Source organism: Lolium perenne, chromosome 4 (assembly GCF_019359855.2).
Source record: "Lolium perenne isolate Kyuss_39 chromosome 4, Kyuss_2.0, whole genome shotgun sequence".
NCBI classification, from domain to species: Eukaryota; Viridiplantae; Streptophyta; class Magnoliopsida; order Poales; family Poaceae; genus Lolium; species Lolium perenne.
The window spans coordinates 381,879,639-381,951,727 of record NC_067247.2 but is presented as its reverse complement, the minus strand read 5'-3'; positions in this window follow the sequence as shown (position 1 = coordinate 381,951,727).

Sequence of the window (72,089 nt, the reverse complement as noted above, 5' to 3'; positions counted from 1 at the left end):
AGTGATCTCTCCGTCGTCCTCCGCCTTCTACAATGACGGCCCCTCCGGCACTCCCGGGTGCGTGACGCCTAACTTGTCGCCCCACTACCAGGATGCGCTGCCGCATGGCGGCTTCAACCCCAACAACCTCTACTCCCCGGCGTACGAGCAGCGCGAGCCAGGACCCGGTGCGGACGGCGACCCTTTCAGTGGCTACAGGGGGCCGCTCGAATTCGAGGGCGCCGGTGCGGAGGGTGCTGAGGAAGAGGGCGGGAGTGAGGATGATGAAGTGGAGGAGTGATGCGTGCAATTAACACACGTCCGTTGGGAACCCCAAGAGGAAGGTGTGATGGAGACAGTAGAAAGTTTTCCCTCAGAAAGAAACCAAGGTTTATCGAACCAGGAGGAGCCAAGAAGCACGTTGAAGGTTGATGGCGGCGAAGTGTAGTGCGGCGCAACACCAGGGATTCCGGCGCCAACGTGGAACCTGCACAACACAACCAAAGTACTTTGCCCCAACGTAACAGTGAGGTTGTCAATCTCACCGGCTTGCTGTGAACAAAGGATTAATCGTATTGTGTGGAAGATGATTGTTTGCGAAGAACAGTAAAGAACAAGTATTGCAGTAGATTGTATTTCAGATGTAAAGAATAGGACCGGGGTCCACAGTTCACTAGCGGTGTCTCTCCCATAAGATAAATAGCATGTTGGGTGAACAAATTACAGTTGGGCAATTGACAAATAAAGAAGGCATAACAATGCACATACATATATCATGATGAGTACTATGAGATTTAATCAGGGCATTACGACAAAGTACATAGACTGCTATCCAGCATGCATCTATGCCTAAAAAGTCCACTTTCAGGTTATCATCCGAACCCCTTCCGGTATTAAGTTGCAAGCAACAGACAATTGCATTAAGTATGGTGCGTAATGTAATCAACACAAATATCCTTAGACAAAGCATCGATGTTTTATCCCTAGTGGCAACAGCACATCCACAACCTTAGAACTTTCACCGTCCTGCATTTAATGGAGGCATGAACCCACTATCGAGCATAAATACTCCCTCTTGGAGTTACAAGTATCAACTTGGCCAGAGCCTCTACTAGCAACGGAGAGCATGCAAGAACATAAACAACTCATATTGATGGGGTTCGTAGCATAGAAAACAAAAAATTTCCTACCGCAAGACGAATAAATCCAAGATCTAATCTATGGAACACCCAAGATCTAATCTACAAGATCGGAGCAACGAGATTGATATGAGACTAACCCTCGAAGATTTCCAAAGCCTACGAGATTAGATCTCGTTGTTGGTGTAGACGATCAACCCCAGTGCTGCAATCCGGTAGCACTTCCGTAATCGGTCGCGCGTACGGTGTCGATGAAGCCCCTTCCTCTCCCCGTTCCAGCGGGCAGCGGAGGTGTGGTAGATCTCCACGGAATCCCAGCAGCACGACGGCGTGGTGGTGGTGGTGGAGAAGAATTCCTGCAGGGCTTCGCCCAAGCCGGAGCAGGAGAAACTGGGAGGGAGGAGAGGTGGCAAATTAGGGTTGCGTACGGAGCAGCTTTGGCCGGCCAAACCATCCCTCTATATATAGTCGGGAGGTAGGGTTAGGGTTTCACAAAACCCATCTAGGGCCGGCGCCTGGTGGGCCCACACAATACCCTGGCGCGGCCTGGGTGGGACCCGCGCCGAGGTGTTGTGTGGCCCACCCCTTGCCTTTCTCCGTCTCCCATTTGGACTCTGTCTCCGTGAGAGAAAAATAAGAACTTCTGTTTTTATTTCGTCCAATTCCGAGAATATTTCCAGAACAACTTTTCTTGAAATACAAAACAGCAGAATTCTTCCAGAACAATTCCGGTCCTCCTCGTGATGTCTTGGATCCCATCCGAGACTCTGAACAACATTCGGTCTCCATCTCATATTCCGAATCTACTTATGCGACATCGAACCTTAAGCGCGTCACCCTACGGTTCGTGAACTATGCAGACATGGTCGAGACTCCTCTCCGAGCAATAACCAATAGCGGGATCTGGAGATCCATAATGGCTCCCACATATTCAACGATGACTTAGTGATCGATTGAACCATTTTCATACGATGCCAATTCCCTTTGTCACACGATATTCTACTTGTCCGAGGTTTGATCATCGGTATCTCCATACCTTGTTCAACCTCGTTACCGACAAGTACTCTTTACTCGTACCGCGATATGTCATCTCTCATGATCTAATCATGTGCTTGCAAGCTAATCAGACGACATTCCACCGAGAGGGCCCAGAGTATATCTATCCGTCATCAGGATGGACAAATCCCACTATTGATCCATATGCCTCAACTCACACTTTCCAAATACTTAATCCCATCTTTATAACCACCCATTTACGCAATGGCGTTTGATGTAATCAAAGTACCCTTCCGGTGTAAGTGATTTACATGATCTCATGGTCGAAGGACTTAGGCAACTATGTATCGAAAGCTTATAGCAAATTGAACTTAATGACTTCATCTTATGCTACGCTCATTTGGGTGTATGTCCATTATATCATTCACCTAATGACATAACCTTGTTATTAATAACATCCAATGTTCATGATCATGAAACCATGATCATCCATTAATCAACAAGCTAGTTATACAAGAGGCTTACTAGGGACTCCTTGTTGTTTACATAACACACATGTATCAATGTTTCGGTTAATACAATTATAGCATGGGATGTAAACATTTATCATGAACATTAAGATATAACAATAACTAATTTATTATTGCCTCTTGGGCATATCTCCAACAGTCTCCCACTTGCACTAGAGTCAATATAACACCTTGGCCTTCTGGTGCTTATCATGTTTTGCTCACGGGAGAGGTTTTTAGTCAACAGATCTGACCGTTCAGAAACGTATGTATTTTGCAATTCATTTGCGTCTGTACGCATCACTCATTTTCCAAATGAGTCGGCATTAATTTTATATGCTTAGTCCTCTGGTGGAACCTTAATTCCGCGGTCTAAAAATAAGTCACTAATATTGTCATACACAATATAGCTTCAAAGTTCTGACACTATCGGAACTACACCAAGTTCTCAAAGAACTCCTTGACTTAACATCCTCAGTCATTGTCAAAACAATGACATTCTCTGCCTTCGTTTGTAGAATCCGTCACAATATTTAGAACTCATCTAAATCTAGCATAGACATATTCTAGCTCATTGTGCTACCCTTTTAAATAACACTTAGCCTAATTGAGATTGAAATTTTATTTTATATGTGACCAAACTAATATCAGTGCAACACTTTACAGCGATTTGTTTGTCATTACCCATATAAAACTATATATGTCCTTGGTTCTTCTAAAGCACTCAGGGATATTCTTACTGTTGTCCAATGATCATTACATGAATCATTCTGGTATATGCTCGTAACACTTTAGAGCACATGACATCTGACTTTGTACATATTACTCGTGATCTAAAATCACTCATGTGTTTTTACTCATCGAGTGTCAAATACACTCAAGTCTTGTTAAACCTTCATATGAAAAGAACACCTTCTTAATATTGAACCACTTCAATATCCTTTCTATGTACTTTGACTTAAACTTATTATGTGTTTCAATCTATCTTCATAGATCTTGACACTAAATATGTTTCAGTCCATATCTTTTCATTGAAGTTAACTCTCAATGAAACCTTTTTTTAATCAATTATATAATTACATTATTTATAATCAACGATATGTCATCTACATAAAGTATTACAAATATGTCTCAGCGCTCCCACTTAATTTCTTGCAAATGCAAGCATCTTCATCGTTTCTAATGAAATCAAAAACTCTTTGACTATTTCATCTGGTGAAGATTCCAACTCCGCGATACTCACTTCATCCAATTGAAGTTCGTATACCTATCTAGTATTCCACGGACTAGCAAAAACTCTTGGTTGTATCTAGTATACATCCTTCATACACACTTCGGGTAAGGAATGTATTTCTGCCATCCTACTATCATATTTCATAAAAGAAATATGTAGCGATTACTAGAATAATCCACATAGACTTTAAGCATTGCCACGGAAGATCTAATCTTATCGTAGTCAACTCTTTGAACTTTGTCGTAAACAACTTTTCGATAAGTCAAGCTTCTTTAAGGATATTCCATCCAAGTCCATCTATTTTATAGATCCATTTACTTTTAAAAGGCATTTATCTATCTTGGATTTCATGGCGCATGGCCATTTTAACGGAGTCAGGGCCCATCATAACTTCTTTGTATGTAGTTGGTTTATTATTGTTCAAAAAACAATCCTTTGTCCACAAATCATTTATTTGATCACAAAATAAACCACATATACAAGGTTCAATAAGTACTTTGATCTCCATGACTATAACACTTTGTAGACATGGGAGCCATGATCTTCGTAGCTGCTTCTGGAACCATTTCCGATGTTGTGCTACTCTGATCATCATGCTCAGGTTCATGAACCTTATCAAGTTCCATTGTCCTCCCACTCAAATAGTTCGCTAGAAACAATTTCTTTGAAATAAGTAAGTAACATTAACAAACACTTTTGTATTTTACTTCATAGTGGAAAGAATTCCCAATTTGTTCTCTGGGATAACCAACAAAGACATTCATCCGATTTTGGTTGTAAACTTATTTACTTATGCTACGCATACCAAAATTTAAGAAAGGACTATTAGGGTTTATACCCATGCCATAACTCATATGGTGTCATTTCAACGGATTATGATGATGCTCTATTTAGTGTAAAAGCGGTAGTCTCTAAAGCATAATCCACAAAAATACAATGGCATCAATATTTTATCTCATCTTTGATCCAACAAGGTTTGGATACGTCTCTCGGATACTTCATCATCACTATGATACCCCAAGAAACGTGAGTTGTAGAACAACTTCATAACTCTCTTAGATGCTCGCTAAAACTCGTAATTCAAATATTTCCGCCATGATCCAATCATAGATATTTGACTTTTCTATTACGATGATTTCCACTTCATGCTGAAATTTATCTGAATCCATTCAAATGTTTCAAACTTCTTCCTTATCAAATATATCCACATATATATACTCAATTCATTGTTGGAAGTTTTCATGAAGTAGAAGAATCTCCCGCACACAACTATGCCCAGTGAACCACATATATCATCATGTATGTTTCCACTAAGTTAGTTGCCCGTTCAACTCTTGGCCTATGAACGGTATTTAAGTCATTTCCTTTTAGAAGAGATTTGCAAGCGTCAAATGATTCAAAAATCATATGACTCCAAAAATTCCATTCAAATGGAGTTCCTTCATGCATTCCTTTCTAACATGACCTAAATGGCGGTTCCATTAATGAGTGGAATTCACATCATTTGCCTTATGGCATTTTAGCGTCAGTGTTATGTATGTGTGTTTCACCATTAAGATTTATAATAACTTATCCATCATACATGGAGTAATGTCATAATTTGAACAACTCATTGTTTTCATTTGATAAGAGCAAAATAACAATTTATTAAGTTCTTTATTATAAATTCTAAGGGCTAGGTAGAATGCAAATGACAAACATAATAACACTTTATTATGTTCCAGACGTGCATTATTACCATATTCCTTATTAGTCACTTAGGCCATCGTATTCTTGTATTGCGTTGTATTGTATGACATCTCATACCAACCAATATGGTACAAATACCCAAGAATTTTATTATGTGACCAAGCAAGGAATACATCCATAACATGTATATCATCTATATACACCTGAGCTAGACTTTCTAGTCTTTTTCTTTCTTTCTGCCAAAATATATTTTGTAGTTTCTCTTTTAGTTTTCCTCATTCTTATAAAACACTTCACCTTCAATAACTTCTAGGTTTGTTGGTCAAATACCAATAACCTTGAGGTTCTTATTTTGAAGTTGATCATCATATGACAAGTGTTCCCGATTTCACTATTAGTATCTTTGTAATATGATGAACAATTTCACTCATAATTTTATCCATCATATCATGACGACTTTCCGAGACCATGTCTGTACATGCTAGGCTCGTAAAGTTTAACCTTAGTATTCGCATGTGCAAATCTGGCTTGCACCCGTTGTATGCACACGTAGAATCTATAACACCCGATCATCACGTGATGCTTCGAAACGACGAGTCTTAGCAACGGTGCATACTAAGGACGATCACTTCATGGATATGCGAATATCGTTAGTGCCCAACTAGTTGGAGGATCGGGACGCCTAGCGTCTTCAACCTTCGTACATTCCCATAAAACTTATGAGTTTATGTAGTCTCACTAGATTATATTCTATCATCTTGCAATAGGTTCTTAGATATCACATATATCTCATACCTTGCTTATTTCTGAAAACAAAATTTCCAGCTCCTTACTTTTCAAACAGATTTGAACTTCAAGTTTCACGGAGACAAGATGATTTGGTACTAATTGAAACCATTGCTCCTTGAATTATCAATGTGAGGTTTACTAAAAGTTTGCATTAGGACTTAATCATATCTTGATTCTTTAACAATACGGTACCAGTCCGTAAAGTTACTTGTCAGACTTAACAATATTTCTATCTCAATTACAAGACTAGCGCATGGTAGAAAACGGATGTCAATTCTACAAACTTTAATTCAAAATACTATTCAGACTATGTTCATGATAATTAGTTCATGTTTTAATCTAATTACTAATAAACTCCCACTTAATACAACATCCCTCATGGTTGTTAAGTGGTACACGATCCAAATCCGCTACACCAAAACCGATCATCACGTGAGATGATGTAGCTTCAATGGTGAACATCAACATGTTGATCATATCATCCATATGACTCGTGTTCAACCTTTCGGTTTCCTGTGTCCCGAGGGCATGTCTGTACATGCTAGGCTCGCCAAGCAAACCCAAGTATTCCGCGTGTGCAAACATGGCTTACACCCGTTGTATGTGAACGTAGAATCTATCACATCCGATCATCACGAGATGCTTCAAAACGACGAACTGTAGCAACGGTGCATACGAGGGGAGAACACTTTATTATCTTGATATTAATGTGGGGGATCATCTTATAATGCTACCGTCGCGATCTAAGCAAGATAAGATGCAAAAAGGATTAACATCACATGCAATTCATAATATGTGATATGATATGGCCTTTCTTCTTGTGCTTTTGATCTCCATCTCCAAGCACACGAGCATGATCTCCATCATCACCAGCATTGCACCAAGGTCCATGGCACCGCTTCATGGTTGTCCATCACTTATAGCTACTATAACAACTACTTGAAATAAAGCTATTACATGATGAATAGACACGCAGGTCTTAACAAATTTAAAGACAACCATTAGGCTCCTGCCGGTTGCCATAATACAATAATGAACATCTCATGCATCAAATATAATCATCATCACATCATGGCCATATCACATCACCAAACCCTGCAAAAACAAGTTAGACGCCTCTAATTTGGTTTGCATATTTTACGTGGTTTAGGGTTTTCGAGTAAGATCCAATCTACCTACGAACATGAACCACAACGGTGATACTAGTGTTGACAATAGAAGTGCAAATTGCAATCTTCACTATGGTGGGAGAGACAGACACCCGCAAAGCCACTTATGCAATACAAGTTGCATGTCAAGCGTGGAGCAAGTCTCATGAGACGCGGTCATATAAAGTTAGCCCGGGCCGCTTCATCCCACCATCCCGCAAGATGGAAATTACACAAACTAAAGCAACAAGAGCATCACCGCCCACAAAACCATTGTGTTCTACTCGTGCAACAGATCTATGCATAGACATGGCTCTGATACCACTGATGGGGTTCGTAGCATAGAAAACAAAAAATTTCCTACCGCAAGATGAATAAATCCAAGATCTAATCTATGGAACACCCAAGATCTAATCTACAAGATCGGAGCAACGAGATTGATATGAGACTAACCCTCGAAGATTTCCAAAGCCTACGAGATTAGATCTCGTTGTTGGTGTAGACGATCAACCCCAGTGCTGCAATCCGGCAGCACTTCCGTACTCGGTCGCGCGTACGGTGTCGATGAAGCCCCTTCCTCTCCCCGTTCCAGCGGGCAGCGGAGGTGTGGTAGATCTCCACGGAATCCCAGCAGCACGACGCCGTGGTGGTGGTGGTGGTGGAGAAGAATTCCTGCAGGGCTTCGCCCAAGCCGGAGCAGGAGAAACTGGGAGGGAGGAGAGGTGGCAAATTAGGGTTGCGTACGGAGCAGCTTTGGCCGGCCAAACCATCCCTCTATATATAGTCGGGAGGTAGGGTTAGGGTTTCACAAAACCCATCTAGGGCCGGCGCCTGGTGGGCCCACACAATACCCTGGCGCGGCCTGGGTGGGACCCGCGCCGAGGTGTTGTGTGGCCCACCCCTGGCCTTTCTCCGTCTCCCCTTTGGACTCTGTCTCCGTGAGAGAAAAATAAGAACTTCTGTTTTTATTTCGTCCAATTCCGAGAATATTTCCAGAACAACTTTTCTTGAAATACAAAACAGCAGAATTCTTCCAGAACAATTCCGGTCCTCCTCGTGATGTCTTGGATCCCATCCGAGACTCCGAACAACATTCGGTCTCCATCTCATATTCCGAATCTACTTACGCGACATCGAACCTTAAGCGCGTCACCCTACGGTTCGTGAACTATGCAGACATGGTCGAGACTCCTCTCCGAGCAATAACCAATAGCGGGATCTGGAGATCCATAATGGCTCCCACATATTCAACGATGACTTAGTGATCGATTGAACCATTTTCATACGATGCCAATTCCCTTTGTCACACGATATTCTACTTGTCCGAGGTTTGATCATCGGTATCTCCATACCTTGTTCAACCTCGTTACCGACAAGTACTCTTTACTCGTACCGTGATATGTCATCTCTTATGAACTATTCACATGCTTGCAAGCTAATCAGACGACATTCCACCGAGAGGGCCCAGAGTATATCTATCCGTCATCAGGATGGACAAATCCCACTATTGATCCATATGCCTCAACTCACACTTTCCAAATACTTAATCCCATCTTTATAACCACCCATTTACGCAATGGCGTTTGATGTAATCAAAGTACCCTTCCGGTGTAAGTGATTTACATGATCTCATGGTCGAAGGACTTAGGCAACTATGTATCGAAAGCTTATAGCAAATTGAACTTAATGACTTGATCTTATGCTACGCTCATTTGGGTGTATGTCCATTATATCATTCACCTAATGACATAACCTTGTTATTAATAACATCCAATGTTCATGATCACGAAACCATGATCATCCATTAATCAACAAGCTAGTTATACAAGAGGCTTACTAGGGACTCCTTGTTGTTTACATAACGCACATGTATCAATGTTTCGGTTAATACAATTATAGCATGGGATGTAAACATTTATCATGAACATTAAGATATAACAATAACTAATTTATTATTGCCTCTTGGGCATATCTCCAACACATATATGATAGATTGATAATCAACTTGACATAGTATTCAATATTCATCGGATCCCAACAAACACAACATGTAGCATTACAAATAGACGATCTTGATCATGATAGGCAGCTCACAAGATCGAACATGATAGCACAATTAGGAGAAGACGACCATCTAGCTATTGCTATGGACCCATAGTCCAGGGGTGAACTACTCACACATCGATCTGGAGGCGATCATGGCGATGAAGAGTCCTCCGGGAGATGATTCCCCTCTCCGGCAGGGTGCCAGAGGCGATCTCCTGAATCCCCCGAGATGGGATTGGCGGCGGCGTCTCTGGAAGGTTTTCCGTATCGTGGCTCTCGGTACTGGGGGTTTCGCGACGAAGACTTTAAGTAGGCGGAAGGGCAGGTCAGGGGGCCACACGAGGGCCCCACACAACAGGCCGGCGCGGCCAAGGCCCAGGCCGCGCCGCCCTAGTGTGTGGCCGCCTCGTGGCCCCACTTCTTATCCTCTTCGGTCTTCTGGAAGCTTCGTGGAAAAATAGGACCCTGGGCGTTGATTTCGTCCAATTCCGAGAATATTTCCTTTGTAGGATTTCTGAAACCAAAAACAGCAGAAAACAAAGAATCGGCTCTTCGGCATCTCGTCAATAGGTTAGTGCCGGAAAATGCATAATAATGACATATAATGTGTATAAAACATGTGAGTATCATCATAAAAGTAGCATGGAACATAAGAAATTGTAGATACGTTTGGGACGTATCAAGCATCCCCAAGTTTAGTTCCTACTCGCCCTCGAGTAGGTAAACGATAACAAAGATAATTTCTGAAGTGACATGCTATCATAATCTTGATCATACTATTGTAAGCATATGAGATGAATGCAGCGATTCGAAGCAATGATGAAGATAATGAGTAAACAAATAAATCATATAGCAAAGACTTTTCATGAATAATACTTTCAATACAAGCATCAATAAGTCTTGCATAAGAGTTAACTCATAAGCAATAAATTCTTAGTAGAAAGCTTTGAAACAACACAAAGGAAGGTATAAGTTTCAGCGGTTGCTTTCAACTTCAACATGTATATCTCATGGATAATTGTCAACACAAAGTAATATAACAAGTGCAATAGGTAAACATGTAAGAATCAATGCACACAGTTTACACAAGTGTTTGCTTCTAAGATAGAAAGAATAGGTAAACTGACTCAACAATAAAGTAGAAGAATGGCCCTTCGCAGAGGGAAGCATTGATTACTATTTTTGTGCTAGAGCTTTTCATTTTGAAAACAAGAAACAATTTTGTCAACGGTAGTAATAAAGCATATGTGTTATGTATAAGATATCTTATAAGTTGCAAGCCTCATGCATAGTATACTAATAGTGCTCGCACCTTGTCCTAATTAGCTTGGATTAACACGGATTATCATTGCATAACATATGTTTCAACCAAGTGTCACAAAGGGGTACCTCTATGCCGCCTGTACAAGGGTCTAAGGAGAAAGTTCGCATTGGATTTCTCGCTTTTGATCATTCTCAACTTAGACACCCATACCGGGACAACATAGACAACAGAATATGGACTCCTCTTTAATGCATAAGCATTCAACAATAGTTAATTTTCTCATAAGAGATTGAGGATTAATTGTCCAAACTGAAACTTCCACCATGAATCATGGCTTTAGTTAGCGGCCCAATGTTCTTCTCTACCAATATGCATACTCAAACCATTTGATCATGAAAATCGCTCTTACTTCAGACAAGACGAACATGCATAGCAACTCACATGATATTCAACAAAGGTAAAAGTTGATGGCGTCCCCAGAAACATGGTTACCGCTCAACAAGCAACTTATTAAGAAATAAGACACATAAGTACATATTCTTCACCACAATAGTTTTTAAGGCTACTTTCCCATGAGCTATGTATTGTAAAGGAAAAGAATAGAAGTTTTAAAGGTAGCACTCAAGTAATGTACTTTGGAATGGCGGAGAAATACCATGTGGTAGGTAGGTATGGTGGACACAAATGACATAGTATTTGGCTCAAGGATTTGGATGCACGAGAAGAATCCCTCTCAATACAAGGCTAGGCTAGCAAGGTTGTTTGAAGCAAACTCAAGTATGAAATGGTGCAGCAAGACTCACATATAAACATATTGTAACTATTATAAGACTTTATATCATCTCCTTGTTGTTCAAACACGTTAACCAGAAAATATCTAGACTTAGAGAGACCAATCATGCAAACCAAATTTTAACATGCTCTATGTAGTTCTTCATTAATAGGTGCAAGGTACATGATGCAAGAGCTTAAACATGATCTATATGAGCACAACAATTGCCAAGTATCACATTATTCAAGACATTATACCATTTACCACATGCGGCATTTTCCGTTTCCAACCATATAGCAATGAACGAGGTAGTTCAACCTTCGCAATGAACATTAAGAATAAAGCTAAGAACACATGTGTTCATACGAAACAGCGGAGCGTGTCTCTCTCCCACACAAAGAATGCTAGGATCCGATCTTATTCAAACAAAACAAAACTAAAAACAAACAGACGCTCCAAGCAAAGCACATAAGATGTGACGGAATAAAAATATAGTTTCACTAGAGGAACCTGATAATGTGTCGATGAAGAAGGGGATGCCTTGGGCATCCCCAAGCTTAGACGCTTCAGTCTTCTTGAAATATGCTGGGATGAACCACGCGGGCATCCCCAAGCTTAAACTCTTCACTCTTCTTGATCATATTGTATCATCCTCCTCTCTTGACCCTTGAAAACTTCCTCCACACCAAACTCGAAACAAACTCATTAGAGGGTTAGTGCATAATTGAAAATTCATATATTCAGAGGTGACATAATCATTCTTAACACTTCTGGACATTGCACAAAGCTACTGAAAGTTAATGGAACAAAGAAATCCATCAAACATAGCAAAACAGGCAATGCGAAATAAAAGGCAGAATCTGTCAAAATAGAACAGTCCGTAAAGACGAATTTTCCAGGGGCACTAGACTTGCTCAGATGAAAATGCTCAAATTGAATGAAATTTGCGTACATATCTGAGGATCACGCATGTAAATTTGCAGATTTTTCTGAGTTACCTACAGAGAATTCTGCCGAGATTCGTGACAGCAAGAAATCTGTTTCTGAGCAGTAATCCAAATCTAGTATTGACTTTACTATCAAAGACTTTACTTGGCACAACAATGCAATAAAATAAAGATAAGGAGAGGTTGCTACAGTAGTAACAACTTCCAAGACTCAAATATAAAACAAAGTACTGTACTAAAAATATGGGTTGTCTCCCATAAGCGCTTTTCTTTAACGCCTTTCAGCTAGGCGCAGAAAGTGTGTATCAAGTGTTATCAAGAGATGAAGCATCGACATCAAAAAATTTCTCACAAACAAGACTTGTTGCAGAGGGTACCTTAGATGCTCCATTATCTAAATTTCCCATAGTGGTACTAAGGGTTTTATCAATTTTAGGCTTATAACAATTCTTTGGCTTAGGCACCTTTGAGACATACATGAATTTTTGCTCCTTGCCCACATAAGCTTTCTCCTTAAATTTAAGAGAAGAAAAAGTTGAACCCAATGTTCCCATAGCTTCTTCAAACTTTCCAATTCTATGGGTTTGATTATCATGGATAGCACGAGTTTCTAAAGTAGCAATTCTTTCATTAATTCCTCCTAGGGATTTATCAAGTTTATCAGTATTATCAAGTAATACCCCCAGTTTAGTCTCAACACTTGGAAGATTTTTCTCTATGGCTTCCAACTTTTTCATGACATCCTCAAGAGAGATTTCAATTTTAGTTTCATTAACAGGTGGTATTCCAACTAGACTCTCAATGATGCAACTAGCTTCTAAAGCAGGAGTACCTAGGAAATTACCCCCCGAAAGAGTATCAAGAACATACCTATTCCAGCTAGATATACCAACATAAAAGTTCCTAAGTAGGATAATAGTGGAGTGTTTATTAGTGCACCTATGATGAGCATCACTAATTCTATACCAAGCATCTTTAAAACTTTCTCCACCTTGTTGTTTAAACGAACGAACTTCAACTTCAGGATTACTCATTTTAGCAGTAGTAAATAAAACAAACTAGATAAAGTAAATGCAAGTAACTAATTTTTTTGTGTTTTTGATATAGAGAACAAGACAGTAAATAAAGTAAAGCTAGCAACTAGTTTTTTTGTATTTTTGTTTTAGTGCAGCAAACAAAGTAGTAAATAAAATAAAGCAAGACAAAAACAAAGTAAAGAGATTGGAAGTGGAGACTCCCCTTGCAGCGTGTCTTGATCTCCCCGGCAACGGTGCCAGAAAAAGAGCTTGATGCGTGCAATTAACACACGTCCGTTGGGAACCCCAAGAGGAAGGTGTGATGCAGACAGTAGTAAGTTTTCCCTCAGAAAGAAACCAAGGTTTATCGAACCAGGAGGAGCCAAGAAGCACGTTGAAGGTTGATGGCGGCGAAGTGTAGTGCGGCGCAACACCAGGGATTCCGGCGCCAACGTGGAACCTGCACAACACAACCAAAGTACTTTGCCCCAACGTAACAGTGAGGTTGTCAATCTCACCGGCTTGCTGTGAACAAAGGATTAACCGTATTGTGTGGAAGATGATTGTTTGCGAAGAACAGTAAAGAACAAGTATTGCAGTAGATTGTATTTCAGATGTAAAGAATAGGACCGGTGTTGTGGGTATACTTCATGGATGTACCATCGACAGTGCCTAGATCCGGCAAGCCCGGGTGGCCCACAGATGGTGATAAGGCATGTGGCCCATCGGGCGGCCCAATTGCTGTTGATCCTGACGGAGGATGTCCGGCCCAGGAGCAGGGAGCTGGATCCGACCGACCTTTGGAGGAACCCGGATCCATGAAGGCCCAGTGGGGACCCGGATCCGGTACGACGTAGATGGAAGGGAGGATCCTTGGCGTACACGGCAAGACATTGTACCGAAGTTAGGAAACCTGTATCCGGGTAGGACTCTCCATGTAAACCCTAGATCCGTGCGCCTTTATAAGCCGGATCCCGGGAGCCCTAGAGGCACAACCACAACTCATTGTAACCACGCGAAAGCACCCAGATAATTCCAGACAAGCAGCAGTAGGCCCTGTCGTCGTGCAGGTGTTCCGAAGCTGGGTAAATCGCGTACCACCGTCCCGTGTGCACTCCACCCTATGGCCCCTACTTCTTCTCCCCCTCGTGAGGATCCCTCCTCCGAGGTACCGTCGAATAGGCAACGACAGTTGGCGCCCACCGTGGGGCCTGAGGCGTCTGGAGGCCGGAACCGGGAGGGTTCCGCCATGGGAAGCTACGACGACACGATCGCGGTGGGGCGTGTTCTTTACGCCGGGAATCTTCCGATCGTCCCTCCAGATGAGTGCTGGATTCCGGCTAAGACTAACCCCGTCAAGCTCTCCATCGTCCCAGTTGGCGGCATACACATCTTCATCGGGGAAACCGTCGATTCCGACGGAAACCCACTGGTAAGTAACGCTGACGTGACCGCCGCTGAGCAGGACGCAGTCGCGAAGATCCGATCTGAGTCGCAGGAACTTCCTAAGGAAGATTCCGCCTTAGATCTGAAAAAATTAAAACCCACCCAATCCGCCCCTGAGCAGGAAATAACGGTGGAAGACCAGTGCAGATCCGCCTGGGTCTCCCAGGTGTTAGAAAAGCAAAGGTGTCACTTCGTACACTTCATAGCCCATACCGCAGGAGCCGCCCCTCAAGAAGTCGGAGCTGGTCCCGTGCAGGTTGAGGCGCCGGAAAACGCTGCTCCGGATCAGCAGGAGGCTGTCGGAGAAAGCGGAGCCCCGGTGGAAGAGTCGATTCTGGGGAATCTAAGCCCAATTTCCGGAGATACCCAATCCATGGACACTGAAGAATTCGACCGCAGGGTGAAGGAATATGGATACGGTGATCAGTCTGAAGTTGATTCCGCCCAGCCAAAGCAGGTACTTGCGACCGTGGCGGCACTGGGAGAACATGAATTAGAAGGGACAGCCAGCCAATCTGACCCCCAGCCATCCCATCAGGGATCTCCAATGTCGCGGGAGCGACCCCGCAAGGATTCTTCCTCGGAGGACCTCCTGTCGCCTGAAGAGATGGTTGCACAAGCAGGCATGGATGCGGTTTATCGCTCGGATATTCTTAACAAACCCATCACTCCCGAAGACATAGAAGCATTAGAAGCTAAGAGACTGGAGCTGCTGGCCACAGCCAAAAAGTTTAAGGACAACCGCAGCCGCCATGTCGGAGGAACGGAAGCACGCCGCAGTTTTTGTGGAAGACTTCATCCAGCGCGAGCAGGAGGTGGACGAAGGACTGGCAAAGGTCAAGGAACTCCGAAAGCATTGGGAGGACAAGATCGTTGAAGCTCATCATGAGGTCGAAAAGGTCCGGTGTGAGTTGATAGTTCCCCGCAGGATCACCTTCGCAACTCCAACGGAGCAGCAGCCGCTCGCCACCCCGAAGGACAATATGACGAAGGCTGCAGAGATCTTGAAGAAAAAGAACGAGGAGATCGATATCGACTACGTTCGCACGCTCGTCGCGTCAGCAATGATGCAGCAGAGCAAGGCAGACACTTCGCGCAAGTTGGAATCTAACCCGGAGCATTGCGTCTCCACTGCGCAGAAGGACGCCCACGATAATCGCCATCGAGATGACGAATCGCGAACCGGCTCTTCGGAACGCAGAAGGAAAGCCAGAGAGCACCCAAATCCAATCCCCGTCCCATCAAAGACGCCTCCGTTAGATCCAAGAAAGGGAAAGGATGCAATGTACTCTGGACGGGACAAGTACCGCAACCCTTCTCCTCCGCCAAATGGTTACCCACGTCCCCCTCGCCGCCGTAGTCCAGCCGGAAACATCAGGCCCCAGGGCCATGGTGGAATTATTATCCGCGACAACGTGCTGCCCTCAAGAAACAGAAACAGGGAGCGCACGCCGGAACCTCGCCGGAACCAGAACAACGATCGTGAGACCGAGCCTAGGAGGAGTCGGAATGAGGAACGCGACCCGGAGCCTCGCCGGAGCCGGAACGGCCAGGGCAGCCAACGCCATGACGAAGGCAGCCACAGGAGCCGGAGCCAGCACCGGAAAGGCCGCGGAGAATCTAAAGGCGGAAGCAAGAAGTTAGATCGACCCCCTCGCAGGTCTCCCTCACCACCACCTAGCGGTGGCGGCGGAGGTGGAGGCGGAGGCGGCGGCCGAAGATCTCGCTCTCGTTCACAGTCTCCTCGCCACGGTTCGCGCGATGCGCGGGAACGCCTCAACGAATACAGAACTGATTACATCGGTCCAAAATGCTTTGGCAGGATGATTCGAGAGGAACCAAAGCCAAGGATGAATCTCAAGCTACCCGGAAATCTGAAGAATTATGATGGCACGGAAAGGCCGGATACCTGGATTGAGGATTACTATAATGCTGTAACCTTCGCCGGAGGAACCCCTAACATCGCCTGCCGCATGCTTCAGTTGTACCTTGTAGGTCCAGCCTGGATCTGGCTCAGCGACCTCGAGAAGAACTCCATCTTTTGCTGGTTTGACCTGAAGACCGCTTTCGAGAAACACTTCAGGGGCACCTACAAGAGACCTGCCACAACAAGCGACTCGCAGCATGTATCCGTAAGAAGGGTGAAACGTCCAGGAATTTCCTCACCCGATGGTTGGCATGCAGAAACGAGTGCGAGAACGTTGATAACCGCACAGCAATGCACGCCTTCATTGGTGGCTTGCAGCGAGGAGGACTGCTGCGGCACAAGCTGACGTGCTTGGTCAATGCAAACAAGCTGACTTTGGATGACATGATCACCATCGCCAGTGATCATACTGCCGCCGATGACGACGCTGGTGGAGATCTAGCAGCTACAGCAATCCCCCTGCACCAGCAAAAGAAGAACCGTGATAACGGCAGCAGCAGCGGCACCAAGCGGAAAAACCCTGATGACCAAAAGAGTGGTGGATCCGACTTGATCGCCATGGCCTTTCAGCGCGGAGGCCAAGGTGGCGGAAGAGGACGCGGCCGTGGAGGCGGAGCCGGCAGGGGTCAGCAGCACGGCACTGAGGTCACAGCTGGCGGATCCCGCGCCCCGCAAACCTACGAGGAGTACAGAGACATGCCCTGCCTGGCCCACCTGGATCCGGTTACAGGGAAGTCCACTCACACCAACCGCAACTGCAAGTGGGTCAATGATCTGAAAAACGACCCGGAAGCAGGATACATGCGAGCCCGGAAGCACCGCCCTCGCGGCAAAGGAGGCAAGGGCAAGAACAAAGACAAGGAGGAGGACAGTTCTGAGGCAATGGATGAGGATGATCACTCGCCGGATCCCAAGGCAGGGTCCGCAGGTAAATCCAACCCTTTCGAGAAAAAGAGCGTGGGGGCTTATCACACTTTCCTCGGAACCCCAACAGTCCGCGCTACCAAGTCAGCTACCCGGATCCTGAACGACACAGTTCCGGCTGTGCCGCAGTATGTCAGGTGGTCGGAAGTCCCGTGCACATTTGACAGGGAGGATCATCCTGTCATTGTGCCAAAAGAATGCTACGCCTTGGTTGTAAGTCCCCGCATAGACGGGTATGACTTCTCCAAGTGCCTCATGGATGGTGGAGCCAGCTTGAACATCATGTACCTGGAGACTCTAGAACGGATGAACCTCACCAAGGAACAACTCAAACACAGCACAACTGAGTTTCATGGCGTGGTTCCGGGTAAGAAGGCGAATTCCCTCGGCAGCATCACACTTCCCGTGGCCTTCGGCGATGTTCACAATTTCCGCGAAGAGAAGATCACGTTTGAAGTTGTGCCCTTCAAGAGCTCCTACCACGTCATCTTCGGCAGGCCCACCTACCACAAGTTCCACGCGAGAGCGTGCTACATCTACAACAAGCTCAAGATTCCGGGTCCCAAAGGTATGATTACCGTATCCGGAGACTACAAGAAGGCTCATGAATGCGAGTTAGGCGAAGCCGCCTTCGCAGAGTCTGTGATATCTAGAGAGGAGCTGCAAGGCTACAGAGCCGCGGTGGATCCGACTGAGATGCAGACCACCAAGAAGCAGATCTCTGAACAGAAGACCTCCTTCAAGGCCGCGATAGAAACCAAGAAGCACGACCTCGTCGTAGGTGACCCTTCCAAGCAGGTTTCGGTCGGAGCCAACATGGACCCCAAATAGGAAGACGCGCTCGTCGAGTTCCTCCGCGCTAACATGGATATCTTCGCATGGCAACCTTCTGACATGTCTGGAGTACCTAGGGAACTCGCCGAGCACTACCTCAACATAAATCCGGGGGCTAAACCGGTGAAGCAAGCTATGCGACGCTTTGGAGATAAGAAGCGCCGCGCCATAGGAATGGAACTAGCTAAGTTACTAGAGGCAGGTTTTGTAATAGAAGTTATCCACACTGATTGGGTCGCAAATCCCGTCCTTGTACCCAAAAAGAACACTGAAATACTAAGAATGTGCATCGATTACTCCGGCTTGAACAAGCATTGCCCGAAGGATCCGTTCCCCTTGCCGCGCATTGACCAAGTCATTGATTCGACGGCGGGGGCGGAACTTCTGTGTTTTCTTGATGCGTATTCCGGGTATCATCAGATCCGGATGAAGGAGTCTAACCAAAAAGCGACTTCGTTCATCACCCCCTTCGGCACTTACTGCTATGTCACCATGCCCTTTGGTTTGAAAAATGCAGGTGCCACCTATCAACGTACGATGCAGCGGTGCCTGAAGGACCAAATCGGCCGGAACGTGCACGCCTATGTCGACGACATCGCGGTCAAGACCCGGAAAGGATCCGACTTGATCAGCGACCTCACAGAAACCTTCGACAATCCCCGCAGGTACAAGATGATGTTAAATCCGCTAAAGTACGTCTTTGGCGTGCCAGCCGGAAAACTCCTTGGCTTCATAGTCTCTCATAGAGGCATTGAGGTTAACCCGGAAAAAATCAAGGCAATATTGTGTATCAAACGGCCAACTTGTCTTAAAGATGTGCAACGACTAACTGGTTGCGTCGCAACAATCAGTAGGTTTGTTAGTCGTCTTGGCGAGAAGGCGCTACCTTTGTACAAGCTGCTGAAGAAAACAGACAAATTCGTCTGGGACGACGCAGCCGACGCAGCTCTTCGGGGGTTGAAGGAAATACTCACCTCCCCACCTATCTTGGCAGCCCCAGCAGAGTCAGCGCCAATGCTCCTTTATCTGGCGGCTACCAACAAAGTCATCAGTCTCGTCATCGTGGTGGAGCGAAAGGAAGAAGGTCATGAATATGACGTCCAAAGACCTGTCTATTACATTAGCGAGGTACTGACGGAGTCAAAGCAAAGATACCCTCACTTTCAGAAGCTAGCTTATGGAGTGTTCCTAGGCAGCCGGAAGCTGAGACATTACTTCCAAGAGCACCCAAGAATGCTGGTGAGCAAGGCTCCGCTGTCAACGATTCTCAAACAACGCTGACGCCACAGGCCGTACGGCAAACTGCGGCATCGAAAGATCCGCCTTCGACATCGCGTACAAGCCTCGGACTGCGGTTACATCCCAACACTTGGCAGATTACGTCGCAGCATGGCCAGAAGCTCCGGATGCAAGTCTGGAGCCGGAACCAGAAACATGGGTCATGCACTTCGATGGATCCAAGCAGCATCAAGGCTCAGGAGCCGGAGTCACCCTGAAGTCCCCTACCGGAGAAGAACTGCAGTATGTTCTGCAGATCCAGTTCGAAGCTACAAACAACATGGCGGAGTACGAGGCTCTACTACACGGTCTGCGCATCGCTAAGGAAATCGGGATCAAGCACATTATATGCTGTGGAGATTCCGACCTGGTGGCACAACAAGTAGCCGGAACCTGGAACGCCAGAAACTCCGTTATGGCGGCCTACAGAGACGAAGTTGATGAGATCGCCAAGTGCTTCCTCGGATATGAAGTCAAGTATGTCAGGAGAGACGATAACGCAGCGGCAGACATGCTATCCAAGCTCGGATCCGGCAGGAAGCAACTTCCGCCTGGCATTTTCCTGGAGCACCTACGGATACCCTCAGTTAAGGGCGCTAACCCGGAAAATCTAGAGGTAGCAGTATCTCCGGCAAAGGAAGTGATGATTGTCATTCCGGCTTGGACCCAGCCTTTCCTGGATTTTCTCATTGATCAAAAGGTGCCGGAGGACGAGGTCCTAGCACGACAGATCATCAGACGAGCAAGATCCTACACAATCGTTGATGGACAGCTATACAAACGAAGTGCAGCAGGAGTTTTCCTCAAATGCGTTTCCAGCCAAGATGGCATTGAAATACTCAGAGAGATCCACGCAGGGGATTGCGGGCATCATGCCGCTCCCAGGTCCCTCGTTGCCAAAGCTTTCCGGCTAGGATTTTACTGGCTCACAGCTAAAGAAGATGCTGACAAGTTGGTAAAAACCTGCCGAGGTTGTCGCATTTATGCTACTCAACCAAATGCTCCAGCCCAAGAGCTGAAGACCATACCTATCACCTGGCCGTTTGCGGTCTGGGGGCTCGATATGGTTGGTAAGTTAAAAAGATCATCTCCTGGCGGTTTTGAATACCTCCTGGTCGTTGTTGACAAGTTCAGCAAATGGATCGAGGCTCAGCCAGTGAGAAAAGCCGACGGTGCTACGGCACTAAAATTCGTCTGCAGCCTCGTGATGAGATTCGGCATCCCACACAGCATAATCACAGATAATGGCACAAACTTCGCACAGGGAGAATTGAAGGATTACTGTGAAACAGTAGGGATTAGGCTGGACCTTGCATCTGTGGCTCACCCACAATCCAATGGTCAAGTTGAAAGGGCTAACGGCCTAATATTATCAGGAATTAAGCCACGCCTTGAAGAACCACTGCGACGAGCAGCTGGAGCTTGGGGTGACGAGTTGGAAGCTGTTTTGTGGAGTTTGCGAACTACCCCTAACAGGTCAATAGGGTTTACCCCATTTTTCCTGGTATACGGATCCGAAGCCGTGCTTCCCTCCGACATCATCCACGATTCACCGCGAGTTTCCGCCTTCAACGAAGAAACAGCTAACGAGGCCAGACAGCTATCTGTAGATCTGATCGAGGAAGCTCGGAATTTAGCTGACCAGCGCTCCGCCATCTACTAGCAGAAACTCCGACGTTATCACAGTCGTCGAGTCCGGAATCGCTCTTTCAGAGCAGGAGACCTGGTCCTCCGCCTTCGGCAGGTGAAAGACCATAAGCTGCAATCTCCTTGGGAAGGACCCTTCGTCGTTAGCAAAGTGCTTCATAACGGATCGTACTACCTTGTTGATTTCCGAGAGCTGAAGGATAGACCTGCTAATTGGCACCGGAAACGCAAGCGTGAGGATCCGGATGACATCTACGACGAGACAGATCGCCCCTGGAACATCGCACAGCTACGTCCTTTCTACACTTAGCGTATTTTTTCCGAGTTACAAACTCTGTAATAGTTGTACATGATCAATGAAATAAAGCTTATGGTTCACTCTTTGAGTCTTTTACCTCCTTTACTTGTTCATTTTAGATCGTGTATGTTTTTCCGACTAAAACCGCAGAGCTGGATGTTTCCGCCTAGGCGTGTATGAAAGTTGTGTTTTTTTTTCAAAATTGTCCTTTAGGACGTAAGCCTAAGTTTTCTGATTAAATTGTTATCTGTTGCGAACTCGTGGATTCCTAGTAGCGATTTCCGGCACCTATGCTTGGGGGCTTGTTTCCGCGGTTATTGACGGATTGCCATTAGGCTTCGTCGCCGCTGGCGAGTGTTTCCGGCTACGGTCTTCCGGCTCGCGTAAGGTCAAGCGGGCGAGCCGGAAAACAACGAAGTCAGCACTTGCTTTTCAATACAAAAACGAAACATGCATATAATATTAAACGGATAGCAGGATAAGTGTTTTCCGCCCGCGCATAACATGTCTTCGTCCCTAGCTACTTAAAAATTTAAGTTATTCATTACAAACCCACTCCGGGGTCAAAAGTGATACATCGGTTTTCATTGTTTCACAGGTTCTCGGAGGACTGCTCTTCGTCAGAAGCTACGTAGGCGGAGCCATCATCTGATCCACCGCCTGAGCCGCCGTCATCGAAGTCGGAACCTTCCTCGTCGTGGTCAGCACTTGACCCGGAGCCTTCCTCATCGCCCTCCTCGGCAGCTTCTTCTTCCTCCTCTTCTGGGTCGGAAAAGCCTTTGGGAAGATCATATTTGTTGTACCAAAACGAGTGGTTAACTCGTCTAGCAAAAAGGCGATCAAATCCCATGGCCTCCGAGAGGAGATGTCTCATGACGGTATCCTTGGGGACTCCGCGTGCGACATCTGCAAATCTCATGGTGGGGAAGTGCGCCTTGCAGGTGGCTAGCACGAGGGCAGCGACTCCGCGAGATGAAGATTCCTGCCAATCCTTGATAAGTTCTGGCACGTTCCGCATGAGTTTCGTCATGCGGTCAATCACCGTTGTCTTGGCTCTCTTCAGGTTGAGGGACTTGGCGATTCCGCGACATGCTTCGACGAGATCATCGATTGAGGTCCGCGCTTCATCATATGCCTCAGTTCTTTTGAGGGTTGAATCTTTGGTCCACTCAAAGCCTAGGCTTGCTGCAAAGTAAAAAGGATCAGTTTCTTCCGCGGACAGAGTAAATTTTGAGGAAGCCGGAGTCAAGAAAATAACAAAAAGGGTCCTTACGGAAGATCAGCTTGTCAATTGCTTCCGCCTCTGCCTCCTGGCTCTTGTTCTTGGCCGCCAGGGTGGTCACCCTTTGCTGGCTCTTCTTGAGTTTATCAGCCAGTTCCGCCATCTCGCGGGAATGTTTCTCGGAGAGCTCCTTCTTTTCTTTAGTTTCCTTCTCGGAGGACTCTTTCAAGAAGTTCTTCAGAGTTTCATTCTCCGCCTCCAATACTTGGACCTTGGCGGATAAGGCATCGATGGTGGGGCGTTTGTCAGTTTCTTCTGAGAACAGAACATCACACAAGTTATATACTATAGTGGTTCACACAGTACAAATTTAGGCAACCCGGATTTCTCACCCTTCAATCGGGTCTCCAGGCGGAGCACAGCTTGACGACTATTCTCAGCAGTCTGGCACAGCCCTTCTATCTCCGTCATCTGCTCCAGCACATGGATGCGCAGATCTTCGTGCAGCTTCCGCGTGCTCTGAGACGCAGAGAGGATTTAGCCGGAAATTCAAAATTCTGGGGGCTGGCGAGGAGTTTAAAGTTTTGGATTGAGAAAATTTCAAATTTCCGTCTAAGACTAATGTTGAGAGAAGCATCGGCTAACACATGTTACACGGAAAAATGTCTGAACCAATGCTTGGGGGCTAGTGTTACCTGGCGCACCTCCTTATGCTTAGCAAAAAAGACCTTGAGTTCGCTCTCAAGGTCGGAGAGCTCCTTCATCTCCGTATCCGCAGGCCCCCATACTTTCTCCATCATGGCTGAAATTTCCGCGTGACGTTGAGAAAGGGGGGGCTTCTGCAGCGACGAAGTTTGGGACGCGCCAGTGGCATGGATCAGCTGCACTTTCTGCTCGTACTGTTCGGCCGTTGGCTCGGCGGAAGTAGCGGTAGGTTGCTCAGGCGGAGGAGCAGATGAGGAGGCACCTTTGCCGGAATCGCCTTGCGCAGTCTCGGTGGCCGGATCTTCAGGGATGTCATCAACGTTGATAACGTCCTTAGGATCCGGCTTGGCGGCTGAAGCGGCTTTGGGTGGAACTCCGACTTCTGGTGTGACTGGTATGGAAGCCGGAGATGGCCTGGTCTTCTTCTTGGGGGCTTTAGGGGCTTTGGGGGGCTGGTTTTCGGAACTTCTGTTGCGAAAGGAAAAGAGCATTACAATTAGGTATGTGCTGATTCACGATAGCGGAAGAATTTTATTTCGAAGACTTTGCGCTTACCCGGAAGGTCTGAAGAACTGCTGGATATCCGTTTGGGACCGGTTGCTGGTATCGATGAGCTTAAGGCGCTTTTTCTCCGCCTCCGCCTTGCGAGTTGCCGCGATGCCGAGCACGTCGCGGGCACGTTTGGCCGAAGGGCTGGAGGGGGCAGCCCTTTTCCTCTTAGAAGGGCGCGGAGCCTCGTGAGCTTCCGCCTCTGAGGCAGCTTCCGGATCTGTGTTGCCGGTGGAAGGAACCCGGAGGAGAGTTCCGAGTTCACTTTCTTCAAGCGCCTCGAGCTGATGCATAGAGTTAAACACTTAGACAAAAATTTGAATGCGAATAAACACAATGGGCTAAAGTCAAGGCGACGTACCGCGGTTCCGGAGCCATTCATGTGAATGTCTTTATTGCACATGTGAACGTGAAGTTCATGCGGAATCTTGATGAGGACTCGGATCCTCTTGTCGATGGCGTCGGCGGAAAGATTGTCTTTTGTGGCGCGCATTGGGTCGTCGCGCCCTGTGTACTGAAACATCAGCTGGTCCCTGTGTTGGAGCGGCTGGATCCGCTTGGTGAACTGATACGTCCAATTTGCATCACTATTTTATATCATAATTTGCTGTTATTCATTGATATATTTCATATTTGGACACAATACTTATGTTATTTCATCTATTTTGCATGTTTCATCATTATTGGAGGATCAAGCACCGGAGCCAGGATTCTGCTGGAAAAAGCACCGTCAGAACGCAATATTTCGGAAGATCAACTGTGGAAGGAAATTATACCAAAAATCCTATTTTTCAAGATGACGAAGGAAGCCAGAAGGAGGAGCTGAGAGGGCCCAAGGTGGGGCCAGACCACAGGCCGGCGCGGCCCATGGCCTGGCCGCGCCACCATGTGGTGTGGGGGCCCCACAGCCCCTTTCGCCTCTTTTTCTTCGCGAAACCCTTCGTCCCGAAGACCTAAGCCACAGAGGGTACCTCACGAAGGGTTACAGCCACCTCTGCGGGGCGGAGAACACCAGAGAGAAAAGAGCTCTCCGGCGGGCAGGAATCCGCCGGGGAAATTCCCTCCCGGAGGGGGAAATCGACGCCATCGTCATCGTCATCGAGCTGGACATCATCTCCATCACCATCATCATCATCTCCACCATCATCACCGCCGTCTCCACCACAGCACCTCGTCACCGCTGTAGCAATTTGGGTTTGATCTTGATTGTTTGATAGGGGAAACTCTCCCGGTATCTATTCCTACTTGTTGTTGATTTTATTGAGTGAAACCATTGAACCAAGGTTTATGTTCAGATTGTTATTCATCATCATATCACCTCTGATCATGTTCCATATGATGTCTCGTGAGTAGTTTGTTTAGTTCTTGAGGACATGGGTGAAGTCTAAATGTTAGTAGTGAACTATGGTTGAGTAATATTCAATGGTATGATATTTAAGTTGTGGTGTATTCTTCTAGTGGTGTCATGTGAACGTCGACTACATGACACTTCACCTTTATGGGCCTAGGGGAATGCATCTTGTACTCATTTGCTGATTGCGGGGTTGCCGGAGTGACAGAAACCTAAACCCCCGTTGGTATATCGATGCAGGAGGGATCGCAGGATCTCAGAGTTTAAGGCTGTGGTTAGATTTATCTTAATTACTTTCTTGTAGTTGCGGATGCTTGCAAGGGGTATAATCACAAGTATGTATTAGTCCTAGGAAGGGCGGTACATTAGCATAGGTTCACCCACACAACACTTATCATAACAATGAAGATTATTTAGCCGTATGTAGCGAAAGCACTAGACTAAAATCCCGTGTGTCCTCGAGAACGTTTGGTCATTATAAGTAAACAAACCGGCTTGTCCTTTGTGCTAAAAAGGATTGGGCCACTCGCTGCAATTGTTACTCTCGCACTTTACTTACTCGTACTTTATTCAACTGTTACATCAAAACCCCCTGAATACTTGTCTGTGAGCATTTACAGTGAATCCTTCATCGAAACTGCTTGTCAACACCTTTTGCTCCTCGTTGGGATCGACATTCTTACTTATCGAAAATACTACGATACACCCCCTATACTTGTGGGTCATCAAGACTATTTTCTGGCGCCGTTGCCGGGGAGTGAAGCGCTATTGGTAAGTGGAATTGGTAAGGAAAACCTTTACTGTTTGTGCTGATTTTATTTCTCATCTTGCTATAAGTCATTATGGAGAGATCTTCTCTTCAATTTCTATTTGGGAAATCTACTACTACTGCAACGGTAGTGGATGAGGCGCCAGGTGAGGAAGTGATACCATATAAAATACCTATGAAAATTATTGAACGTGTTATGGATAACCGCTATGAAGGGGATGGAACTGTCCACCCTGGAGATCATTTATTGTTCTTGCATGAATTATGCGGTTTATTCAAGTGTGCAGGTATTGCTATGGATGAAGTGAGGAAGAAACTATTCTCTATATCGCTGTCTGGTAAGGCGGCGCATTGGTATAAATTACTGGATAATGGGGATTCTCTTGAATGGAATGATATTGTGCCCCGGTTTTATTCTAAGTTCTATCCTCCAAGTGAAATTCACAAGGATCGGAATCGCATATATAATTGTTGGCCTCATGATGGAGAGAGTATTGCCCAAGCTTGGGGGAGATTGAAGTCTTTAATGCTCAAATGCCCTATTCATGAGCTTCCTGGTAATGTTATTATTGATAATTTCTATGCAAGACTTTCTTTTCAAGACAAGACCTTGCTGGATACTTCTTGTTCTGGATCATTTACACGCAACAAAGAAGAGTTTAAAAGGGACCTTCTTGATCGGATCCAAGAAAATACCGAAGGTTGGGAGAACGACAAGGATAGAGAATCAGGTATAATTTATGATTATAAATGCATTGAAGCTTTTATGGATACTGATAAATTTCGTAATATGAGTGCTACATATGGCCTTGATTCTCAAGTTGCTGCAAATCTTTATAAAGCTTTTGCCTCTCATTATGAATTGCCTAAGAAGAATTTTGATAAGTATCATGAACCGTATAAAGATAAAATTGATTCATCTATTAATAAATGCGTTGTAGTTGAAACTGCTGATCATGTTATTCCTGAAGCTTATATTGAAAAAACTCCTTTCCCTGCTAAAATGAAGGAGTACTCTGTTATAAATAGTGCGGTTCATAAAAGTGAAAAGAAACCTGTAGAACCTGAAGAACAAATAAAAGTTGAACCTGCTGTTGCAATAATTAAAGATCTTGTGACTGAAAATGTGGAGGATGGTCATATTATTTTCTGTGAAGATGCTTCTAATATTGTTTCACATCCTAATAAACCCAAACAAGTTAGTGTTCCTATGCTATCTGTTAGAATTGGTGATCATTGCTATTATGGTTTATGTGATATTGGTGCAAGTGTTAGTGCTATTCCTTATGAACTTTACACGGAGATTATGCATGAAATTGATTCTTGTGAACTTGAAGATATTGATGTGGTTATTCAGCTGGCTAATAGAGAAACTATTTCTCCAATTGGTATTGTTCGAGATGTGGAAGTTCTATGCGGTAAGATTAAATATCCTGCTGACTTTTTGGTACTTGGTTCTGCTAGTGATTATTGTCCTATCATTTTTGGTAGACCTTTTCTAAATACTTGTGGAGCTATTATAGATTGCAAGAAAGAGAAAATTTTGACTAAATTTGCTGGTGAATCTTATGAGTTTAACTTCTCTAAATTTACCAAAACTCCTTATAAAGCTGATTTGCCTAGTGATGATTTTAAAATGGAGCAAAGGTGCATCTATTGTTCTTGTTCCTAATAATCCTTTGCAGCAACATTTGGAGAATAGCGAGAGTGAAGTTTTTAGGAAAGAAAGAGATGAGCTTGAGGAAATTTTTCTTCGCCAACCTATTCTCAAGCATGATTTACCGGTGGAAGATTTGGGTACAACACCGCCACCAAAGGAAGATCCTGTTTTTGATTTAAAGCCTTTACCTGATAATCTTAAATATGCTCATATTGATGATAAGAAAATATATCCTGTTATTATTAGTTCTAAGCTTTCAGAGATTGAGGAAGAAAGGTTATTGGAAATATTGAAGAAACACCGAGGCGCTATTGGCTACACTCTTGATGATTTGAAGGGGATTTCTCCTTCTATTTGCCAACATGCTATTAATATGGAAGATGATGCAAAGCCTGTTGTTGAACATCAGCGTCGTCTAATTCCGAAGATGAAGGAGGTGGTAAGGAATGAGGTATTAAAACTTCTTGAAGCTGGTATTATATATCCTATTGCTGATAGTAGATGGGTTAGTCCTGTGCATTGCGTTCCCAAGAAAGGAGGAATGACTGTTGTGCCTAATGATAATGATGAGCTCATCCCTCAAAGAGTAGTTGTAGGGTATAGAATGTGCATTGATTTTCGAAAAGTTAATAAAGTTACTAAGAAAGATCATTACCCTTTACCATTTATTGATCAAATGTTAGAAAGATTGTCTAAAAATACTCATTTTTGTTTTCTTGATGGTTATTCTGGGTTTTCACAAATTGCTGTTAAAACTAAAGATCAAGAGAAAACCACTTTTTCTTGTCCCTATGGAACTTATGCTTATAGGCGTATGCCTTTTGGTTTATGTAATGCTCCTGCTACTTTTCAAAGATGCATGTCTGCTATTTTTCATGGCTTTTGTGAGAGTATTGTGGAAGTATTCATGGATGATTTTTCCGTCTATGGGAATTCTTTTGATAGTTGCTTGCGAAACCTTGATAAAGTTTTGCAGAGATGTGAAGAAACTAACCTTGTTCTTAATTGGGAGAAATGCCACTTTATGGTTAATGAAGGAATTGTATTGGGACATAAAATTTCTGAGAAAGGTATTGAAGTTGATAGAGCTAAAGTTGAAGCAATTGAGAAGATGCCCTATCCGAGGGATGTTAAAGGTATTCGTAGTGTTCTTGGTCATGCTGGGTTTTATAGGAGATTTATTAAAGATTTCTCCAAGATTTCAAAGCCTCTTACTAATCTTCTTCAAAAAGACGTACCTTTTGTTTTTGATGATGATTGTAAGGAAGCTTTTGAAACTCTAAAGAAAGCCTTAACAACCGCTCCCGTAGTTGAACCTCCCGATTGGAATTTGCCTTTTGAAATTATGTGTGATGCTAGTGATTTTGCTGTAGGCGCTGTTCTTGGACAGCGAGTAGATAAAAAACTGAATGTTATTCATTATGCTAGTAAAACTCTTGATGCTGCTCAAAGAAATTATGCTACAACTGAAAAAGAATTATTAGCTGTAGTCTTTGCTTGTGATAAATTTAGATCTTATATTGTTGATTCAAAAATTACGATTCATACTGATCATGCTGCAATTAGATACCTTATGACAAAGAAAGATGCTAAGCCGAGGCTTATTAGGTGGGTACTTCTTTTGCAAGAATTTGATTTACATATTGTAGATAGGAAAGGTGCTGATAATCCTGTCGCTGATAATTTGTCTAGATTGGAAAATATTGCTTATGATACTGCTCTCAAGTAATGATAGTTTTCCAAATGAACAATTGGCTGTAATAAAGGTGAGCTCGCGAGACAGTCCTTGGTATGCTGATTATGCTAACTTTATTGTTTCCAAGTACTTGCCTCCAACCTTTTCAAATTTTCAAAGAAAGGAGGAAATTCTTTTATGACTTGAGGCATTATTTCTGGGATGACCCACACTTATATAAAGAAGGAGTGGATGGTATTCGCGAAGGTGTGTTCCGAATATGAACAACAAGAGATATTGAGTAAATGTCATGGTAGTGCTTATGGAGGACATCACGCCGGAGAAAGAACCGCGCAAAAGGTTCTACAATCAGGTTTTTATTGGCCAACTCTCTTCAAGGATGCGAGAAAGTTTATTTTATCTTGTGATGAATGCCAAAGGGTTGGTAATATCTCCAGACGTAATGAAATGCCTATGAATTATACTCTTGTTATTGAACCATTTGATTGTTGGGGATTTGACTTCATGGGACCTTTTCCATCCTCAGAAGGTAATACTCATATACTTGTTGCTGTTGATTATGTTACTAAATGGGTGGAAGCCATACCTACAAAAAGTGCTGATGGTGAGACCTCTTTAAGAATGCTTTTAGACATTATTTTTCCTAGATTTGGAGTGCCTAGATATATTATGACTGATGGAGGTTCTCATTTTATTCATGGAGGTTTTAGAAAAACTCTTGCTAGGTATGGTATTAATCATAGAATTGCTTCCGCTTATCATCCTCAAACTAGCGGTCAAGTAGAATTATCAAATAGAGAGATTAAATCTATTTTGGGAAAGACCGTTAATAAAACTAGAAAGAATTGGGCTAGTAAATTGAAGGATGCACTATGGGCTTATAGAACTGCTTATAAAAATCCCATGGGAATGTCACCTTATAAAATGGTTTATGGAAAAGCTTGTCATTTACCTTTAGAACTAGAGCACAAAGCTTATTGGGCTGTTAGAGAACTAAATAAAGATCCTAAACTAGCTGGTGATAAGAGGTTGTTGCAATTAAGTTCTCTAGATGAATGGAGAAGTGAAGCTTATGAAAATGCTAAACTCTTTAAAGAGAAAGTTAAGAAATGGCATGATAGGAGGATCATCAAAAGAGAATTTAATATTGGGGATAAAGTCCTATTGTATCGGTCTCTGCCTCGGACTCTTTGCAGGAAATTACTCTCGAAATGGGAAGGACCATATGTTGTTGAGGAGGTGTATCGTTCAGGAGCAATCAAAATTAGCTCTCTCCAAGTCAATGCCACGCAAGTGGTGAATGGACCAAGACTCAAGCATTATATCTCAGGTGATACTTATAATGTTGATGTTGATATTATTCAAGTGGAAACACCTGAGGCTTTCATCAAAGGACAAATTGACAAATCCACGTAACTCGACTTTGAATAGGTAACAGTACTGATAATGAAAAGTTCGCAATTTACTTTCCGAACAATATTTTTGCTGTTTTTGGAAAATATGAAAAATTACGAGTTCGAAACGGAGTGGAAAGGACGCACGAGGGCGTGCCACCATAGGCCGGCGCGGCCTGGCCAGGGCCCGCGCCGCCCTATGGTTTGGCCGCCTCGTCGCCCCTTTCCGACTCTGGTTCGATCTGGTACTTTCCGTTTGTCGTGAAAATTTTTGCTATATAATCCCCCGGACCCCTGGAGGTCCGTATATCGTTTTCTCGACGTGTTTTGTTTCGAGCTGCTTTCGCCAGATCTGCTGGTCTCAAGCACCATGGCCTCCAAGAACAAGGGTAAGGAGCTTCCGGATGAAGATAATCAAGATCTTGAGTGGAAAGAGGAGGACAAGGACGTCAAGGAAGAGGATGAAGAAGAGATGGAGGAAGATTCGCGCGCACACCCGCGTGCTACCATCGCAAGCATCAAGGTGGCGGACAACCCTTTTAGTGCAAACAAGAGCGCAAGAATTCGCACTGGAGGAGCGGTTCCACGTCATTACCTAGCTCCGAAGACATCCTTATCAGGCACTCATCACCCCTTCCACAATCTAATTTTCAATAATCAAATTGAAGGGACTCCCAAGGCAGCATTGCCTAGCAATTGGGATATAGATCGCTCTAACACTGCAGGAAGGAGGGAGCCTGAGGCTGAAGAGTGGGGAAATAACTCCAAGAGTTGGGACTCGCCGTCGGACAGACTTCTTAACCGCGTCGAGCACAATTCGGAGATGATTCGCAATCTCACATACAAGATTGATGAGCTTCAAGAGCTTATTGAGAAGCTTGTCAGGAATTCATCACCACCATCGCCGCAGGAGTAATTCATCATCGGTATTGGCATCCCCTTGGTTTGTTCCAAGCTTGGGGGAGTGCCGCGGTATCACATCATCACTATCTTTTACTTTTTACTGTCAAGTAGTGTCATATCATGAGTAGGGAAGTTATCATATAAGATGGGTTGTAGTTTGGAAGTATCTCTCCTTTAGTTGGTTATCTATGTATCCCTTGGTGTGAGTTATCGTTATGAAATATTAATGAGAAGTCTTATCATTTACATATTGCACACCTTATTTTAGTTTGCAATTTCTACTATATGATTGATCTTGATTTTAGTATTGGTACCACTTTGGGAGCATTGAGTAAATCTATTTGGTTTTGGCAAACTTAGCAATGGTCAATAGCAACAACACTTTGAGTTCAAGAAGAATAGAGGAAATACATGTAGAAGATGTTATTATCTTTCTTATCAGTTCTTAGCTTAGTATTCTGAAGTTAAAACTGTTTGTACTTACAAGGAAGATGCATGATTGTTTCTATCACATGTATATTTGTTTGTTTCCTTCAACTCTTATGCTTGCTAATTAGCCTTGCTAGCCAAAAACTTGTACTGAGAGGGAATACTTCTCGTGCGTCCAAGCCTTATCCCGAACCTATGTCATTTGTGTCCACCATACCTACCTACTACATGGTATTTTCTGCCATTCCAAGTAAATACTTCGTGTGCTACCTTTAAACAATTCAAAACTTATTATCTCTTATTTGTGTCAATGTTTTATAGCTCATGAGGAAGTATGTGGTGTTTTATCTTTCAATCTTGTTGGGCAACTTTCACCAATGGACTAGTGGCTTCATCCGCTTATCCAATAATTTTGCAAAAAGAGCTGGCAATGGGATTCCCAGTCCCAAATTAATTAAACTAAATAGACACTCCTCCATGGTATGTGATTGATGGACGGCACCCGAAGGATTCGGTTAGCCATGGCTTGTGTAAGCAAAGGTTGGGGGGAGTGTCATCATCATAATAAAACCAAGATAAAAAGGCACTCTTTCATGGTATGAGATTGTTGGTGCACCCGAGGATTCAAGTTAGCCATGGTTTGTGAAAGAAAGGTTGGAAGGAGTGCCACACAAAATAAAAATAAAATGGGAGCCGCTCTTTGAAGGTTTGTCCTGCAAGGGGTTAGAGTACCTGCCACCAATGCTGACAACAACAAACACCTCTCAAAATGTTACTTTTATTATCTCTATATGATTTCAAAACTGAAAAAGCTCTAGCACATGATTTAATCACTACTTCCCTCTGCGAAGGGCCTGTCTTTTACTTTATGTTGAGTCAGTAAACCTATTTCCCTCCATCTCAAGCAAGCATTTGAGTAGTTGTGATCAAACCATTATATTGTGATTTGCTTCATCATGTCCTTTATTCTTCCTTATTTAGTACAAGTTTTATCTGAATGAATATAGCTTTGCAAGTTATCAATGATCATGAGGAGACCATTATGATTGAGTATGCAAGTTGTGCCTTATAAACTTTAACATGAGAGCGCTGCTCAATGAGATAAGTATAATCTGTTAATTGTTCTCTGACCAAGAACGAAGTTTTCCATCACCAACTATGATTTCTTATGCACCTTTATTTGTGATTACCTTATACTTGTTTCAAGTTGAATTATATGAGGAAGTTGTTTACTAGAATGTCTTGTGTGAATGAATATGATGCTTCTTGTCCGTATTTTATTTATCGACTCTTCACTCCATAAACATGTGGTCCCGTTATCGAGTTCAGTTTTGCTTGGGGACAAGCGAAGTCTAAGCTTGGGGGGAGTTGATACGTCCAATTTGCATCACTATTTTATATCATAATTTGCTGTTATTCATTGATATATTTCATATTTGGACACAATACTTATGTTATTTCATCTATTTTGCATGTTTCATCATTATTGGAGGATCAAGCACCGGAGCCGTGATTCTCGCTGGAAAAAGCACCGTCGTAACGCAATATTTCGGAAGATCAACTGTGGAAGGAAATTATACCAACAATCATATTTATCACGATGACGAAGGAAGCCAGAAGGAGGAGCTGAGAGGGCCCAAGGTGGGGCCAGACCACAGGCCGGCGCGGCCCATGGCCTGGCCGCGCCACCATGTGGTGTGGGGGCCCCACAGCCCCTTTCGCCTCTTTTTCTTCGCGAAACCCTTCGTCCCGAAGACCTAAGCCACAGAGGGTACCTCACGAAGGGTTACAGCCTCCTCTGCGGGGCGGAGAACACCAGAGAGAAAGAGCTCTCCGGCGGGCAGGAATCCGCCGGGGAAATTCCTCCTGAGGGGGAAATCGACGCCATCGTCATCGTCATCGAGCTGGACATCATCTCCATCACCATCATCATCATCTCCACCATCATCACCGCCGTCTCCACCGCAGCACCTCGTCACCGCTGTAGCAATTTGGGTTTGATCTTGATTGTTTGATAGGGGAAACTCTCCCGGTATCTATTCCTACTTGTTGTTGATGCTATTGAGTGAAACCATTGAACCAAGGTTTATGTTCAGATTGTTATTCATCATCATATCACCTCTGATCATGTTCCATATGATGTCTCGTGAGTAGTTCGTTTAGTTCTTGAGGACATGGGTGAAGTCTAAATGTTAGTAGTGAACTATGGTTGAGTAATATTCAATGGTATGATATTTAAGTTGTGGTGTATTCTTCTAGTGGTGTCATGTGAACGTCGACTACATGACACTTCACCTTTATGGGCCTAGGGGAATGCATCTTGTACTCGTTTGCCGATTGCGGGGTTGCCGGAGTGACAGAAACCTAAACCCCCGTTGGTATATCGATGCAGGAGGGATCGCAGGATCTCAGAGTTTAAGGCTGTGGTTAGATTTATCTTAATTACTTTCTTGTAGTTGCGGATGCTTGCAAGGGGTATAATCACAAGTATGTATTAGTCCTAGGAAGGGCGGTACATTAGCATAGGTTCACCCACACAACACTTATCATAACAATGAAGATTATTTAGCCGTATGTAGCGAAAGCACTAGACTAAAATCCCGTGTGTCCTCGAGAACGTTTGGTCATTATAAGTAAACAAACCGGCTTGTCCTTTGTGCTAAAAAGGATTGGGCCACTCGCTGCAATTGTTACTCTCGCACTTTACTTACTCGTACTTTATTCAACTGTTACATCAAAACCCCCTGAATACTTGTCTGTGAGCATTTACAGTGAATCCTTCATCGAAACTGCTTGTCAACACCTTTTGCTCCTCGTTGGGATCGACATTCTTACTTATCGAAAATACTACGATACACCCCCTATACTTGTGGGTCATCATGAACCAGGAAAGGGTCAAGTCCTTCCCTGTCAGCCCCTCTTCCGTCAGCTTGCAGATCCGCCTGACGGCGCGTGTGAGCTGGGGCGAGTCGGAAAGGTGGGGGCAGTGTGACCATGCCGGAAGCTCGGTGGCGGGGCAGTTCTTGAACGGCGGCAACTTCCTCGTGCTCGCCGGGTCGGAGATGTCCTTTAAGTAGAAGAAGCCCCCAGACCAGTACCGCGCGGATTCGTGGCGGTCGGTGTGGGGGTAGACGCGGCCTGGGCGGATCATGAAGGTGATGGAACCGCATGTTGCTAGTTCGGTGGACTGCCGGATCCTCTCCTTCTTGACAGTGAAGTAATATTGGAATAGGGAGAGCTCGGGAGTTACCCGGAGATGGCCTTCGCAGAGGGTGACGTGATTGCTGATCGCAAGCACGCTGTTCGGAGAAATGTTATGGGGCTGGAGCCCATAGACCTTCAGGATTTCCAGGAAGAAGTCCAAAGGCGGAAATGAAAAGCCCCGCTCCACCAGTGCTTTCGTCAGCACCATCTCGTTGTCCTCCGGAGCTGGAGCTAAAGCATTTGGAACTGACCTCCAGCTTCCGGGTTGCAGGAAGCCCTCCACCTCGAGGTTCTTCAGCTCCATCTCAGTGGTGGTACAGGGCCACCACTTTCCCTTGGCTTCAGAGTCTCGTTGACGAGCCTTCGATTTTTTGGCAACTTCTTCCGCCTTGTGCTCCGCCTGATCCGCCCCGGAGGCTTTTTCCGGGTTAGCGGAAGTCCCTTCAGCCTCCTTGCCGGAATCCTTTGAAGGATCCAGCCTGACTGGGACGAAGGGTGGAGGGGCGGAAGAGATTGGGGTTGCCAGGATTGGTTCAGAAGTTGGAGGCGGAGTCGTTGAAGACATCTAAAGAAAAGACATTGGCGGAAATATTCCTTAGTCGGATCCAGCGTCGTCAACCTAATGATCATCCCTACCGACTACGGCGCGAGAGTGAAGCTCGAGAATTCACCGAGATGGAGTCCGCGGTGGCCGGAGTCGCCGACGACGAGGTTTCGACGCGGTGGCTCGCTGAAGTTAAGAACAGGACGAACTCCGTACGGCGGCGAAGCAGCTCCGGCGAGAGTCCGGCGAGATTCCGGCACGGCGGAGAGACAGCTCGAGGCGGCGCTTCGCAGAGAGGTAGAAAAGGAGGTGAATGAGGGTTAGGGGGTCGACGGCGGATATTTATAGGCAGGGGGGTGAGATTCGTGCTCTGCATCCTGTGGTCAGAACGCAAGCGTCGCGCCGTTGGATGCGTGACACGTGTCCCAAACCCTAACGGTAAAAATGGCTAGAGATAAGTTACCGCACAAATCGCGCGAAAATGGCGCCAGAATTGGCTGAACCGTTTGAGTCTGCTAAAGATTCCGGGTAAAGGCGCGAAGATAAGTAATCCCCATTCGCAAGCGGGGGAGTAACCCGGAGACATGTTTGAAACTGTCGATGTATGAAGTCCCGCAGGATGGGGGATTTTCTGACTAAAGGTTGGGAAAGAAGAAAATGTGAAGTTGGAGTTCTTCAAATTTCTCCGCGTTACCAAACGATGCCGGAAACCTAAGGTGCAAGCATGGCGGAAACTGCAGGCGAAACTCGGAGAACTCTGGGGGCTACTGTTGTGGGTATACTTCATGGATGTACCATCGACAGTGCCTAGATCCGGCAAGCCCGGGTGGCCCACAGATGGTGATGAGGCATGTGGCCCATCGGGCGGCCCAATTGCTGTTGATCCTGACGGAGGATGTCCGGCCCAGGAGCAGGGAGCCGGATCCGACCGACCTTTGGAGGAACCCGGAACCATGAAGGCCCAGTGGGGACCCGGATCCGGTACGACGTAGATGGAAGGGAGGATCCTTTGCGTACACGGCAAGACATTGTACCGAAGTTAGGAAACCTGTATCCGGGTAGGACTCTCCATGTAAACCCTAGATCCGTGCGCCTTTATAAGCCGGATCCCGGGAGCCCTAGAGGCACAACCACAACTCATTGTAACCACGCGAAAGCGCCCAGATAATTCCAGACAAGCAACAGTAGGCCCTGTCGTCGTGCAGGTGTTCCGAAGCTGGGTAAATCGCGTACCACCGTCCCGTGTGCACTCCGCCCTATGGCCCCTACTTCTTCTCCCCCTCGTGAGGATCCCTCCTCCGAGGTACCGTCGAATAGGCAACGACAACCGGGGTCCACAGTTCACTAGCGGTGTCTCTCCCATAAGATAAATAGCATGTTGGATGAACAAATTACAGTTGGGCAATTGACAAATAAAGAAGGCATAACAATGCACATACATATATCATGATGAGTACTATGAGATTTAATCAGAGCATTACGACAAAGTACATAGACCGCTATCCAGCATGCATCTATGCCTAAAAAGTCCACTTTCAGGTTATCATCCGAACCCCTTCCGGTATTAAGTTGCAAGCAACAGACAATTGCATTAAGTATGGTGCGTAATGTAATCAACACAAATATCCTTAGACAAAGCATCGATGTTTTATCCCAAGTGGAAAAAGGACATACACAACCTTAGAACTTTCTGTCACATGTCCTGCATTTAATGGAGGCATGAACCCACTATCGAGCATAAATACTCCCTCTTGGAGTTACAAGTATCAACTTGGCCAGAGCCTCTACTAGCAACGGAGAGCATGCAAGAACATAAACAACTCATATATGATAGATTGATAATCAACTTGACATAGTATTCAATATTCATCGGATCCCAACAAACACAACATGTAGCATTACAAATAGACGATCTTGATCATGATAGGCAGCTCACAAGATCGAACATGATAGCACAATTAGGAGAAGACGACCATCTAGCTACTGCTATGGACCCATAGTCCAGGGGTGAACTACTCACACATCGATCCGGAGGCGATCATGGCGATGAAGAGTCCTCCGGGAGATGATTCCCCTCTCCATCAGGGTGCCGGAGGCGATCTCCTGAATCCCCCGAGATGGGATTGGCGGCGGCGGCGTCTCTGGAAGGTTTTCCGTATCGTGGCTCTCGGTACTGGGGGTTTCGCGATGAAGACTTTAAGTAGGCGGAAGGGCAGGTCAGGGGGCCACACGAGGGCCCCACACAACAGGCCGGCGCGGCCAAGGCCCAGGCCGCGCCGCCCTAGTGTGTGGCCGCCTCGTGGCCCCACTTCTTATCCTCTTCGGTCTTCTGGAAGCTTCGTGGAAAAATAGGACCCTGGGCGTTGATTTCGTCCAATTGTGAGAATATTTCCTTTGTAGGATTTCTAAAACCAAAAACAGCAGAAAACAACAACTGGCTCTTCGGCATCTCGTCAATAAGTTAGTTCCGGAAAATGCATAATAATGACATATAATGTGTATAAAACATGTGAGTATCATCATAAAAGTAGCATGGAACATAATAAATTATAGATACGTTTGGGACGTATCAAGGAGGTGGAGGACGAGGACGAAGACGGCGGCGAGGGCGGCGTGGAAGAGGACGAGGAGGGTGCCGGTGACGATGATCTCGTGGAGGTAGACGCGGACGGCGTGAAGAAGAAAAAGAAGAAGGCGTCGGGCACACGAGGCCCCAAGTGGACGGTTTTGGAGGATCTTTGTCTGTGCGAGTCGTGGGCGACGGTGAGCCATGACTCCATCATCGGCGCCAACCAATAATATGGGAAGTATTGGGCGAGGATCAAGGCCGAGTTCGATGAGCGCAAGCTCATCAACAGCGACTACAAGAAAGTGACAATGAAGAGGAGCCAAAAGGCAATGTCGACGTGATGGGCCATCATCCAGGCGTCGGTGAACTCCTTCCATGGATACCATCACGAGTTAGTGACCAGAGCCGAGAGCGGCGCCGACCTCTCCCAAATGGTACGACTCTTTCTTCCATAATCTGTAGCGCCTACATTGTGTTCGATGAAATGATTCCGCTTCCTTTGCCTAGTTTGATAGGGCCATGGAGGTTTACGCGAGGAAATCGGAAGGGCATAAGTCGTTCGCGCTGATGCATTGCTATACCAAGCTCAAAGGGAACGAGAAATGGCGGTTGACGCGCCTGTCGCTGTCCAAGGGGAAGGACGCCATTGATCTGGACGCGCCGCTGGCAACATCGGCAGGGCGTCCTACTGGCAACAAGGCTGCCAAGGCCGCCTTGGCCGACGCCGCGTCGTGTGAGAAGACGCATACGTCGATCACGAAATGCCTTGCGGACGTCTCCTCGACCTTTCTCTCCCGCGACAAGAAGACCGACCAAAGGTGGGCCGAGCTGCTCAAGAGTCAAGAGGAGAAGTTGGAGCTCAAGAAACGCAGGGACGACATGTCCCTGCTGAGAGCGTCGACAGAGGGAATGTCTCCCCGGACGCGGGCGGCGCACAACTTCTTCAAAGGCCAGATCCTCGACGACATCGAAGTCAAAATGGCGGCGGCCGACGCGGCGGCCCAGGAAGCGGCAGCGGCAGCAACCGCGGAGCAAGAGCCGGCTGACGCGTCGTCGACTGCTACACCATCGTCGGCCTATGCGACGGCTGCGGAGCAGACGGAGCATGCACATCACCAGGCAGATCGCGACGAGGTCATCGTGATCGACGGGCCTGCGTCGACTCAGGATACGTCGCCGACGACCAACCCCTTCTTCTAATTTAGCATGCACTATGGTCTGTAATATGATCGCGCGCCTAGTACTTTGATCGCCGCTACTATGATCGCGATGATTCGGGGAACGATCTCTTTTGAATGCAACAATTTGAATTCCTGATTGGGGGTGGCGTTTGGGGGACGCGGCTGGGGAGCGACGTCCCCCAAAGGCGGCACGAACAAAACACGTCCCCCAAACGCTCAATCCGGCGCCCTTTGGGGGACGCGGCTGGAGATGCTCTAACTACGATACAATATATTGCCGTGTACGTCAAGGATCCGCCTTCCATCTATGTCGTACTGGATCCGGATACCTTATGGGCCTCCACGGATCTGGCCCCCTTCGTAGGTCGGTTGGGATCTGGCTTCCTGCTCCTGGGCTGGACTTCATCCTTCATGATCTACAGCATCTGGGCCGCCCGATGGGCCACATGCCACATCACCATCTCTGGGCCACCCGGGCTTGCCGGATCTAAGCCATGCCGTTGATATACCCATAAAGTATACCCACAACACACCCTGAATAAGGTCAAATCTCCAGGCTATGCCTTCAACAAGAAAATGACTAGCGGGTCACCATTGCCAGGTACACGCCAGTTAAGGCCAAACCTAGCATTCTCAACGTGGGAAATGAGACGGAGCTTAAGGACCACCACCAAGAACGAAGTCTGCCAAGATCACCGCCACTTGTCGAGAACATGGTTGTGAAACTCCAATCGTCCCGACACACATACTTCTTCCAATATGTTGCAAGTACTTACTGGGATCTTCTTGACTCAACACAAGAGCATGCGAGAAAGAACCTCCAGATCTTACCCAATCTTTGACCATGTCAACCTCCCTGTATTATCATGTAGCAGCCAAACTTCAACCACGAGGAGCAAGTCGCCGTTGAAGAATCCCAGGATGAACATGCGCACGCCCGTGAACTCATGCACGAAGAATTCATCGCATAGTCACCTAGGAGATACATGGTCACGAGCATGTTCTTAATGTCCTTATGCAATCAACAACCATGCCCACCCACCACCGAAGATGTCGGACTTGATTCACAGACCACGAACATTCGGCGCAAGACCATGTTGGAAGGTCATTGGCATCGCCCAGCCCACTTGTGTGGAGTTGCTAGCTCTACGATGATCTCAACAGTGGCAACCGGAGGCAGATCGGCAAGATTTGAACCTGGGCCACCAACCACTGACCACCGAATTCCATCCTAGATGCATCTCGACACGACAACATGCAGCCGTGCCCCAACTCTATTCTGCATCATCAATAAACAAAGATGGGCAACCGTGATCAGATCTCAAGTTCCAAACTGAAGAGCAAGTTGCTAAGGCAAAACAAAACGAAAACGAAGGCTAGAAAGGGTAACCCCGCTGCCGCCGTCCACCGTGGACGTCCTTCCGACGGCGATGAGGTGCATGATCTACATGTGGTGATGTGGGACCTCCAGAGTCACCATGGGAGGTGACCCGGGAGGTAAGGACCCTGCTGGACCATGCAAGATCTTAAACAAGCAGATCCTTGTAATACATATGTGCATCCACTCGTCCATTTTAGAAGGTTGGGAAAACTCCAAGAGATGATGTATATATAGGGCACCATTTTGTAGGTTTTAGGGTATGAAATATATGGCATTAGTTTCAGGTGATGCAAAAGGGGGGCACAAGCAAAATTCTAGATGATGTAAAATATGGCACCACACCTTGTGCCCTATATTCACTATTGCAAGCATATTTGACATAAATAACAAGAAACTCATATTTGAATGATAATAAACACAAATAAAATCCAAATGGTACTTAATATTACAGCATACAAATAGTTCATCGATTATTACACAAATAGTTCATGATCAAGTTCCACACAAATACTCAAAGTTCATCATATACAACATACAATCCATCACATACAACATGACCCTAGTGCGTATGTTGGCCAAACCATGACCACCATTTCTCAATGAGATCCTTTTGAAGATCACCTTTGATAGAAAGTGTCAAACACTTTGGGATGCAATGTGGAGCCCGTCGGTCATTGGCGGTAGTTGGTTGCATCAACGCCGTGGCAGAGGAACGAGGCAGGTAGGAGCCACTCGACAGCGTCGAGGTTGCGCGCTACGTGGCCGGAGCGTCGAAGGCGGACGGTGGCATCCATCGAAACAATCAGAGGCGGGTCGTGTGCCAAAGGCGGACGGTGGCATCCATCGAAACAGTCGGCCGCATGCGAGCAGTGAGGCACCTCCCGGCTCCCAAGTCGACGCTCCCACGGGTGGTGGGGTCTCGCAGACGACCGGGGAAGGGGGAGCGCGTGGAGCTGAAACTGGCGGTGTGGCTGGGCGCGCGCTTTCCAATTTTGTTTTGTGGCACCGCTTTGGTGTTATATATTTGCAGCACGAAAAGGCGAATTTTAGGACGTGCCCAAGAAAAATATGGGGCATTTTTAAAGATATAGCTTCTGTTGGAGCTCGTTTTTGGCCTTTGACCTCATCAGTTGGAGAATCTCATGCTCTGACATTGTGATGCCGTTGGAGAAGAACATGAAGGGAAAAAAGACTGCATGTCTTTAATTAGAAAAGACTAGTCGGGAAAACGAGTGTGCTTACTTATCTTTTATCAGTAATCTACTACCGGAGTGAAACACTACACAGACCGTGGAGGCGCAGCGTCCGTTCTGCACCGAGAGCACAAGAAGAAAATGGGGCGGTGCCGTGGCGGATGGGGACGGCACGTCGCCCATGGCCATGCACGTCTCGCCCGGTCGGCCCGAAAGCCCCCAAGTATCAAGTAACCGGCCGCGGCCGGCCCATCATCCGCCCGCCCAATCATGAGCCACCCCCGCCCGGTATCATTATCATCCCCTTCGCCGTTGGGTGTGTACTCGACGCCGGCCGGCCGTAGGCCCCGCCGCCCACCACCACCGCCTCCCATCGCCCTCGCCGGCACAAGTTTGGCGTGCCGTCCCGGCGCAGGCCCGCACCACACCACACCATCACGATCGAGACCATCTTGCTTAAATTACTTAATCCGTACGTGCGCGGCCATTGACAGGCCAGATATCTATCTGTGCACTGCCCGGCTATTAGGGGGTAACCGACAGACACGACGGCAAGCTGCAGGTTTCGGGCGTGGATACGCCGGCCGTTGCCTCCTCCACTACCTCCGGTAGCCCTCCTCCGATCCTCCTCCTCATCCTGAAACTGACAGCTTATACTTGTCACTTCGTCCGTCCTTTTCGTTTTCGTTTGGTGGAATTTGTGGGGATAGATCGATCGATGGATCCTTCCATGGCTAGCTAGCTAGCTTGGCGTAAGCGGCAAAAAGGCTAAGGATGGCATAGCATGCATGCACAGCTACCTTGACAGTAACACCACTGTGTAGTGTACCAGTAGTATATCCATGCTATGCTCGCTCCACCTCTACTTCAACAAAAAGGCTCTCTTCTACCTTTTAATCAGGAAAAGCCATATGATTCATTTCCTTAGCATCTCTAGCCGATCCCTATAATGGGTTAGAGATGTAAAATGTATGTTTTACTCCTCTAAACCACATCGAGCCGAACCGTCAAACCACTTAGACGAGTAAAAGTTTTACTCCTCACATTTTAGTAGACCCCAAAATAGACTCGCCCCCAACCCCCCCCCCCCCCCCCCCCCACGCGCACCATCGCCAACACCCAATAGCCTACTCTGTTGTCTTGTGCTACTCCGACTCACTCGTCGGAGGCTGCCGTTGCCACAACCGAGCCGACATGTCAATTCCATCGCCGAAAACTGCAACCAGCGACCTCCTCCAAACCCCTCCGCCGACTTTCGATCGTCTCGCACCCCTATCACCTCCAGTCGATCCATCGTAGATGTCGTGCGGCCTAGGGTTGCCACCAAGAAAGGAACAACGCACCAGCGCCATCGTCGCCCGATCAAAGATCTTAGGTTTTCACCCTGAAGATAGTCCCCGCTCTCAAAGCAGTGCCTTCAACAAGGTCATCGTCATGCACAACCAGTTAAGGCCAGACCTTGGGTTTTCACCCTGAAAGGTAAGACTCTGAAATTCACATGTGTTGCCGCTCCCACTTTCATAACAATGCTGCGAAGCCCGGAACACCAAGCAAGTCCCTCAACAACACGGAGACTTGAACCTCCCTTAGTTTGTCCTCCAATCCGGCCTTCATAATATTCTCTTCTTCTGACTTCATTATGGACCAAAAATGTCACTTTATGTCAACACAGAACAGCGCTTCGCGCCGCTCCCTTCAGAACCAAACGGCCGAAATAAAAACATGGGTGCGCACGACCGAATACCCTCCGATCTAGCAAACTAAAGGCAATAGAAGCATGATGACGCGTAAAGCACACGCTCGTTGGGAACCCCAAGTGGAAGGTGTGATGCGTACAGCAGCAAGTTTCCCTCAGTAAGAAACCAAGGTTTATCGAACCAGTAGGAGTCACGAAGCACGTTGAAGGTTGATGGCGGCGGGATGTAGTGCGGCGCAACACCAGGGATTCCGGCGCCAACGTGGAACCTGCACAACACAACCAAAGTACTTTGCCCCAACGAAACAGTGAGGTTGTCAATCTCACCGGCTTGCTGTAACAAAGGATTAACCGTATTGTGTGGAAGATGATTGTTTGCAGAAAACAGTAGAACAAGTATTGCAGTAGATTGTATTTCAGTAAAGAGAATTGGACCGGGGTCCACAGTTCACTAGAGGTGTCTCTCCCATAAGACAAACAGCATGTTGGGTGAACAAACTACAGTTGGGCAATTGACAAATAAAGAGAGCATGACCATGCACATACATATCATGATGATTATAGTGAGATTTAATTGGGCATTACGACAAAGTACATAGACCGTCATCCAACTGCATCTATGCCTAAAAAGTCCACCTTCAGGTTATCATCCGAACCCCCTCCAGTATTAAGTTGCAAAGCAACAGACAATTGCATTAAGTATGGTGCGTAATGTAATCAATAACTACATCCTTAGACATAGCATCAATGTTTTATCCCTAGTGGCAACAAGACAACACAACCTTAGAACTTTCTCGTCATCGTCCTGTGTCAATGCGTGCATGAACCCACTATCGAGCATAAGTACTCCCTCTTGGAGTTACAAGCATCTACTTGGCCAGAGCATCTACTAGTAACGGAAAGCATGCAAGATCATAAACAACACGTAGATATAACTTTGATAATCAACATAACAAGTATTCTCTATTCATCGGATCCCAACAAACGCAACATATAGAATTACAGATAGATGATCTTGATCATGTTAGGCAGCTCACAAGATCCGACAATGATAGCACAATGGGGAGAAGACAACCATCTAGCTACTGCTATGGACCCATAGTCCAGGGGTAGACTACTCACTCATCACACCGGAGGCGACCATGGCGGTGTAGAGTCCTCCGGGAGATGATTCCCCTCTCCGGCAGGGTGCCGGAGGCGATCTCCGGGATCCCCCGAGATGGGATCGGCGTTGGCGGCGTCTCCGGGAAGGTTTTCCGTATCGTGGCTCTCGGTACCGGGGGTTTCGTCACGGAGGCTTTAAGTAGGCGGAAGGGTAGGTCAAGAGGCGGCGCGAGGGGCCCAGACCATAGGGCCGCGCGGCCGTGCAGGGGCCGCGCCGCCCTATGCTCTCGCTGCCTCGTGGCCCCTCTTCGTTTCGTCTTCGGACTTCTGGAAGCTTCGTGGAAAAATAGGCCCCTGGGCTTTGATTTCGCTCCAATTCCGAGAATATTTCCTTACTAGGATTTCTGAAACCAAAAAAATGCTATAAAATGTAAAGAATCGGCACTTCGGCATCTTGTTAATAGGTTAGTTCCGTAAAATGCACGAATATGACATAAAGTGTGCATAAAACATGTAGATAACATCAATAATGTGGTATGGAACATAAGAAATTATCGATACGTCGAGACGTATCAGCATCCCCAAGCTTAGTTCTGCTTCGTCCCGAGCAGGTAAAACGATAACACGTATAATTTCGGAGTGACATGCCATCATAATCTTGATCATACTATTTGTAAAGCATATGTAGTGAATGCAGCGATCAAAACAATGTATATGACATGAGTAAACAAGTGAATCATAAATCAAAGACTTTTCATGAATAGCACTTCAAGACAAGCATCAATAAGTCTTGCATAAGAGTTAACTCATAAAGCAATAATTCAAAGTAAAGGCATTGAAGCAACACAAAAGAAGATTAAGTTTCAGCGGTTGCTTTCAACTTGTAACATGTATATCTCATGGATATTGTCAACATAGAGTAATATAATAAGTGCAATAAGCAAGTATGTAGGAATCAATGCATAGTTCACACAAGTGTTTGCTTCTTGAGGTGGAGAGAAATAGGTGAACTGACTCAACATTGAAAGTAAAAGAAAGGTCCTCCATAGAGGAAAAGCATCGATTGCTATATTTGTGCTAGAGCTTTGATTTTGAAAACATGAAACAATTTTGTCAACGGTAGTAATAAAGCATATGCATCATGTAAATTATATCTTATAAGTTGCAAGCCTCATGCATAGTGTACTAATAGTGCCCGCACCTTGTCCTAATTAGCTTGGACTACCGGATCATCACAATGCACATGTTTTGACCAAGTGTCACAAAGGGGTACCTCTATGCCGCCTGTACAAAGGTCTAAGGAGAAAGCTCGCATTGGATTTCTCGCTATTGATTATTCTTCAACTTAGACATCCATACCGGGACAACATAGACAACAGATAATGGACTCCTCTTTTATGCATAAGCATGTAACAACAATTAATAATTTTCTCATTTGAGATTGAGGATATATGTCCAAAACTGAAACTTCCACCATGGATCATGGCTTTAGTTAGCGGCCCAATGTTCTTCTCTAACATTATGCATGCTTAACCATAAGGTGGTAGATCTCTCTTACTTCGCATAAGACGGACATGCATAGCAACTCACATGAAATTCAACAATGAATAGTTGATGGCGTCCCCAGTGAACATGGTTATCGCACAACAAGCAACTTAATAAGAGATAAAGTGCATAATTACATATTCAATACCACAATAGTTTTTAAGCTATTTGTCCCATGAGCTATATATTGCAAAGGTGAATGATGGAATTTTAAAGGTAGCACTCAAGCAATTTACTTTGGAATGGCGGAAAATACCATGTAGTAGGTAGGTATGGTGGACACAAATGGCATAGTGGTTGGCTCAAGTATTTTGGATGCATGAGAAGTAATCCCTCTCGATACAAGGTTTAGGCTAGCAAGGCTTATTTGAAACAAACACAAGGACGAACCGGTGCAGCAAAACTCACATAAAAGACATATTGAAAACATTATAAGACTCTACACCGTCTTCCTTGTTGTTCAAACTCAATACTAGAAATTATCTAGACCTTAGAGAAACCAAATATGCAAACCAAATTTAGCATGCTCTATGTATTTCTTCATTAATGGGTGCAAAGCATATGATGCAAGAGCTTAATCATGAGCACAAAAATTGCCAAGTATCACATTACCCAAGACATTAATAGCAATTACTACATGTATCATTTTCCAATTCCAACCATATAACAATTTAACGAAGGAGAAACTTCGCCATGAATACTATGAGTAGAAACCAAGGACATACTTGTCCATATGCTACAGCGGAGCGTGTCTCTCTCCCATAAAGTGAATGCTAAGATCCATTTTATTCAAACAAAACAAAAACAAAAACAAACCGACGCTCCAAGCAAAGCACATAAGATGTGATGGAATAAAAATATAGTTTCAGGGGAGGAACCTGATAATGTTGTCGATGAAGAAGGGGATGCCTTGGGCATCCCCAAGCTTAGACGCTTGAGTCTTCTTAGAATATGCAGGGGTGAACCACCGGGGCATCCCCAAGCTTAGAGCTTTCACTCTCCTTGATCATGTTGCATCATACTCCTCTCTTGATCCTTGAAAACTTCCTCCACACCAAACTCGAAACAACTCATTAGAGGGTTAGTGCACAATAAAAATTAACATATTCAGAGGTGACACAATCATTCTTAACACTTCTGGACATTGCATAATGCTACTGGACATTAGTGGATCAAAGAAATTCATCCAACATAGCAAAAGAGGCAATGCGAAATAAAAGGCAGAATCTGTCAAAACAGAACAGTTCGTATTGACGAATTTTAAAATGGCACCAGACTTGCTCAAATGAAAATGCTTAAATTGAATGAAAGTTGCGTACATATCTGAGGATCATGCACGTAAATTGGCTTAATTTTCTGAGCTACCTACAGGGAGGTAGACCCAGATTCGTGACAGCAAAGAAATGTGGAACTGCGCAGTAATCCAAATCTAGTACTTACTTTTCTATCAACGGCTTAACTTGGCACAACAAAACACAAAACTAAGATAAGGAGAGGTTGCTACAGTAGTAAACAACTTCCAAGACACAAAATAAAAACAAAGTACTGTAGCAAAATAACACATGGGTTATCTCCCAAGAAGTTCTTTCTTTATAGCCATTAAGATGGGCTCACCAGTTTTGATGATGCACTTGCAAGAAATAGTATTTGAAGCAAAAGAGAGCATCAAGAAGCAAATCCAAAACATATTTACGTCTAACATGCTTCCTATGCATAGGAATCTTGTAAATAAACAAGTTCATGAGGAGCAAAGTAACAAGCATAGGAAGATAAAACAAGTGTAGCTTCAAAAATTTCAGCATATAGAGAGGTGTTTTAGTAACATGAAAATTTCCACAACCATATTTTCCTCTCTCATAATAACTTTCAGTAGTAACATGAGCAAACTCAACAATATAACTATCACATAAAGCATTCTTATCATGAGTCTCATGCATAAAATTATTACTCTCCACATAGGCATAATTAATTTTATTAGTTGTAGTGGGAGCAAATTCAATAAAGTAGCTATCATTATTATTCTCAATATCAAATATAGGAGGCATATTGTAATCATAATCAAATTTATCCTCCATAACAGGTGGTACTAAAAGACCAATATCATTATCGTAAATAGGAGGCAAAGTATTATCAAAGTAAATTTTCTCCTCAATGCTTGGGGGCATAAAAAGATCATGAAAACCAGCTTCCCCAAGCTTAGAACTTTCTATATTATTATCAACAATGGTGTTCAAAGCGTTCATACTAATATTACTACCAGCATGCAAATAAGATTCCATAGGTTTTATAATTTTCGCATCAAACAATCCATGTTTTAAATCAGGAAATAGAATAAGAAGATCATTCTTGTCCATTATGCCAAACTAGTGTAATAAAAACATGCATGATATTATAAAGTAAAACAAGTAACTAATTTTTTTGTGTTTTTGATATAGCAAACAAGATAGCAAATAAAGTAAAACTAGCAACTAATTTTTTTTGTATTTTGATTTAGTGCAGCAAACAAAGTAGTAAATAAAACTAAGCAAGACAAAAACAAAGTAAAGAGATTGAGAAGTGGAGACTCCCCTTGCAGCGTGTCTTGATCTCCCCGGAAACGGCGCCAGAAATTTAGCTTGATGACGCGTAAAGCACACGCTCGTTGGGAACCCCAAGTGGAAGGTGTGATGCGTACATGCAAGAAGTTTCCTCGCAAGAAACCAAGGTTTATCGAACCAGTAGGAGTCAAGAAGCACGTTGAAGGTTGATGGCGGCGGGATGTAGTGCGGCACAACACCAGGGATTCCGGCGCCAACGTGGAACCTGCACAACACAACCAAAGTACTTTGCCCCAACGAAACAGTGAGGTTGTCAATCTCACCGGCTTGCTGTAACAAAGGATTAACCGTATTGTGTGGAAGATGATTGTTTGCAGAAAAAGAGAACAAGTATTGCAAGAGATTGTATTTCAAGAAAGAGAATTGGACCGGGTCCACAACCACTAGAGGTGTCTCTCCCATAAGACAAACAGCATGTTGGGTGAACAAATTACGCTTGGGCAATGGACAAATAAAGAGAGCATGACCATGCACATACATATCATGATGATTATAGTGAGATTTAATTGGGCATTACGACAAAGTACATAGACCGTCATCCAACTGCATCTATGCCTAAAAAGTCCACCTTCAGGTTATCATCCGAACCCCCTCCAGTATTAAGTTGCAAAGCAACAGACAATTGCATTAAGTATGATGCGTAATGTAATCAACAACTACATCCTTAGACATAGCATCAATGTTTTATCCCTAGTGGCAACAAAGACAACACAACCTTAGAACTTTCTCACATCGTCCTGTGTCAATGCGTGCATGAACCCACTATCGAGCATAAGTACTCCCTCTTGGAGTTACAAGCATCTACTTGGCCAGAGCATCTACTAGTAACGGAAAGCATGCAAGATCATAAACAACACGTAAATATAACTTTGATAATCAACATAACAAGTATTCTCTATTCATCGGATCCCAACAAACGCAACATATAGAATTACAGATAGATGATCTTGATCATGTTAGGCAGCTCACAAGATCCGACAATGATAGCACAATGGGGAGAAGACAACCATCTAGCTACTGCTATGGACCCATAGTCCAGGGGTAGACTACTCACTCATCACACCGGAGGCGACCATGGCGGTGTAGAGTCCTCCGGGAGATGATTCCCCTCTCCGGCAGGGTGCCGGAGGCGATCTCCTGGATCCCCCGAGATGGGATCGGCGTTGGCGGCGTCTCTGGAAGGTTTTCCGTATCGTGGCTCTCGGTACTGGGGGTTTCGTCACGGAGGCTTTAAGTAGGCGGAAGGGTAGGTCAAGAGGCGGCGCGAGGGGCCCAGACCATAGGGCCGCGCGGCCAGGGCAGGGGCCGCGCCGCCCTATGCTCTGGCTGCCTCGTGGCCCCTCTTCGTTTCGTCTTCGGACTTCTGGAAGCTTCGTGGAAAAATAGGCCCCTGGGCTTTGATTTCGTCCAATTCCGAGAATATTTCCTTACTAGGATTTCTAAAACTAAAAACAGCAGAACAAAGAATCGGCACTTCGGCATCTTGTTAATAGGTTAGTTCCAGAAAATGCACGAATATGACATAAAGTGTGCATAAAACATGTAGATAACATCAATAATGTGGCATGGAACATAAGAAATTATCGATACGTCGGAGACGTATCAAAGCACTGATCCATTCACCGTGGTGCCTTCCGGAACTCAACACTCCCAGATCAAGAAGGGTAGGCATCGGGAAGGTTTCCTTCTCCGCACAATAGAAACCCTAGGACCGCCACCTTCAAATTGCAAAACGGACGAGCAGGCCCCCTCGCCGCCATCCGCTGGCCAGCGACAACGAAGGAGGAATTGGTGGACGTAGCATCTAGGACCCACGCGACCCAGATCTCAGATCGAGTCTGCCACACCATGTGTTCTTGGACGTCGGTACCACACCATCCACGCCTCGCAAGGTCGTTGCCCCCTCCTCGCACGGTCAGCTGAAGAACCAACGACATGTCTAGGCGGGAAATAGACCCACAACCACCACCACCACCCATCGCCGGGGAGGCCATGGAGAGAGCAGCCGCCTCCGCACATCCAGGGATCTCCGCCTCGAACACTGTACGTGCCTCCCCGCAGCCCCCGCCCCAGCCACCACCACGGGTCGCCGCCATGACCACCCCCCGAGCACCTTTGGCACCGGGGCCCGCCGTCACCATGGCCGGCACCGATGGCAGCGGCGGAGGGAGAGAGAGCAAGGGAGGGCGGCGGCTGGCGATGCTAGGGTTCACCCTGGCGTCTCCCTGGGGGCGACGCGCGGGCGAGGGCGAACCGTCAGACATCAAGTTTCCGACTATGCTACGGATTGCTCTTGATCTGTATGCACCATTCTTTTGAAGGAGATGACTATAAGGGATCAGTTAGGATCCAGGTTTTTTTTAGCGGAGCAAGTCTTATAAAGAATTCAATGAAAAGGAGTTATATGGAAGAAACTCAATTCGGCTCCTGGGTGCGTATGATCCCTCTACCATAAAAATATATTTCTAAGTGTTAAAAAAATTTGACAAAAAAATTTACATGTACATCTCCATAATATATGTGTATTCGAAAAATGATATTTTTTATCGTCTAAGGGAAAAAGAGAAAATTTATCTTGTGACAAGTCTTTGTTTCAGCACCGAATTTTGTATTTTTTACACACGCCACATGACATGTCGATTTTTCATGAAACGACTTTGTGAACGTGTAGCACATGAAGATGTACGTGCAAAAAATTTGTTTCAATTTTTTTAACATTTTAAAATGTGTCTAACATGTATTTCAAAATAAAGGGAGCATACGCTCCCATGTGCCAAAACATCACTCCCAGGAGGCTAAATTATAAGGGATGGGCTAGAGATACCCTAACGTGCTGAGAATACTACTACTCTACTAGCTTCAACTCACGAGGAAGATATCATGCATAGTAACCGGCGGCGCTCACATGGGACTAATTTGACGGCACGATCATGGTGATTATAATGTACAAGTGGCCTATGATACATGGATGAAAAATAGTACTTCATCTTCAGTCTAGTGCAGATCATGTGAATCGCAAGGATCGTCGTTATATCATATACCTAAGCTAGCTAGCAAGCCATCGAAGGTTGTTACAACTTGTTGTTACTATTCAAATGCACCTAGGTGGATCGAAGGAGGCGGCCATGGCGAGAGGTCGGTGAAGGGAAAGGGACGGCGCAACACGCCTTGGGTAGTGAAGAAAAGGTTCAGAGATCAGAAAAAAGAAGTGGAAAGGAGGGTAGGTGACGCTGGGATAGATAGACACAAGAGGCGGAGAGACAGATACTTGCGGCACACTCTTGCCACTTTTGATACATGCAGATGGCTGTGATGTGAGCATCAAGCTTGTTTCCTCCCCATCTTTCCCGGCTAGCTTGATCCTTTCTCTTCTCGGCCGGCGCTGCACTGTACATGCCGCATGCACGGGCGGTCGATCCTGCTTCCCCAACCATCATTGCTCGCTTCCATCCATTCCATTCGAGGCCGGGCATGGAGCGGCGCCATGCCGCCATGGTTGCTTCCAAAGCTAGCTCAATCAAGCATGGCAACGAATACGCGCCCGGGAAAGCGAGCGAGCGAATCCTCGATTACAGATTTACAGAACGACTGCTGCCGTTGCACGCAGCGGGCCGTGTGTACGTGCGTGCTCTGCCACAAGAACGATCAATTGAACTGAAGCAGGCAATACGACGCCCGCGCATATATTACTGTGTATCTGAGCGCGTCCACGGAACGGAATCATGCACGGACTGGCCGGCCGGCAGGCGATTGCGTGAGCCATCGATGGATTTCGTAGACTAATAACGGGCGGCATGATCGCGCCCCGCTCTGAATCTGGTGACGACGACGAGCGGACAGTGAAACGATCGAAATGATACGGCCCAGAAAAGTTGATCGCTCAAGGCAAGCTCATAAGTACTACAATATCCTTCATGATCTGGCCTAATGGCAAGCAGACAAGTGTGTATTCGAATTGGAGACTGCTGCCAGTGCGGCGGTGCATGCATGACTGCCATCGCCACCACTAATAACATGTTTATTACCTGCATCAATTGTCCAATGCCCATACTGGCGAAGTGGCGATCGAAGATGTCTGCGTTTAGCAACGACTTGATGCTCGATCAGTAGATAACAAAAAACCTATCCGCTCTGCGCCTCTGTGCGATCTACTTGTGGCCGAGCAGTACATGTGACTGTCACTGCCATGCGCTAGCTCTGCTCTTCCTGCAGGCAGTGGGTGGCCGGCCGGGGCGGTGCCGATCGATCACTGCGGCGTCGCAGCCTTGCTGCCGCGGCAGACGGCACGCACACGAGCGCGACGATCCATCTCGATGATCCACTCCACCACCGCGTCGATCAGAAACGTAGCCCTTACATCACAGATCCACCGTACCGCACCTGATCGGTGGTAGAGAATTGGAGAGAGATATATATCACCCCACGGTGGCCGGCCGCCCCTGCCGCCCGGCCGATCGATATGATTCTTCAGCGCCAATTGGGAGTGATCTTTGCCAGTTCCTGAACATTTACTGTTACTCTCTCCTCACCTTTTACCTTTTCTGCCATGCCATTCACACGCCAATTAACGGCTGTGGTGAAAAGGCAGCTACCTAGCGCGGCATCCATTGCAACCCACTCACTCCAGGGTGCTCTCTTGCGATCGGACCAGCTTGCCACGGATCGATCGATTGATTGCTACGCTCCTTATTGGCGCAACGCCAACTTTCGTCTCTGTGACTCTTCTATCCGGCAATTATTCCCCTCCAGAACGGTGATCGAGCATGCATTCTTCTGCATCTGTAATAGACGTACGTATGATGCCTTTTTGCTGTGCTCTCGCCTTATTCTACTGCTCTAGTCTCTACTGTGCAGTGCTTCGCTGCAAAAGTGCAGATGGGTTAGATTTTTTTTTTTTTTTTTTTTGAGGATAAGCAGATTTTTTTTTTTTTTTTTGAGGACATGAGGATAAGCAGATGGGTTAGATGCTTGTGCAAAGTGCAACGAAAAGAGTGGGCCTTTAAATGTCTTTTCCATCGGAGGAAGATCCGGGAACCCTTGACTGGGCTACGTCAAATAGGCTTGCGAAATTGGCCGAAGGTATGTTCCCAGGTCCTTCCTCCTGGGCCGTGACGTGATGTTAAAAACATTTTTTTGTGTGTAGTAATGCAAAATTACGGTACATAATCAAAGATAGCGACGGCCGCTCCACATAGCTTGTTTTTCAAAACAGCAAACTTTGAAGGTTAAAACTGTCAAAATCTTGTTCACCTTAAGGTTTGTCTTGATCTTCAAAACCAAATCCCAGGTCCATAATATTGCACTACCAGAAACCAGCATTTTCCTTTCGGCTGTCAATTTTCCTGTGAGGCCCGAAGTAGTTCACAGGAAAATACTGTATTTTTCTGTGGGTTTTGACTTGCCCGCCAGGAAAATACGTTTTTCTGTGTGCGGTTCAACTCACAGGAAAATGTTTACAGTTAACCGCCACCGTATTCGCGCGAGAGGCAATATTTTCATCTCCGCGCCAACTCTAGACTGTTCCCGCCACGTCGCGCGAGAGGAAAAAAATAAGAAATGAGTAGATAAGGCAAGCCCTAGAAAATTTCCCCATTATTTGTCTTCTCCACATCCTCATCGCCGCCTCCCTCAGCCCAGCTCCTCGCCATTGTTGGCCGCCGGCATCCTCTGCAGCCTCCTCGTTCCCGCGCCGCCGGCCTCCCATCTGCTTCGTCTGCCACCACATACTGCTACCATATCCCTGCGCGGATAGATCCCATCTCCGACCTAGAGCTCCGCCACTCATGTATCCCTGACCTCCACCACCGCCTGCTCCTAGGTCCGTCCGCGAGCCCCGCGACCACCGTCCCCACCTCCATCCGCGAGCGCCGCCCCCCCTGCCTTCTCCTCCCACCTCCATTCGCGGTCGGAAGTCTGTCCGAATCCTATCCGTCTGCAGCCGTCGCCCAACTCCACTCGGTCGACCTTGACAGCAACCGGCAATTCCTCTTCCGTTTTTCAGCAGATTCGTTTTTGGTGTGGTAAGTACTGCATTGATTATTACCCATACTTGATGTGCTGCACGGTGAAGTACCTAGCTAATTCATGCATGTATTGATTTGCTTAGAAGAAAAGGAAAGAGCAGGATGGGTGGCCGGGTGGCTGCATTCCAAACGATTTGAGGATAGCCTGGTTTGCATTATCTGTGATAGAAATTGGCTAGCTAGCTCAGATTCATTTTAGCTGAAAATATAAGCCATACTTGTCAGAAAACTAGGGCCATTTGTTTGACCGTATTGATTATTTTGTTTTCATGACGCAAGAGATAGCTCTGTTCTATTTTGTATGTTAAAGATTTAGGAGCCCGATTAAGTGTTGCGATTAGGTGTTTAGTGTCGCCTAAGCGTGCGGAAGCGGGCAGAAGCGAAGAAAAGTGCAGTGATGAGCATCCATGGTCGCCGGCGGCGGCAAAACGAAAAATTGAGGGTAGGTGGGAGGGAAAAGTAGAAGATAGGGTTTCCGCCCCAGATTGAGGTTGACCTTGTCGCCGCCATCCGTCCGCTGCGCCTCAGCACTCAGGTATTCCTTAATCCTTTTATTCTCCTTCACGTACATGTGCTACTGGTGTGCTGTTGTGTGTATGTGAGTTGGTGTGGTGCTAAGATTTGCTTGCAATTTGTAGGTACTGTCAAGAAACGGACATTGATCCGGGTGCGGGTGGGTCGGTGCCTGAGGTGCCAATGGTATAGACCGGAAACTCAAGCGATGTTGGTTTGAAGTATGGCAAATATTGTGATCCAATCAACAAGAGTAAGGTGTTTGTGAACATGATACCCTTTCTTTTCTAATTGTTAGTTAAGTAAATTTTGTCAGATTATATCAAGTGAATGGCATTGGATATGTGACATATTGATTCTTTTTTTTCAAGCTTGATGTGCTGCATGGTGGTAGGATCTAGCTTTGAATCCTTCATACTGTCCTGAGCTATTATGGAAGGTGCAGCCCGTTGATACAATTTCTGCCTTTTGCCACCCTTGACAAAAAATTAAACGGTAAGCATTTAGGTTTAGAAGCAAGTTAGTTATCTCTTTACGTGGAAATATAAATATTGCGTTTGAATAATTGTGATATCCTCTTGTAGCTGCTGTTTTGTATCTTCAGAAATGTTCGTGTAAAACAGAAGGAATTGTATTGTGTAATTGCAGTCAAGTGCAACGCACAATTAATAAGGTACCTCTCATACTTTGGAGATTACGAGTAAGATCCAAGGTTCAGTACCGATCGATAAGAGAGGTGTAATATCCTCTGCCCTTATCAAAGTATGCTTTATACTTTTATTTTCTACCTGTCTCGAGATATATACCATGAATAATGTTTCATAGTTATGTACACTTCCTATTTAAACTCATTGTATTCTTGCTTTTCCTGTAACTTTCTATTTTATTTTCCTTATGTTAGGATTAGGGAAGAATTGCACAGTTCTAGGGGAAGGGCAGGGAATATCATCAATACAAGAACTCTGATTATCCCTCAACAGGAAGAGGTACAGTTTCCTACTGTCACTCAACTAGTCAATCCCCAGCCTCAATGATATCTTAATCATTTTGAGAAGCTAAAATGCAGATACTTAACTCTGTTATTAACTGGTTTAGCTAGGTGCTCATTTCTAGGTTCAGCTATGTTCTCGTGTCATACTTGGTTAAAACTGATATTGCTACTATTTCTCACAGAACCAACATTGTTAAAACTGATCTTGCTACATTGTAATTTTTTTGCTGAAACTGGTCTATTTCAACTTGAAGTTTCTGCTACTATTTCTCGCAGAACCATCTTTGTTAAAACTGATATTGCTAGATCGTAATTTTGCTGAAACTGGTCTATTTCAACTTGAAGTTTCTGCCGCTATTTCTCACAGAATCACATTGGTTAAAACTGATATTGCTACATCGTAATTTTGCTGAAATAAGTTAGGTGTATATGTCAAAGTTGATGTGAGGAACTGAGGTGCCAAGTAGATTCTGCTGATTATATCTTGTAGATATTATTTCTGCTTCCTGCTATCTTTTTGTAGCAACCTTTGCAACTTTGAACTGTTTAGTGTGACATTTGGCACACTTTTAAAAGTTCAATTATATCCATTGCAGGATCATCATAAAGAGAACCTCTCAAGTTGCAGAAAAAGCATCATGGAACATAAGATCTCCTCTACTGAATATTTACTTGATTCACCTGTGCGTTTTGAAATAGTTGAACTTGTGTTTATGTTGAGATTTGATGCATGTATGAAAATTCTATGGAATTGTATGACAATAGATGCGATTTCATAACTCTACTGTTCATGTAAGCGACTGGTTTGATGTGTATCTTTTGTATATGCCAAGTACTGGCATAGTTATATATAAACATGATTCTGCTTTCCTTTTTTTTTTTTGTTAATCCTTCCTTATTTTTCCTGACGGTTATGTCCTGACAGGATATATATGTTCGTGTTTTACCATGCCTGACATGAACATTTTGCTGTTAGCTACAGAACACCTTCAGGAAAACATGAAGAACCGACAGGAAATAGTTTCCTGTCAGCCAACCGTCAGGCATTTAGAATTTCCCTGTCAATTTATCCCTGGCGGTATTTTCCTGTCGGTCGACTGACAGGAACAATTACCCTGACGGTATTTGGTAATTTCCTATAGGTGCTTAGCCGTGGGGAAAAGACCAGTTTCTGGTAGTGTTGTCACCATATTGATGCTAAATAATCATGTAGTAATTAAGTTACCAAAGAATCTGCTGAAAAATCTAATGGTGAAAACAGATTGCGGATCATGCAGACGATTCGAGCTACAAATATATACATTCTATTTTAAAACCAACAGTTCATCTAATATTATTGTATACAAGATTGTTGTCTATCCATCAGCAGCGGGAGGCTTTTTTGTTTAGGCTTTTTTTTAGATTTTTGGCTTTGGTTTATAAGCCTAAAAAGCACCTAAATAGGTGTTTTTGGCTTTTGGATTTTGAAAGCCAAAAGATCTGGATCTTTGTTTTTGGCCTCCAAAATCTAAAAGCCAAAAAAGCACATATTTAGGTGCTTTTTGGCTTGTAAGCAAAAGCCAAAAAGCCAAAAAAAAAAACAAAAAGGAATGTTAGAGACATTTTTTTCATCATGAGTGGCAACCATACCTGGCCCCAAAACCCATCCTAAAATTCCTAAGTCTAGGCCATAAAATGTTGGACTGATGGTTAGGCCTAGGTGGTGTCCCAAATCAACAAATTAATTAAGCGGCCTGGCTCATGACCTGCTGTCCTTCCGTGCTTTTCTGGTCGGGCTAGGCCTAGGTCTAGTTTTGTGCATCGGGCTTTTCCCGGTCCGGCCTGAAGCCTAGCCCTGCCAGAGGGATGTCCAGGTATTGTGGCAACCTAGTCTCTATATCTAAACTTTTATAGATTTTTCGTATAAGACGCTTCCATCACTTAGTGGAGCGAGGATGCAACCAGATTTGTGGATGGAATGAGAAATTACTCTCGATGGGAGGAAAAGAGATACTCCTAAAAGCAATTGCCCAAGCTATATCGGCATATGCAATGTCAGTGTTTAACATCACAAAGCAGGTTTGCAAGGCCATATGTAATGCAATCGCGAGATTTAGGTGGGGGGCACATCTGCCCAACGCAAGTTGCATTGGATGGCATGGTGGAAAATGAGTATTCCAAAGAATGAAAGGGGACGGGGTTCTGAGACCTTCACTGTTTAAACCCAGCAATGTTAGCGAAGCAGCGATTGTTGAGTGAGCCTTACTCCCTATGTGTGCAGGTGTTACGCACGAAATATTACCCGGATGGTGATTTAATTAATGCAATGCTGAAGAAGGGTTCATCCTTCACTTGGCAGAGTATCATGGATGTATTGAAAACCTTCAAGAGAGGTTGTATTTGGCGCCCGGGAACTGGTAGTACAATCAATATCTGCACCGACCATTGGGTGCCATCGATCCCTACATGCCAAGTGATAACACCGAGACGGAATTGCGTCCTATCTCAAGTTGAAGACCTGATTGATCCACCAAAGAGGTAGATGGCACAAAGATTTGTTAAGTGAGACTTCCGGGAAGTAGATGTGAATCATATTCTACAAATTCCACTCCCAAACTATGGTCAACTTGACTTTATCGCATGGAATTTGAACAAAACATGATGTTTTTCTGTTAAGTCGGCATACCACACGGAGTGGAGAGCTGAATTTCGTTGGAGGGTGCAACTATCTCATGCTTCTAATAGATCGTCACCACATGAAGTTTGGAAGAAGATATGGAGAGCCAAAGTGTCTCGTCAATGTGGAGAGTCTTGCATGGAATCATTCCGTGTTATTGTGTGTTGGCTAATCGTCATATTGGATCTACGTCATATTGGATCTATTGTTAATTGTCTGGTTTGCATGGTGGATGCTGAAGACCTAAGCCACATGCTATTCGGATGTTCAAGGGAAATGGAAATTTGGGAGGGTTTGGGCCTGAGTGAGTTTATCACAACCTCTATTAGGATGGATCGCTCAAGATCTATGTTGTTAGAAGAACTTCTATGCTCATCAACGCCATGAGGTGTACCACACAATATTGAATTATTTATTGAAACCATTATAATCACATTCTGGTACATATGGTGGTCGAGGAGACAAATTAAAAATAAGGAGCCGGTGCCTTCACCGGGAAGATCTAATATGAATATCCATGGAATTATAGCAAACTGTGTTAAAGTTAGAGGATATGGGAACACTGTTCGAAGAGGAAGGTGGATAAGATAAGCGGATGGTGTTTATAAGCTCAATGTGTATAATGCGTTCGATATTGATTATAGTCGTGGTGCCTCTGGAGCTATAATCAGAGACACGGGTGGAAATTTTGTAGTTGCTTGCTCTGACCATGCTATTGATGTCATGGACATGGAAGAGGCATCACTCTTGGCGGGACTGAAGCTCGCCGAGCAGTTTGGTGCCCAATCTCTGCTGGTGGAATCAGATTCAATGGAACTGTTGAATGTTGTTCATAATCCATCGGAGTTTAGAGGTACGAGTGCAATGGTATTTGACAATTGCCGGCATCTCCTAATGATGCTAGGTACAGCAACATTAAAACATTGTCGGAGAGAAGCGAATGGTGCCGCTCACGCGCGCTTGCTCGCCATGGTTCGACTGATAGTGCTAGGAGGAGTTTTTGGTTGGATGAATCTCCGGCTTTTCTTATTTCTATTCTTGTAGAAGACCGTGTGATTACTGATTAATAAAGTTTCCTGAAGTTCAGAAAAATAAGGGAGATACTATCAAGGTGCCAGGGTGAGCAGTTGATACGTCCAAAACGTATCTACTTTCCCGAACACTTTTGCTATTGTTTGGCCTCTAATTTGTGTATTTTGGATGCAACTAACACGGACTAACGCTGTTTTCAGCAGAACTGTTCTGGTGTCTCGTTTTTGTGCAGAAATCCAACTTTCGGGAAAATCCTCGGAATTTATGCAGAAGGCCCTATTTTCCCAGAATAATGACGGAGCCAGAAGGACAATTGAGGTGGAGGCCCGAGGGCCCCACACCATAGGGCGGCGCGGCCCTGTGGGGCCCGCGCGGCCCTGTGGTGTGGCCCCGTGGGCCGGCGTCCGCCGCCCTCCTTCGGACTATTTATCGGCCTCGACCTAAAAACGCACGGGGAGAAGTCGAAGTCGCCGTAAACCCTCCGTAACGCCGCCACATCGCGAAACTCCGTCGCGGGAGCCGAAGTCTCCGTTTCCGCACTCCGCCGGACGGGGAATTGGAGGAGATCATCGCCGCCATCACCGCCAACGCCTCTACATCAACCAGCCATGTTTCCCCCATCCATGTGTGAGTAATTCCCCCGCTGTAGGCCGAAGGGGATGGTAGGGATTGGATGAGATTGGTCATGTAATAGCATAAGATTGTTAGGGCATAGTGCCTAGTGTCCGTAATTGGTACTTTGATGATATTGTTGCAACTTGTTATGCTTAATGCTTGTCACTAGGGCCCGAGTGCCATGATTTCAGATCTGAACATGTTATTGTTTCATCAATATATTCATTGTTTATGGTCTTACCTATAAGTTGTATACACATGTCGCTGTCCGGAACCGATGGCCCCGAAGTGACAGAAATCGGGACAACCGGAGGGAATGGTAGCGATGTGAGGATCACATGTGTTCACGGAGTGTTAATGCTTTGCTCCGGTACTTTATTAAAAGGAGTACCTTAATATCCAAAGTAGTTTCCCTTGAGGCCCGGCTGCCACCTACTGGTAGGACAAAAGATGTTGTGCAAGTTTCTCATTGCGAGCACGCACGACTATATATGGAACACATGCCTATTGATTGCTTTGTACTTGGACACCGTTTTATTATTATCTGCAAATGCCCTGCTATGATTGTTACATGAGTTTCTCTCATCCATGCAACGCCCGTTCATCCGTCCCCGTGCCTACAGTATTTTAATCCTGCTGTTTACTAAAATCACTACTGCTGTCTTTGTTACTCACTGCTGATATTTCACTATCGCATCGCTATAAAATCACATTATCGATAAACTCTTGCGAGCAAGTCTGTTTCCAGGTGCAGCTGAATTGACAACTCCGCTGTTAAAGCTTCCAAGTGTTCTTTGTCTCCCCTTGTGTCGAATCAATAAATTGGGTTTTACTTCCCTCGAAGACTGTTGCGATCCCCTATACTTGTGGGTCATCAAGACTATTTTCTGGCGCCGTTGCCGGGGAGCATAGCTTTATTTGGAAGTTCACTTGGATTAATATTGTTCGCTGCAAATTCTCCATCATGGGGAAACCTCGCGATACTAAGATCGCCATATTACCATCCACTACAAGAAAAGGTACAATTCTGAATACCTCTGCTGCTCTTGATTCACCATCTGTGATTGATAAACTTGTTTCACCGCCGCATGCTTCACATGCGGGTACTTCTGCTGAATCTGAAAACTCTCATAATATTGATAATGTTTCTGCTGTGCTTGATGATAGTGGTTCTTTGGGATCCTTTCTAGATGCTACAATTGCTAGGTCTAGACAAATTGAAAATACTGAAACTCCTAATGCTACTACACCTGTTAGTTCACCTGAACTTGATTATTTTAGTGATGATCCTGATGAAGATTGTGTGGAGCTTAATGATGATTTTATTGAAAAATGCAATGCTACTACTGATGCAAGAAAAATTAAAAAGTTGCTTGCATAACATGCTGTTAGATATAAACTGTCTCCTGATCCTAAGTTTGCCACATCTCCTATAAACATTAAGGATAAAGATTATGATTTTTCTCTTGATCTATCTCATATAGCTATCGTTGAGAAAACCCCCTTTTGTGGTACTGAAAAAGAAAGTGATGTTGAACACATGACTGAGTTATCTACTCTAAGTAGCTTGTTTTCTGATGTTGTCAAGATGCGTACTTACTTTGTTGCTAAAATCTTTCCATTCTCATTAAAGGATGACGCTAAAACTTGGTATAATAATTTGCCACCTAATTCTATTAAAAGTCCGAAAGAATTGCTTGATGTTTTCTTCCGCAAATACTTTCCTGCTAGTGCTCAACATATTGCTTTGCAGAGAATTTATAATTTTGACCAAGGAGATGAAGAGAAATTGCCTGAGGCTTGGGCGAGATTTTGCTCTCTTATTAGAGCTCAGCCTGACCATGATTTGGAAAAGCATGATTTACTTGATATATTTTATAGTGGACTAACCATTGAGTCTAGGGCATACCTGGATAGTTGTGCTGGTTGTGTTTTCAGAAAAGAACTCAGACGACGTCAAGAATTATTGGCTAAAATAAGCCGGAATCATGATGATTGGACTACGCCTGAACCAACTCCAACGCCAATATTGAAGAAGAGGGGTTTAATTAAATTGAATGATGAAGATATGAGGGAAGCCAAGAAGTCTCTCAAAGAGAAAGGTATTAAATCTGAAGATGTGAAGAATCTACCTCCTATAGAAGATATATGTGAGATAATTCCCCCTTCATCCATGATTGAGGTAAACTCCCTTCAACGCTTTACTAGGGAAGATATTCCGTATTCGAAACCTCCTGCACAATGCTTAGATGAGTTTGATAATTATATTGTTAAGCAAGAAAATTTTAATATGAGAGTAGAGAATCATTTAATGGAAAATTCTCGAGCTATTAGTGAATTGCATGATATTGTAGAGAGAACCTCCAATGATGTTAAGATGCTTGTTAAACATTTTCATATGATTCAAACGCAAATTGATCAACTCACTAAAGTGCAAAATGACTTGTTAGGGAATAATTCTAAAGAGAAACATGCTTATGAAGTAACAACTAGAGGTGGTGTCTCTACCCAGGATCCTCTATATCCTGAAGGGCATCCCAAAAGAATTGAACAAGATTCTCAACGCATTGAACCTAGTGCTCCTTCTAAGAAGAAAAAGAAGAAGAAACATAAAAATGTTGTAGAATCCTCTGAACCTGCTAATGATCCTAATAGTATTTCTATTTCTGATGCTGAAACTGAAAGTGGTAATGAACATGAAAAAGATAATGATAAGGATGATACTCCTGATAAAGAAGAGATTGAAGAAGAACCTGAAAAGCATGCTAAAAATAAAAAGTATACTAAAGAAGACTTTATTGCTGAGAAACATGGTAATGAAAGAGAACCTTGGGTGCAAAAGCAAATGCCTTTTCCTGCTAAGAAACTAAAATCAAAGGAAGAAGAACACTATAATAAATTTTGTGATTGGATGAAACCTTTATTCTTGCAAATCCCTTTGACTGATGCTATTAAATTGCCTCCTTATTCAAAGTATATGAAAGATATTGTTACTAACAAAAGGAAAATCCCCAATGAGGAAATTTCCACTATGCTTGCTAATTACTCTTTCAATGGCAAAGTTCCAAAGAAGTTGGGCGACCCAGGTATACCTACTATTCCTTGTTCTATTAAGAATAATTATGTTAAAACTGCTCTATGTGACTTGGGGAGCCGGTGTTAGTGTTATGCCTTATTCTCTTTATAAGAGGCTTTACTTAGATAAGTTGATACCTACTGATATATCTTTGCAAATGGCTGATAAATCTACTGCTATTCCTGTTGGTATATGTGAGAATGTTCCTGTTCAAGTTACTACTAACTGCTTGACATTAACTGATTTTGTTGTGTTGGAAATGCCTGAAGATGATAATATGTCTATTATTCTTGGGAGACCTTTTCTTAACACCGCAGGGGCTGTTATTGATTGCAATAAAGGAAAGGTTACTTTCAATGTTGATGATAGGGAGCATACCGTTTATTTTCCCAAGAGGATTGAGAAAGCGTGTGGAGTTAATACTATTTCTAATGTGAGAACTATCAAAGTGGGAACTATTGATTGTCCTATATATGAGCCTAAGGAAGAATATCAAACTCTTGTGATCGGATCCATATCAATACAATTCAAGGTAACATGATTGATTTGAGGTTTATTTCTTCTTATGCTATGTAAAAGTTATTTGGTGGCAAGACTTGATCAACCTTGTTAACGAATACTTTTTATATGCATAGAGGCGGTAAACAACATCTCTTTCTTCCTCCATTTGCTCTAGTTGCTGTAGCATTTTTAATTTGCAAAGTTCTTTAGTTATTCGAAGATTTCAAAATTTTTCCTGGCCAGTAATAATAAACTTAATACCCAGAAATGTGCATTTTTCAAAGTTTTCAAAGATTCACAAAAATTATACCGTTGGTCCTATTTTTCGACGAGGCACTGAGTACTCGTAGGATGACCTGTGGGGCACCAGAGGGCGCCAAACCACAGGCCGGCGCGGCCAAGGAGGTGGCCGCGCCACCATGTGGTGTGGGCCCCCCTTTGCCCCACTTTGTCATCTCTTTCTCCCAGCACCTTCTCTCTCCCGAAAAAACTCGTACCAGGTTCCTCTCTCTCACGTTTTTGCTCCAGAGCTCCAGATTTCTCGATCTCTTTGCTCAGCCCAGATTTCCTGCTGAAATTTGGCACATTTGCTCCTTGGTATGTGACTCCTCCACCCATCCAAGTAGAATTTTGTTTGGTTGAGTATATCTTGAATATTTTGCTGCTGTAGGTAACATGTTTAGTGAGCTTGCATGCTTGTTCTAAGTGGTAGAAACTAGTTTTGATGCATGATTAGTACTCTAGCAAGTTCCTATGGTAGTTTCCCTCAATTATATGTCACCAAATCAAATTTTATATCATTTGTTAAAAATTTCAGAGAAGCTATGAAGAAGTTCAACTTTGGAGAGTTGTTCAAGAAAGGGACAACCAGCACCGGGAGGCCTTCTAGGGCCGCCACCCGGATTAGGCGATCATACAATGAAGACATCATCGCGCTTAGCTTCGCGCCCGAAGAGGACAACGGGGCTCCTAATGCTTCGTCTTTTCCATGCTATGATTTTCTTAGGAATGCAGGGATATTGGAGGATTTCTTCACCCTTGTCAACAGGGCAGGGTTAACCACCTATGTGGGCGATGAAAGGGAGCAATACTACATGCTCACCAAGATCTTCGTCGAGAGTTTCCAGTTCAACAACAAACAATATGAGCCGACGGTTGCATTCAGGATCTATGGTAATCCTGTTACTATGAAATTGGAGGATTTCTGTCGTGCAATGGATATTGTCCCTGTAGGTACAGCGAGTAGGATTGATGACAACCCCCGGGACTTGTTGGAGCTCTACCGAGGGATCACCGATGATGATTGTCGCACCATTCAGCGGGGCAAGATAAGGAACATTCAACTCCCCGCCATTAAGTATTTTGCATACTATATTGCTACTAGCATTCTTGGTAGGGAGAACACTAGCAACATTTCTAGTTACCATCTTGCTTTCTTGAATATTGCACTTACTGGTCAGACATCCTATCACCTTGGTGCTCTTATTGCTCGCCGCCTGACTACCAGGGGGCCTATTTTTGGAGGAACTATCGCATCAAGGCGTTTTAACATATCTAAATCTTCCTATTGATCCTAATGATGTGCCATTGGCCCCTAGGAGACTCGATATTACTGCTATGAAGAGTCATCATTTTGTTACCACTGATTCTACTTTAGATAATATGGTTTATAGAATGTTGTTTTCTGACGGGGATGAGAAAGAAATTCCTCTTCCCCAACCAGGTTTGTTCGTATTGACAGCAATCATGGTCGTGCACTAAGGAGGAAGTGGATGAACATTTGAAGATAAAAGACTTCCACCAGCAACATGACTCCGAGGACGCCGGGGCCTCCTACGACCACACCGTCACGTATCCGGGTGCTTCTTCTAGCACATACCCGGAATACGATCCATCTTCGTCATACTACGGAGACACTACCTCATGGGATCGATGGGATTGAACTCCACTTAGGCCAAAAGCCTAAGCTTGGGGGGAGGTATACCGGCATCACTCATTCTTTGCATATTATGGTTGCTGGATACTTGTACATACTTGTTTTGTTCGTTTGAGTGGTTTTCTAATGAGAGGAAGATGATATTTGGGGAAGTGCTGCCTGAAAACAGATTCTGGACTGTTACTAGAAAAATTTGTACGCACAGCCAGAGCGTTATTTTGAGCTGCCAATTTTTGTGCAGGTTCCCCAGGTTGTTATCTAACTTTCATTAGTTGAACACTTTTCGATCTGAGCAACGTAAGATTTTTGTAAAAATCGATTTCTGTACTGCTGTCAGGTTTTGGCAGATTTCCGCCATCTCGCTTTTCTGTGTTTCTTTTAGTTTGCTATTTCTTGTTTTTGCTTTGTTTTTTCCCCAAAACACAAAAAGACCAAAAATATTTCTGTTGTTTCTCCTCACCATTTGTTTGCTTTGGTTTCTTGCATTTGTTTCACTTTATTTGCTATTGCTAGTTTGCTATAAGAAAACCCAAAAAGATTTTGCTTTGTTTGTTTGTTTCCTTTTGTTCTTGTTCTCAAATTCGAAAACACCAAAAATATTTGCTGTTCTTCTTTGGTTTGTAAAGTTCTTTATGAGTTCAATGGTCTTCGGTGGCTGGAGCGTGGTTTTCATTTCATATTATCCAAGCTACACAAGTGAAAAGGCAATAATGATGATCTACGACAATTGGATTGTGGTGAGAGGCTGGTATGAACTCTATTTGTTTTCATTTTTGTACATATACTCATCCATGTGAGCATGCTTAGTTGGTTCATGTGAGGTATATGTTATTTGAGAAAGTCTAGTAGTTCATGATCTCTCATGTTTAGCACCAATCTATTAATATGAGTAGCATGTCATGGATGTTTGCTTGCATTGTTTTATTCATAAGTAAGTATGGCATTGTGGTATCCTCCTCTGAATAATTCATTCATATCGACTTGGCACATGCTCACGCATGCATATGACTGAACAAAAAGTCAATTAAGCCTCGATGATCTATATTGCTTCAGAGTTCTTGTATCACTTTTATGCCTCCGTTAATTTATTTTGCCGCAAGCATGATTATGACAAGCATCGCTCTCTTGATTTGTCGCTCCCTGGTCTATTGCTAGCCTTCACTTGTACTGAGCGGGAACGCTGCTCGTGCTTCCAAACACCTGAAAACCAAGTTGTTCCAAAGTGTCCACCATAAATACCTATGCATGGCATTTCAAACCATTCCAAGTAAATTCTCATGCGCTACCTTTAAAACCTTCAAAATGCTTCTCAATTTGTGTTTATGTTTCATAGCTCATGAGGAAGTATGTGGTGTTTAGCTTTCAACCTTGTCATTTACTTTTGACGGACTCTCATATGGACTAGTGGCACATCCGCTTATCCAATAATTTTGCAAAAAGAGCTGGCAACGGGATTCCCAGTCCCAAATTAATTAACCTAAATAGACACTCCTCCATGGTTTGTGATTGTTGGACGGCACCCGAAGGATTCGGTTAGCCATGGCTTGTGTAAGCAAAGGTTGGGGGGAGTGTCATCATCATAATAAAACTAAAATAAAAAGGCACTCCTTCATGGTATGTGATTGTTGGCAGGCACCCGAAGGATTCGGTTAGCCATGGTTTGTGTAAGAAAGGTTGGAAGGAGTGCCACATAAATATGCAATAATTCATGGGAGCCGCTCTTGAAAGTCCGGTTGGCGAGGTAGTTAGTGTACCCATTACCATTCGTTGACAACAACAAACACCTCTCAAAATAATTTTACTCCTGATTTATAAAAATGAAAAGCTCTAGCGCATGTTAATCCCTGCTTCCCTCTGCGAAGGGTCAACCTTTTACTTTTATGTTGTGTCTCCATTATTTTTTTGAGCACTATCTTGAGAGCACAACTGTCATTCTTAGTATAATATGCTTGTCTCAAAATATGATTGATTGTGGTATAACTTTGATGCATTTATCTTTTGACAATCACTACTTCTAGTCTTTCTATGAACTCCAGAGGTGCCCGGGCATTTATGTTTTGCCAATCAAATACGAAAGCGAGATACCACTTTATCATACTCTCTTATGAACATTGCAATCCTGCTTATATACATGATTCATGATGCTTACTATTAATTGTTGGTACCTCTCCATGATTGACATAGCTGTTAGATGATCTTATTTGCATGTGTCTCATTATGAATTGCTTAAGTATTAGCCATAGCATGAGAATATATACATCATATGAGCAAATGTGTTCGTGAAAGTTCTTTTATCGCTTAGTTGTTAACTGAATTGCTTGAGGACAAGCAATAAGCTAAGCTTGGGGGGAGTTGATACGTCCAAAACGTATCTACTTTCCCGAACACTTTTGCTATTGTTTGGCCTCTAATTTGTGTATTTTGGATGCAACTAACACGGACTAACGCTGTTTCAAGAATTGTTTCCGTGTCTCATTTTTGTGCAGAAATCCAACTTTCGGGAAAATCCTCGGAATTTATGCAGAAGGCTCTATTTTCCCAGAATAATGACGGAGCCAGAAGGACAATTGAGGTGGAGGCCCGAGGGCCCCACACCATAGGGCGGCGCGGCCCAGGGGGGGCCCGCGCGGCCCTGTGGTGTGGCCCCCTCGGCCGGCCTCCGACGCCCTCCTTCGGACTATTTATCGGCCTCGACCTAAAAACGCACGGGGAGAAGTCGAAGTCGCGTAAACCCTCCGTAACGCCGCCACATCGCGAAACTCCGTCGCGGGAGCCGAAGTCTCCGTTCCGGCACTCCGCCGGACGGGGAATTGGAGGAGATCATCGCCGCCATCACCGCCAACGCCTACATCAACCACCCATGTTTCCCCCATCCATGTGTGAGTAATTCCCCCGCTGTAGGCCGAAGGGGATGGTAGGGATTGGATGAGATTGGTCATGTAATAGCATAAGATTGTTAGGGCATAGTGCCTAGTGTCCGTAATTGGTACTTTGATGATATTGTTGCAACTTGTTATGCTTAATGCTTGTTACTAGGGTCCGAGTGCCATGATTTCAGATCTGAACATGTTATTGTTTCATCAAGATATTCATTGTTTATGGTCTTACCTATAAGTTGTATACACATGTCGCTGTCCGGAACCGATGGCCCCGAAGTGACAGAAATCGGGACAACCGGAGGGAATGGTAGCGATGTGAGGATCACATGTGTTCACGGAGTGTTAATGCTTTGCTCCGGTACTTTATTAAAAGGAGTACCTTAATATCCAGTAGTTTCCCTTGAGGCCCGGCTGCCACCGGCTGGTAGGACAAAAGATGTTGTGCAAGTTTCTCATTGCGAGCACGCACGACTATATATGGAACACATGCCTATTGATTGCTTTGTACTTGGACACCGTTTTATTATTATCTGCAAATGCCCTGCTATGATTGTTACATGAGTTTCTCTCATCCATGCAACGCCCATTCATCCGTCCCCGTGCCTACAGTATTTTAATCCTGCTGTTTACTAAAATCACTACTGCTGTCTTTGTTACTCTGCTGATATTTCACTACTGCTATCGCTATAAAACTGTTACTATCGATAAACTCTTGCGAGCAAGTCTGTTTCAGTGCAAAATGAATTGACAACTCCGCTGTTAAAGCTTCCAAGTGTTCTTTGTCTCCCCTTGTGTCGAATCAATAAATTGGGTTTTACTTCCCTCGAAGACTGTTGCGATCCCCTATACTTGTGGGTCATCAAGACTATTTTCCGGCGCCGTTGCGGGGATCATAGCTTTATTTGGAAGTTCACTTGGATTAATATTGTTCGCTGCAAATTCTCCATCATGGGTAAACCTCGCGATACTAAGATCGCCATATTACCATCCACTACAAGAAAAGGTACAATTCTGAATACCTCTGCTGCTCTTGATTCACCATCTGTGATTGATAAACTTGTTTCACCGCCGCATGCTTCACATGCGGGTACTTCTGCTGAATCTGAAAACTCTCATAATATTGATAATGTTTCTGCTGTTCTTGATGATAGTGGTTCTTTGGGATCCTTTCTAGATGCTACAATTGCTAGGTCTAGACAAATTGAAAATACTGAAACTCCTAATGCTACTACACCTGTTAGTTCACCTGAACTTGATTATTTTAGTGATGATCCTGATGAAGATTATGTGGAGCTTAATGATGATTTTATTGAAAAATGCAATGCTACTACTGATGCAAGAAAAATTAAAAAGTTGCTTGCAGAACATGCTGTTAGATATAAACTGTCTCCTGATCCTAAGTTTGCCACATCTCCTATAAACATTAAGGATAAAGATTATGATTTTTCTCTTGATCTATCTCATATAGCTATCGTTGAGAAAACCCCCTTTTGTGGTACTGAAAAAGAAAGTGCTGTTGAACACATGACTGAGTTATCTACTCTAAGTAGCTTGTTTTCTGATGATATCAAGATGCGTACTTACTTTGTTGCTAAAATCTTTCCATTCTCATTAAAGGATGACGCTAAAACTTGGTATAATAATTTGCCACCTAATTCTATTAAAAGTCCGAAAGAATTGCTTGATGTTTTCTTCCGCAAATACTTTCCTGCTAGTGCTCAACATATTGCTTTGCAGAGAATTTATAATTTTGACCAAGGAGATGAAGAGAAATTGCCTGAGGCTTGGGCGAGATTTTGCTCTCTTATTAGAGCTCAGCCTGACCATGATTTGGAAAAGCATGATTTACTTGATATATTTTATAGTGGACTAACCATTGAGTCTAGGGCATACCTGGATAGTTGTGCTGGTTGTGTTTTCAGGATTTGGAAAAGCTACTGATACTAGTTGAATGCCCGTGCGTTGCTACGGATTTTTTTTCTCTCACAATGTGTGAGTATGATATTTCTGAAAGTTCACGTGTATAAAAAAGACAAACACAAGATATTCAAAAACTGATAAGATTCTAAACCGTCTGAAGCATATTTTGAAAACCATTATGACATCATTTGAATATGAAACCGTACTCCACTAACTATTTTATATTAAAAAATGTCCTCCTCAATGCTCCGTAGATATGTAGTACAATGTGTGGAATATTTTCTCGTGCTTCATTTTTATGGTACTTGAGCAAACGTATCAGAAAATTCTTCGTGGGATCGATAACATTCTGCACAACAATACTTGTCGTTAG